At 45.4% G+C, this 71,586-nt stretch overlaps 2 protein-coding genes, 6 non-coding genes and 1 pseudogene across 8 annotated transcripts; 8 read left to right on the top strand and 1 right to left on the bottom strand.

Annotated features, from left to right (window-relative positions):
- Positions 1–37,770: 37,770 nt before the first annotated feature.
- LOC123128616 (heat shock cognate 70 kDa protein 2) lies at positions 37,771–41,619 on the top strand. Its single transcript, XM_044548665.1, has 2 exons — positions 37,771–38,105; positions 39,694–41,619. The coding sequence occupies exons 1-2, from the start codon at positions 37,892–37,894 to the stop codon at positions 41,421–41,423; spliced, it is 1,944 nt and encodes a 647-aa protein (XP_044404600.1). The 5' UTR covers positions 37,771–37,891; the 3' UTR covers positions 41,424–41,619.
- On the top strand, positions 39,222–39,305 carry LOC123132739 (small nucleolar RNA Z196/R39/R59 family). The gene has a single exon (XR_006465010.1). It is a non-coding gene; the product is annotated as a small nucleolar RNA Z196/R39/R59 family (small nucleolar RNA).
- LOC123132847 (small nucleolar RNA F1/F2/snoR5a) lies at positions 39,348–39,491 on the top strand. The gene has a single exon (XR_006465075.1). It is a non-coding gene; the product is annotated as a small nucleolar RNA F1/F2/snoR5a (small nucleolar RNA).
- A 762-nt stretch (positions 41,620–42,381) lies between the features above and the next one.
- LOC123132725 (small nucleolar RNA SNORD96 family) lies at positions 42,382–42,471 on the top strand. Its single transcript, XR_006464997.1, has one exon. It is a non-coding gene; the product is annotated as a small nucleolar RNA SNORD96 family (small nucleolar RNA).
- Positions 42,472–42,789: 318 nt separating this feature from the next.
- LOC123132776 (small nucleolar RNA R66) lies at positions 42,790–42,861 on the top strand. Its single transcript, XR_006465038.1, has one exon. It is a non-coding gene; the product is annotated as a small nucleolar RNA R66 (small nucleolar RNA).
- A 116-nt stretch (positions 42,862–42,977) lies between these two features.
- LOC123132867 (uncharacterized) lies at positions 42,978–43,049 on the top strand (annotated as a pseudogene).
- A 697-nt stretch (positions 43,050–43,746) lies between these two features.
- On the top strand, positions 43,747–43,834 carry LOC123132791 (small nucleolar RNA R16). Its single transcript, XR_006465054.1, has one exon. It is a non-coding gene; the product is annotated as a small nucleolar RNA R16 (small nucleolar RNA).
- Positions 43,835–43,884: 50 nt separating this feature from the next.
- On the top strand, positions 43,885–43,968 carry LOC123132790 (small nucleolar RNA R16). The gene has a single exon (XR_006465053.1). It is a non-coding gene; the product is annotated as a small nucleolar RNA R16 (small nucleolar RNA).
- Positions 43,969–46,931: 2,963 nt separating this feature from the next.
- Positions 46,932–51,685, bottom strand: LOC123128615 (pentatricopeptide repeat-containing protein At5g27270). The gene is made up of 9 exons (XM_044548664.1): positions 51,148–51,685; positions 49,366–50,743; positions 48,966–49,277; positions 48,766–48,870; positions 48,580–48,667; positions 48,336–48,457; positions 48,166–48,230; positions 47,476–48,076; positions 46,932–47,222 (listed from the first exon to the last, which is right to left on the bottom strand). The coding sequence occupies exons 1-8, from the start codon at positions 51,658–51,660 to the stop codon at positions 47,519–47,521; spliced, it is 3,141 nt and encodes a 1,046-aa protein (XP_044404599.1). The 5' UTR covers positions 51,661–51,685; the 3' UTR covers positions 46,932–47,222; positions 47,476–47,518.
- Between the last annotated feature and the right edge of the window lie 19,901 nt (positions 51,686–71,586).

Raw genomic sequence — 71,586 nt, 5'->3', positions numbered from 1 at the left:
GTTAGTGCTTACCGGATGTAGGTGCTGCACAAAGTGTCAGATAATCGCATGCAAGAAAGAAACTAATGCATGAAATGGACAAGTTGTGCGGAGCACATGGGGTTTTACTTATGCACGGGATCTGCTCCCGGCTTTGTACAAAGGATTACATGCAACAGCAGCAAGACTTGTACAAAAGGTGGTTGCCGAAACGGGTTCCGGCAACCGCGCCCTACGGGAAAAACTTACGAAGATGTTCTATGTTCCAGGAGTTGCTCACCGGAATGCCATCTTCGGTCTCAAGGCGGACAGCGCCGGGCCTTGTGACTCGTTTCACCCGATAAGGGCCTTCCCACTTCGGCGTCAACTTGCTGGAATTCTTGGCGGACTGAATGCGCCGAAGAACAAGGTCGCCTTCCTCGAAGCTTCTGGCTTTAACTTTGCGGCTATGATAGCGGCGCAAAGCTTGCTGGTATCGAGCAGCTCGTACAGCAGCCTGAAGACGATCTTCCTCAAGGAGCAGCGCGTCGTCTTGTCGCAGCTGTTCTTGCTCAAGCTCATCATAAGCGAGCACTCGAGGTGATCCGTATACGAGTTCCGTGGGGAGAACTGCCTCTGCTCCATAGACTAGAGCGAAAGGTGTCTGGCCAGTGGCTCGATTTGGCGTCGTTCTGATCGACCAAAGAACCACCGGCAGCTCCTCGATCCAGTTCCTTCCGCACTTGTGCAGCCTGTCGAAAGTTCTGGTCTTGAGCCCGCGCAGCACTTCAGCATTTGCCCTCTCTGCTTGACCGTTGCTTCTCGGATGAGCAACAGAAGCGAAGCAGACCTTGGCGCCAAGGTCTTGGACGTACTGCATGAAGGTGCGGCTCGTGAATTGCGTGCCGTTGTCGGTGATGATCCTGTTAGGGATCCCGAAACGGCAAACAATTGACCTGAAGAACTTGACTGCTGACTGTGCTGTCACCTTCCTCACTGGCTGCACTTCCGGCCACTTTGTGAACTTGTCGATTGCGACGTACAAGTACTCAAAGCCCCCGACAGCTCGGGGGAAGGGGCCGAGGATATCGAGCCCCCAGACCGAAAATGGCCAGGATAAAGGGATCGTCTGGAGAGCTTGAGCTGGCTGGTGTATCTGTTTGGAGTGGAACTGGCACGCTTCACACTTGGTTACTTGTGCAGTTGCATCCTGGAGGGCTGTCGGCCAAAAGAAACCTTGCCGGAAAGCTTTGCCGGCAAGTGCTCTTGCGCCAATGTGGTGGCCACATATGCCTCCATGTATCTCTGCCAACAGCTTTTGTCCATCTTCCCGGCGAATACACTTCAATTTCACACCGTTGAGTCTTCTTCTGTACAGTATGCTATCGACAAACTGGTACATACTTGACTGCCGGGCTACTCTTTCCGCTTCTTCTTGCTCTTCGGGAAGTTCTCCTGTCTGAAGGAAGTGGACAATCTGCTGTGCCCATGCTGGAGCTTGTGGCTCGACAACAAGGACTAAAGGCACATCTGCTGCTGCGGGAACATCCGCTTCCACGGCAAGGACTTGCGGTCCTGCCGGAGCTTGATGTTCCCCGGCAAGCTTGCCGGAGCAAAACTTGTCGGGAGCGTCTGCTTCAACGGAACAAACCATAAGGCTTGCCGGAGCAGACTGCCCCTCAGCCTCCTTGGTGTTGATCTTGGGGACTTTCTTGGCGGCGGCTTCGGGGAGCTCTGCCGGAAAGTAGTCACCAGAAACCAACTTCCTCTTCTTGCTTTGTCCAGTTGATGGTGTTACGGATGGTTGAGTCAACTTAAGCACAAAGATCCCTGGTTCCACAGGTAACTTTAGTGCGGCGCACTTTGACAGGCCATCAGCAATGTCATTCTGAGCTCTTGGGATATGCTCCATTTGTAGGCCGTCAAAGTGCTCTTCTAGCTTCCTCACTTCATCAACATATGCTTCCATCAACGGACTCTGGTAGTTCTTGTTCACTTGTCGGACGACAAGCTGTGAGTCACCCCTGACAATGAGCTTCTTGATCCCAAGGTCTGCTGCGATTCTGAGACCGGCAAGCAATCCTTCATACTCTGCAGTATTGTTGGTTGCTTGCTCCTTGGGAAAGTGCATCTGGACTACGTACTTGAGGTGCTCTCCGGTGGGTGCGACAAGCAGCACGCCTGCACCGGCGCCTTGCAGCGAGAAGGCACCATCAAAGTACATCAGCCACTCTTTGCTTGCCTCTTTGACGGGGATGCTCGTCTCTGGAATTTCTTCATCTGGGGTTGGCGTCCACTCTGCTATGAACTCTGCCAATGCTCTGCTTTGGATAGTTGAAGTGCTCTCAAACTTGAGGCCAAAGCTTGACAGTTCCAGCGCCCACTCGACAATCCTGCCTGTTGCTTCTGGATTTTGCAGTATCCTCTTCAGCGGAAAGCGAGTGACGACTGTGATCTCATGTGCTTGGAAGTAATGGCGCAGCTTTCTCGAGGCCATGAGGAGGCCGAAAAGCAACTTCTGCACACCAGAGTACCTTGATCTAGCCCCCTGCAGAAGAGAACTGACAAAGTAAACTGGGCGCTGCACCATTCTCTTCGGCATCTTATCATGCTCCTGCGCAAACCCATGTTTGTCGGGACCAGAGCTTGTCGGCGAAGCCCCCTGCTTGTCGCTGGATGGATCTGCCGTGGTTGCTGGCTCATCATCCGCCTCCCTCTCCGCCACTAACGCAGCACTAACCACTTGATTGGTTGCCGCTATATACAGCAGCAACTTCTCTTGCGGCTTAGGTGCGACAAGCGTTGGAGTGGAGGACAGGTATCTCTTCAAGTCCTGCAGCGCAGCCTCCGCTTCCGGAGTCCATTTTACTGGACCTGCCTTTTTCAAAATTTTGAAAAATGGCAGGGCGCGCTCAGCAGATCTAGAGATAAACCTGCTGAGAGCAGCCACGCAACCGGCAAGCCTTCGTACATCCTTGACGCGCTTTGGTGCTTCGATCTGCTCAATGGCCTTGATCTTGTCGGGATTGGCTTCAATTCCCCGCTGAGACACGAAGAACCCGAGAAGCTTGCCGGAAGGGACTCCAAACACGCACTTCTCGGGGTTAAGCTTGAGGTTGATCTTGCGCAGATTTGCAAATGTCTCGTCTAAATCTTGAATCAGGGTCGCCCTGTTCTTGCTCTTGACCACTATGTCATCCATGTAGGCTTCCACATTTCTGTGCATCTGCGGCTCAAAAGCGTGGTGGACTACCCTTGCGAATGTTGAACCGGCATTCTTCAAACCGAAAGGCATCCGTACGAAGCAGTACGTGCCACACGGGGTGATAAATGCGGTTTTCTCTTCATCTTCTTCTGCCATGAAGATCTGATGGTATCCTGAGTATGCATCAAGAAATGAAAGCAAATCACATCCGGCTGTGGAGTCAACAATCTGGTCAATACGCGGCAAGGGAAATGGGTCTTTGGGACAAGCTTTATTAACATCAGTGAAGTCAATACAAAGTCTCCATTTCCCGTTAGCCTTGCGCACAACAACAGGATTGGCCAACCACGTGGGATGGAGCACTCCTCTGACAAGGCCTGCTGCTTCCAACTTCTTGATTTCTTCTGCGATGAATTCTTGGCGCTCTACTGCCTGCTTCCTGACTCTCTGCTTGACGGGCCGCGCATGAGGACAGACGGCAAGGTGGTGCTCAATTACTTTCCTGGGAACACCGGGGATATCAGACGGTTGCCACGCAAACACGTCGACATTCGCCCGCAGGAAAGCAACGAGCGCGCTTTCCTATTTGGGGTCAAGAGTGGCGCTGATGGTGAAGGTACCACCAATGCTGTCCTCCTTGGCGGACACCTTCTTGGTCTCAGGTGGAGCTCCCATTGCCTTCTTACGCTTGCCGGTGGAGCTCGATGGTGCATCCTCGATGGTAGCGCAGCACTCCGAAGAGGTGCGCTTGCCGGAGTGGGCATCAGAGCTCTTGCCGGACTTGGTCTTCTTCTTCCCCCCGGGAGCTTCAGCGGCAAGTGTCCTGCGTTCTGCTGCGGCTGCTGCTTCCCGATAGATCTTGTTGGCACAGATAAGAGCATCCTTCTTGTCACCAGGGACAGAGATGACACTTATCAGGCCTGGCATTTTCAGTACGTTGTACGCATAGTGAGAGGCTGCCATGAACTTGGCGAGTGCCGGACGGCCAAGGATTCCATTGTAAGGTAATGGAAAGTCGGCAACGTCAAACGTGACCCTCTCAGTCCTGAAGTTCAGCTCGCTGCCAAATGTTACCGGCAACGTGATCTTTCCCTTCGGCTTGCTCCTTCCCAGGTTAATTCCTTGAAATGTACCGGTCTCTTCGAGCTCGCTATCAGGGATCTAGAGTTTCTGGAGCACCGCGGAGGAGATCAGGTTCAAGCCGGCCCCACCGTCAACTAGCATCTTAGTGACCTTGAGGTTGCGGATTGTTGGTGAAACCAGCATCGGCAAGCACCCAACCGCAGTTATGCGATCAGGGTGGTCCTCAATGTCAAAGATGATAGGCGTGTCGGACCATTTCAGAGGCTTGCGTGACTCGATGGGTGGTTCTGCTGCATTAACTTCCCGCACCCACTGCTTGAGCTGGCGGTGCGAGGCATGCAGAGAGGCACCACCGTCAACGCACAGGACCTCTGTGGCTTTCTGGAACTCCTGCTCATTAGTCTCCTCATCATCCATGTCTTCATCGTCGTCGTCATCTTCATCCTTGTCGCAGCCGCGAGGAGGTCTGTCTCCTTGCCGCTGCTTGGCCTTGCCGCGGCGTCCTCCTCGGCCGGGACGTTTCTTGCCGGATCCACCAGCTCCTTCCTGGGCCTTCTCCTTGTCGCGCCGCTCGTATTCAGCTTTCTGTTGCTCAACAAGCTGTTCGACTTTCTTACAGTTCTGGAGATCATGGCCCTTGGTGCGGTGGATCTTGCAATACTGCTTGTTGGTGCCGTCCTGCTTGTCGGCGACCGCCACCTCCGCGGCAACCTCCTTGCCGGAGTCACCAGCTTTGGCTTCCTTGGCGCCGCCACCGTTGCCGGACTGCTCAACAACTAGCACTTCTTTGCCTTTCCTCCTTCTGTTGTTCTGCCGCCGGTTTTTCCTTGTCGGGGCAGCATCTTCACTGTCAGATCCTCCCGCTCCTATATTTTCTCCGGGGAGTCTCCTCCCTTCCTCAGCACGTGCACACTTGTCGGCCAGTGCATATAACTCACTGACGTCCCTGATCTTGCACATCGCCATTTCCTCCCGCATCCTGCGGTTTCGCACGTTCTGATGGAATGCGCTGATCACCGTGGCAGGGTGGACGTCTGGGATGTTGTGCTGCACACTACTGAATCTCTGAATGTACTTGCGCAGGGGCTCTCCTTCCTTCTGGGCGAGCAGATGAAGATCACTCTCCTGGCCATGAGGCTTGTGTCCGCCTGTGAAGGCGCTGACAAACTGATGGCACAGATCAGCCCAAGAGGATATGGAGTTGTCCGGCAAGTGCATGAGCCAGGATCTGACGTTGGGCTTGAGCACCAGCGGGAAGTAGTTGGCAAGGATCTCGTCATCTCGTCCCCCAGCAGCCTGCACCGCAATGGTGTAGATGCTGAGGAACTCCGACGGATGCGTCTTGCCATCGTACTTCTCCGGTACGTCTGGCTTGAAGTTCTTTGTGCTGGGTCACTGGACTTGCCGTAGCTCACGAGTGAACGCAGGGCAACCTACCGCGTACGGCAGATCGCCTGGTTCCCCTGGCGCATGCATGTCAACAGAGGGCCCAGCGCGCTTGTCGAATTGACGTCGCGCTTCTCTTCGGCGCTCGATGCGGGTTCGAGCATCTTCTTGTTGTCGATCATGAAGAACTTGGCACTGATCGCGACGAGCTCGTGGATCCGACGATGCAGTGGAGTCGCTGTCGAGGTGGATCCGGCGAGTCGGTGATCTTGGCCTTCGGGGCGGTGATTGCATGGTAGTTGCACCTTCACCTGTTTCGTCGCCACCGGCTCGCGTCCGGCAACCCTGCCGCGGCGGCGACACGCTCGGCCGCCGTGGAGGGTCGCCGTTGGCGTAGCCGATGAGACTCTGAATGGTGGCCCTCCATTCGTCGATCTTGTCCGACGTCGGAGGGTAATCTAGGAGAAGTTGAGCTCGTGCCAAAGCTTCTGCTGGAGTGGTGGGTGGCAGTGGCGGGCGGCACGAGGAGCGGGACGTGCTCGAACTTCTAACTATGTTAGAAGGAGAAGTATCCCGTCCAGGCGACCGTGCCCCGCTCGTGCCAGCACGCTGGCGTGCATGCTGGTCTTGAGCACCCCGAGATCCACCAGCTTGGTCTTGGCCTATCATGCGTATGGCACTGCAAGTGCCATGACGCTGTTGGTCTTGCGCCTCTTGAGAGTGGCGCGGGACATGTACAGTCGTCGAGGTTTGTGCAGCCTTGTCCTTGGACCTGGCAGCATCATGAGCTTCCTCGTCGACGTCCATTCTTCCGCCGGCGTCCATTCCACCACCCATTTGCTCCAACGGTGGCGGAAGCGACATGGACGGAGCGGCTGCCGCCGAAGTCTTCTTCTTCGGTGGCATGTTGATGAAGGGAATGAAGATCTAGCTCGTGTGAACGCCGGATCAGGTTCACGCAATATCGACGCCCCCTACCTGGCGCGCCAAAGATGTCGGGGAAACTAATCCACGAACACCTAGGGGCCGGCGGACCTGGCCCCTTTCGGTTCGGCGGGGGGGCGGAGGTCGCACGAAGAGCGGATCGAGGCGAAGCACACGAGCAGTTTTACCCAGCTTCGGAGCTCTCCGGAGAGATAACACTCCTACTGCAGCTTGTCTGGTTGTATTATCTTGTGTTCTTGCTCTAGAGAGAGCGTAGTGTTTTCTGGGCTACGAATGAATCGAAGCGAACTGTCCGAACCCCCTCTACGTTGCGCATGGGCCTCCTTTTATACGCTAAAGGGGTCACCGACAGGTGGCAACGCAGAGGAGGGTATAAACGTAAAAAGTGAGGTGGTTGGTACAGTTGCTTGTACAGTGCACCCTACCTAACCCTGACGGCAGGGGACAAAGGCATTAAAGGCCCGTCTGAGTCGCCCAAACAGTGCAGAAAAGGACCGTTAGGGGCGCCACCGTTCGCCACGATGGCGATCTTGTCAGCTTCGCATGCCACTGCACACCGCTGGCTGCACAGCCTCCCGCCATGCGCGCCTGGAGAGGCCCCCAGAGCGACACGTTGGTGGATGCGCTGGAGCGCGGGCACAGAGTGGCCGCCTGCCGCGGCAAGCGCCTTGCCGCTGTTGTTATCTTGTCGGGTCCGGAAGATTGTCGCTCTCCGGGCCTCGAGGTACCTTGGTTAGTCTTCCCGGCAAGCTCCTCTTGTCGGGGCCTTGTTGCCTTGCCGGAGCGCGTGGCGCGTCGCGGCAAGTTCCTTGGAGTGCCTCGGTTGGCCTTCCCGGCAAGCTCCTCTTGCCGGGGCCTTGTCTCCTGAGCTTAAATACTTTGTTCTTGAATGGCTCCAAGGGAACCATGGAGGATCTTGGCGTTCGCCTGGCAAGCCTTGCCGCGGGGTGCTGCAACTGCCCGTGCACAAGTTCGGGGTACTAGGGTACCCCTATTCTAGTACACCGACAAGGCCCAGCCTAGAATTGCTATTTTTTTTTGCCTATTTTAGGGTTTCGCAGAAAAAGAATATCAAACGGAGTCCAAACGGAATGAAACCTTCGGGAACGTGATTTTCGGAACGAAGATGATCAAGAGGACTTGGACCCTACGTCAAGACATCAACCAGGAGGCCACGAGGTAGGGGGCGCGCCACCCCCCCCAGGCGCGCCCTCCACCCTCGTGGGCCCCCTGTTGCTCCACCAACGTACTCCTTCCTCCTATATATACCTACGTACCCCCAAACTACCAGATATGGAGCCAAAACCCTAATTCCACCGCCATAACTTTCTGTATCCACGAGATCCCATCTTGGGGCCTATTTCGGAGCTCCGCCAGAGGAGGCATCGATCACGGAGGGCTTCTACATCAACACCATAGCCCCTCCGATGAAGTGTGAGTAGTTTACCTCAGACCTACGGGCCCATAGTTATTAGCTAGATGGCTTCTTCTCTCTTTTTGGATCTCAATACAAAGTTCTCCCCCTCTCTTGTGGAGATCTATTCGATGTAATCTTCTTTTGCGGTGTGTTTGTTGAGACCGATGAATCGTGGGTTTATGATCAAGTTTATCTATGAGCAATATTTGAATCTTCTCTGATTTCTTTTATGTATGATTAGTTATCTTTGCAAGTCTCTTCTAATTATCAATTTGGTTTGGCCTACTAGATTGATATTTCTTGCAATGGGAGAAGTGCTTAGCTTTGGGTTCAGTCTTGCGGTGTCCTTTCCCAGTGACAGTAGGGGCAGCAAGGCACGTATTGTATTGTTGCCATCGAGGATAACAAGATGGGGTTTTCATCATATTGCATGAGTTTATCCCTCTACATCATGTCATCTTGCTTAAAGCGTTACTCTGTTCTTATGAACTTAATACTCCAGATGCATGCTGGATAGCGGTCGATCTGTGGAGTAATAGTAGTAGATGCATGCAGGAGTCGGTCTACTTGTCTCGGACGTGATGTCTATATACATGATCATACCTACATATTCTCATAACTATGCTCAATTCTGTCAATTGCTCAACAGTAATTTGTTTACCCACCGTGAGTACTTATGCTCTTGAGAGAAGCCACTAGTGAAACCTATGCCCCCCGGGTCTATCTTCCATCATATTAATCTTCCAATACTTAGTTATTTACTTTGCCTTTTATTTTACTTTGCATCTTTTATTTCTCTTTATCATAAAAATACCAAAATATTATCTTATCATATCTATCAGATCTCACTCTCGTAAGTGACCGTGTAGCGATTGACAACCCCTTATCGCGTTGGTTGCGAGGATTTATTTCTTTGTGTAGGTGCGAGGGACTCGTGTGTGGCCTCCTACTGGATTGATACCTTGGTTCTCAAAAACTGAGGGAAATACTTACGCTACTCTGCTGCATCACCCTTTCCTCTTCAAGGGAAAACCAATGCAAGTGCTCAAGAGGTAGCAAGAAGGATTTCTGGCGCCGTTGCCGGGGAGGTCTACGCAAAAGTCAACATACCAAGTACCCATCACAAACCCTTATCTCCCGCATTACATTATTTGCCATTTGCCTCTCATTTTCCTCTCCCCCACTTCACCCTTGCCGTTTTATTCGCCATCTCTCTCCATCCTCCCTCTCTTTCTCTATTCGCCTCTTTTTGCTCGTTTCTTGTTTGCTTGTGTGTTGGATTGCTTGCTTGTCACGATGGCTTTACCTAGATTTGGTGATCTTCACCTTAAAAGGTTAGAAGAGATCGAAAGCAACGTCAGGAGTTTTATGGTTTTACAATTTGAGCATAATAGCTTCTTTTGAAATGAACTTAAAGAACAAAAAAGTTTTATGGGTTATATGAATAAAGAGCTTGATGATATGTCTAAAGAATTTGATGGTTTGAAATCTCAGATTGCTTATCTTGAGAAGTTAATAGCTGAAGTCTCGGATAAGCAAGCCACCTTAGTTAATAAGACGGCCGCTAAGCCGGAAAATTTTCTGGAAGATAAAGATGAAGATCTAAAAGTTATTGATGTGTCCCCTATTAAATCTTTGTTTTGCAATATGAATCTTGATAATGATGGGACTGAATATGATCCACCTTTACCTAGATGGCGTTCCAAGAATTCAGAGTCTTTAGATCTTAATGCTAAAATTGTTAAAAGTGGGATTGAAGAAGTCAAAACTTTAAATATTAATGAACCCACTATTTTGGATTTCAAGGAATCTAATTTTTTTTGAATATGTACTGCAAGGCAACAGCCTCACAGCTCTTTATTGAAAACAACAAAGTAACACAGTCCTATTACAAGTCAAAAACAAGAAAAGAAGAAGACAGAAATACTTACATGAAAAACTTACAACCCAAGCAGGGTAAAACACACTAACTAAGGGAGGTTATAGATCCAGGTTAGAAGGCTATCCTTATATTTACATTTTATCCTATGAGAAAGAAGGGTTATGTCATGGATAAAGTTGTGCCTCCAGGCTCTGAAAGAAGGTCTCTCATTTTTGAAAACCTTGCCATCCCTCAAGATCCAAATGTTCCAAGCTGCTATAAAGACCACTTCAGTGAAGAAAAGATGCCTAAAATCATGCCTAGCCTTTACAGCCATGTTGTAGGTTGTCATCCCAGGCTGGGGATTCCAATGAATCTGCAAATAATTCCAGACTCTAACACTAAAATTACAAGAGAAGAACAAATGTGCACAGTCTTCATGTATGAGATATGAACATAGGACACAAGTATGATCCTCCACGTGCCAATGCCTCCTCTGTAACATGTCTCTGGTGTTTAAATGATCCCTCAGCAGAAGCCATCCAAACATTTTGATTTTGAAGGTGCATGAAGATTTCCAAATCCATTGGAAAATTGGATCTACAACAATATGTTGATGCTCATGCACATAAAAGGATTTAGGTCTGAAGCTGCCTTTATGAAAAGGCCATATCCATGTGTCATGATTTTGAGAGCAAGTATAAGCATTTGTCAATTGTTGAAGACATTCAAGTTCAGCAAAGGCTTGTGTATAGAGGGGCAGATGCAAATTTGACAGAAACTCCTGGGAAAGCACATCAGACACTGAAAGTTGTTCATCAATAACAAAAGAGAAGAGCCTGGGAAATTTTTCACTAAGGCAAGAACCCTTAAGCTCAACCACCCATCTGTCAGTCCAAAAGAGAATAGACCTGCCATCTCCCAACATTGGATTAGCCAGCTGACAATATTTATGGGCCAGTTTAAACACATCACGCCACCAGAAGGACCCACAGAGGCTGGTAATATGAGGGACGGAGCTGCCATAATAGGTATTCTAGATGAGACCAACCCAGGGGATGTCATGATGGTTATAAAACTTGTGCAAGAACTTCATGAGTAAGGCCTCATTCTGCACCCTGAGGTTTATCACACCAAGACCCCCTTTATTTTTTGGTAGGCATACCAACTCCCAAGCTGCCCGAGATTGTCTTGGGGTATCTGAGTTCCCTCTTCATAAGCATTGTCTCTGGATCCTTTCAATTTGTTTTAGAATTCCAGGTGGGATGACAAGTGTGCACAGGAAATATATGGGCATTGAAGTTAAAACAGACTGGAGCAACAGCAACCTACTACCTTGGTTCAAAAAGCATGAAGTGGCAGACAATCTTCTTTCAATCCTATGCACAAGAGGCATGAGATCTTGAATTGAGGGCCTGGTAGTCCCCATGGGCAGACCCAAATAAGTGAAAGGCATGACCCCCACACTGCATCCAAGAATTGAGGCCAACCTGTTAGCTTCATCAGTTGACATATTCATAGGCACCATAAGGGATTTTGCAAAATTCACAGATAATCCCGTTGTAGCAGCAAAAACATCAAGCATGTCTTTAAGAGCAAGCAACTGATGATCAATAGCAGGCAACACAATTAGTGTATCATCAGCATACTGAACTATGGGAAAATCCTGGCTGTGAGAAGGGATTGGAAGAGTCAAAATTCCTTTACTGCACATATCATTCATTACAGACTAAAGCAGGTCAGCAGCAAGGACAAAAAGTAGAGGTGACATTGGGTCTCCTTGCCTAACTCCCCTCTTACATTTAAAATGATTACCAGGTACACCATTAAGAAGCACAGAGGATGAGCCAGATGACAGAATAGATTGCATCCAAGAAATCCATTTGTCATTAAAACCCTTGTATCTTAAAATTCTAAGAATGGCATCATGCTCAATAGTGTCAAAGGCCTTAGTAAAATCCAATTTCAGCAAGACAATTGGTCTTTTTGAAGCTTTACACTGGTGGATGTACTCAAAACACCAAGCTAGACAATCCTGAATAGACCTGGATTGAATAAATCCATATTGGTTTTTATGAATACAGGAAAGAATAACTTTCTGCAGCCTGTTTGCCAGAAGTTTAGTGAGAAATTTCAACCAGGTATTTGTCAAAGAGATTGGCCTGTAGTCATTCAAACCCTCAGGTGAAAGCTTTTTTGGGATCAAGGTTATGAGAGAACTGTTGATACACTCCAGTTCAAGGTGTCCCTCAGAAAATTCCTTGACCAATTGATGAAAATCATCCTTAATTATGTGCCAACACTTCTTAAGAAAAAGACCGGTGAAACCATCTGGCCCAGGAGCTCTATCAGGAGGCATCTCTTTAATAACACAATCAATTTCCTGCTCAGAAAAAGGCTTGGTCAGATCATCAAGTCCCTGAACCTTCTTGATAATATTTGACATATCAAAACCCATTTGGGTATTATTAGAGCATTCCATCCTTTGTTTGAACTCCTGCAAAAATAGTCCAGCAATTGATGCATGATCAGAAGTCACTTGCCATTATCAGAAGTTATACTAGAAATAGAGTTATTCCTATATCTCTCAGTGGCCATGGCATGGAAAAATTTAGTATTTTCCTCTCCCACTTTAATGTTCCTAATACTACACCTCTGCTTCCAGTAAATGTATTGCAATCTTAGAGTTTCCTCCAAATGTAACTTAACAATTTTCCTGAAAGTCTCCTCTGGCCCAGACAAAGGCCCCAACTCCTCAAGGCCATCCAGACAAAGTATGACTTTGTTGCAGTTGGAGATTAGGGCCTTAACCTTAGAGAGACTAATGTGCCATTGTTTGAGTGCCTGCCTAAGAGCTTTAAATTTTGCAGAGATAACAGCAGCAGAAGATTTCTTATGGACTGCCTACTCCAAGAGTCACTGACACAATCAAGAAAACCAGGCAAATTAGTCCAGTAATTTTCAATTCTAAAAACTTTGGCCTTGGGAATAGAAGTTTTGATTTGCATCACACAGGGCACATGATCTGAAGCAGTTCTTGCTAGAGGTAAGACCATAGTGTTAGGATAAGAACATGTCCATGAGGGAGTTGTAAAGAACCAATCAATCTGTTCAAGCAAAGGAACAGTTTGCATATTTGTCCATGTATACTTTCTTTCCTTGAGAGGTAGCTCAATTAAGCCCAGGTGCCCAATCACCTCATTAAAAACAAACATGCCATTAATGTCACCACCTGGTTTGTTCCTATTGTCCATCGTACGCATGAAATTTAAATCTCCCAATAACAGCCAGTTAGCATCATCAGGGATAATTAGATCATGCAACCAATTAATAAAATTATCCCTAGCTGGGTTTTGACAGGGTCCATAAACTGTGACCAGTGTCCAGGTTTGCAAATTATGAACAGAAGTGAACTCCACCACAATACCAAAACTATTGGACTCAATCAATTTACCAGCAAACATAGCAGTATTCCATACTACCAACAACCCACCCGAAGCTCCAGACGACGGTACATGAATAAATTGATCAAAACGTCGTGGACAACACTTGCGAATGAATCGATGATCAATGATCTCACATTTTGTTTCTTGGAGGCAAGCAATGGAACAAGCACTTTCATATATTTTCTGATGAACTGCATGCTGTGTGTCATCAGAATTCAGCCCACGCACATTCCAGCATAGTACTTTCCAATCTCTAACATCATACTGATTCATTATAGACCATAATAAAGTAACAGCAAAAGACTGCCATATAATGACAGTACAAGTTGAGCCAAGTGATAGCATAAAAGTTCAGATAAAGCCTAAAATATAAGAGCAGATAGATGGTTTTCACAAGGGTTAACCATAAACCCCACCATTTGAAGAATTCAGCTATCATTAGAGCTAGAAGAAGCAGAAGGAGTCTTGCAAGAAGAAGCCTCAAGCTTCTCCTTAGTGAGCTTCTCAGGTCCAATGCCGAGGCGAAGGCCAACCTGCTGCAGCACATTGATTGGCGTGGGTGGTGGGACAGCATCTTGATTTGCATCTTGAGGAGGAGCTCGCGACGGCTGTCCATCAGCTATGACCTTGCGCTTCTTCTGAGACTTTGCTGTAGGTTTCTTCAAAGGGGCAGACTTGGCCGGAGAAGAATGCATGAAACCATCTCGTAGGGCAGAGAGCCTGGCACTGCGCCTAACCTCGGACTCAACTATCACAGGCTTTGGTTTACGAGCTTGAACTGGGCGCTCACTCGGAGCAGCAGAGAAGTTGAAAGCAGACATCTCGACAGCAGACAAGGCTGGATCATCCATGACACATTTCTCATCTGCAGTATCAAAACAAAGAGCACGAGCAATAGGAGGCTTCCTTGGAACAGTCACAGTCCGACGATCAGGGGAAGGATGAAAAACCAGCTTGTTCCTCATAGCGGAATAAGAGAAAGATATTTCCCAAGAGCGTTTTGACAATAAAGCTGGTTTAAAAGGACTGAAGAACTGCAACCCTCGAGGAATATGCATCATATCAAAGACAGGCATCATACGCTGAAAAGATCTAGTCCATTGCATCATCGGAGGAAGCTCAGGTCTGAAAATGGTTAACACTTGACCAATAACAACAGGAGGCTGGATCAGAGGAGGCACATAAGCTGCAACAATCCCTTGCTGATCGTTGACCGATCCCTCAGCAGAATCAACAGTACCTGAGTTCTCCAAGACCATAGATTCTTGAGAAGCGGGTTGTGCATCATCCTCAAGAATTTCCTCAACAATGACCTTGTCCTACTGGTTATCATGCTGCTGGTCATCATTGTGATCGTGAGGGGCCTCATTCCAACCCAGTTCAGGAAATTCAGGCATGACAAAATTCACATCATGAAAAGGCATGTTTCCAGGCAGCGGATGAGGGTTTCCATTGAACGGCATCGGATCTTCATCAGCTGGCATAATATCAGCAAATTCTGCAGAGAGAACATAGATAGGGGCAGTCCAAGAAATACGTGTGGCTCCAAAATCTGCATACTCACGATAGACTACATCTCTAGGCACTTGTTGAGGGCTTGGGAAAGAAACATAAACCAGAGTCCTGACCAGTCGCGGATCATCTTGATGCCAAATATGATAGCGGCCAAAAGTGCTAACTACCTCAGAAATATGTTGTGTGGTGCGGTAATCTAAAGGAACACCTAACATCATAATCCAACCCCTACGAAAACCCTGAATGGCTCTGTGATTGATGCCTTGATCATGAGGAACAAACCGAACAAAGTGACCATTGCCAAGATCATAGGGACGATGATTCATAATAGCATGTCTAGATGCAGGAGATCGAAACTCAAACAAACCCACTCCCTCAATCCATTGCTGATCACTAAGAACGTCACGGCGCAGCTGGGTCATCACAAAATCACTAACCAGTTGATAGAAGGGATGAATCTGTCCAGGTGGCGGCGGAGGCTCGACAAAGCCAATGGCGAACTGCTCATGTCGGCGCTCAGGTGCAATGGCCGGAGAGTAGAAGGTCCGAGGCAGACGGGTTGGACCTTCATCGATGATCTCGAACCCCGGCGGAAGAAACTCGAGAGGATCTAGGGGAAAGTTTGCCATGTCTTGCTCTGGTGGAGGTGGAGCAGGCTGGTGTTGCACGGGAAGAGCTGAAGACGTGATGGGACTCGTCTGCACCGATGCGTGGGTCGTCTCTATACCTGAGGAGTCCCTAGGCGAGGGAGTAGGATGCTGACTCGTGGTGGGCGTGGGAATCAACAGTGGAGATTTTTCTGGATTTTGTTTCGGTTGTTTAACTCTCCAAACATAACCATTATCTTTAGCCCAATTAAAGCAATCCCGTCGACGGTGACCAGAACGAGAGCAAGCCAGGAAGACAGGACAAGAGACCGACAGATGGCCCCGTTGATGACATTTAGAGCAGGTTAGAACTCGGTCCACCATGTCATTGACCATATCATCAAACATATCAGCAGCTTCCTAGGTATATGGGATATCCGTTGGCTAGGTGGTGGGCTGTGGCCCGTCATGCGGTACTGGCCCAACATGGGAAGCATGAGGAGCAGGGGCCGACGTAACCAAACTAGCCGACGAAGGTGGATCGCAAGGCATGTGAGGATCATCAAGATGAGAAACCTCAGCCGGAGAAATAGACGATGAATCCGCGGCGATCCAACAGAACCAAAAACAATCGGCGGGGAAGCTACAGTCCACTGGAGATTCGCCGGCGGTGAAGGTCGAATGACCAAACGCTCATTTGCAGAGATCACATATCCAGCATCAGAAACTGTATCAATACAATCTTTCGTGGTCGGATATCTATAACCCTTGCATGCATCATAATTGTGAAATTTTGCAAAGGAAAGTTTCTTTTGTACAGAACCAGAAGATCTAAACGACGACTTAGACGGTGGTTTATGCATAGCAAGCATCCCAAGCGCCGCCCTTCTCTTAGATGGACTGACTAAGATCCATTCCGCATCACATTCTAATTTCCAAAGATTAAACTCACATACCCAATTTGGTCCTCCACGACCCCAAAGATTAAAATAACATTTGAATTGTGGGCAAGCATAGGATCAAAGATCAACAATATAGAAATCAACTTGCTTGGAGGAAACATTGAAAGAATAAACCTTGTCACGTATGCATGAGGCACCCAATTCAATTGCAGATCCACCAATAGCAGCCTCCAGCGCCTCCGCCACAGAATGATCATTAAGCCTGAAGACATGGCGGCTAAAGGACACCACCAACGTGAAGTGGCATGTGTCCTCCGTAGGGTGAATCGAAAAACCAGTAGATCTGAAAAATTTATCCGCAAACTCCAAACCCTTGGAGAAGTCCAAGCCAAGGGTTGATCCCGAAGATAAAACCATGACCCCTAGGAGAGGGAGAGACGCCGGAGAGTTTGGTAGGGAAGGATTAGGGTTTTAGTGGTGGTGGGAGGAGATCGCCGGAGGTGGGTGTGGAGGTGGGAGGTGGGAGGTTCTGCCGTTGTTTCTAAGAAGATGAATAGGCCAAGGAGAAGGAGATGGATGTTGGAGGATTCAAGGAATTTAATTATGATAATTTCTCTTTGATAGATTGTATTTCCTTGTTGCAATCCGTGCTAAATTCTCCTCATGCTTATAGTCAAAATAAAGCTTTCACTAAACATATCGTTGATGCTTTGATGTAATCTTATGAAGAAAAACTTGAGTTCGAAGTTTCTATCCCTAGAAAACTTTATGATGAGTGGGAACCTACTATTAAAATTAAAATTAAAGATCATGAATGCTATGCTTTGTGTGATTTGGGTGCTAGTGTTTCCACGATTCCAAAGACTTTATGTGATTTGCTAGGTTCCCGTGATTTTGATGATTGCTCTTTAAACTTGCACCTTGCGGATTCCACCATTAAGAAACCTATGGGAAGAATTAATGATGCTCGTATTGTTGCAAATAGGAACTATGTGCCCGTAGATTTTATTTTTCTTGACATAGATTGCAATCCTTCATGTCCTATTATTCTTGGTAGACCTTCCCTTAGAATGATTAGTGCAATTATTGATATGAAGGAAGGAAATATTAGATTCCAATTTCCGTTAAGGAAAGGCATGGAACACTACCCTAGAAATAAAAATTAAATTACCTTATGAATCTATTATGAGATCCACTTATGGATTGCCTTCCAAAGATGGCAATGCCTAGATCTATCCTTGCTTATTATGCCTAGCTAGGGGCATTAAACGATAGCGCTTGTTGGGAGGCAACCCAATTTTATTTTTATTCCTTGCATTTTGATCCTTTTTCGTAATAAATAATTTATCTAGCCTCTATTTTGGTTGTGTTTTTTGTGTTTAATTAGTGTTTGTGCCAACTAGAACTGTTGGGAAGACTTGGGGGAAGTCTTTTTAATCTTGCTGTAAAAAACAGAAACTTTAGCGCTCACAAGAACTGCTTCCATTTTTATTTGGAAAGTGATATTTAGTTAATTATTTTTGCAGATGATTAATATATAAATTCCTCACGTCCAGCAATTTATTTTAGAATTTTTGGGGTTTCAGATCTTGCGTTAGCTACAGATTACTACAGACTGTTCTGTTTTTGACAGATTCTGTTTTTCGTGTGTTGTTTGCTTATTTTAATGAATCTATGGCTAGTAAAATAGTTTATAAACCATAGAGAAGTTGGAATACAGTAGGTTTAACACCAATAAGAAATAAATAATGAGTTCACTACAGTACCTTGAAGTGGTGTTTTGTTTTCTTTCGCTAACGGAGCTCACGAGATTTTTTACTTTAAGTTTTGTGTTGTGAAGTTTTCAAGTTTTGGGTGAAAGATTTGATGGATTATGGAACAAGGAGTGAAAAGAGACTAAGCTTGGGGATGCCCATGGCACCCCAAGATAATCTAAGGACACCTAAAAGCCAAAGCTTGTGGATGCCCCGGAAGGCATCCCCTCTTTCGTCTACTTCCATCGGTAACTTTACTTGGAGCTATATTTTTATTCGCCACATGATATGTGTTTTGCTTGGAGCGTCTTGTATGATTTGAGTCTTTTCTTTTTAGTTTACCACAATCATACTTTCTGTACACACCTTTTGAGAGAGACACACATGATTCGGAAATTATTAGAATACTCTATGTGCTTCACTTATATCTTTTGAGTTATATAGTTTTTGCTCTAGTACTTCACTTATATCTTTTGGAGCATGGTGGTGGTTTTGTTTTATAGAAACTATTATTCTCTCATGCTTCACTTATATTATTTTGAGAGTCTTAAATAGCATGGTAATTTACTTAAATAATTCTAATATGCTAGGTATTCAAGACTAGTAAAAACTTTCTTATGAGTGTGTTGCATACTAGGAGAAGATTGATGCTTGATGATTGTTTTGAGACATGGAGGTAGTGATATCAAAGTTGTGCTAGTTGAGTAGTTGTGAATTTGAAAAATACTTGTGTTGAAGTTTGCAAGTCCAGTAGCATGCACGTATGGTAAACGTTATGTAACAAATTTGAAACATGAGGTGTTCTTTGATTGTCTTCCTTATGAGTGGCGGTCGGGGACAAGCGATGGTCTTTTCCTACCAATCTACCCCCCTAGGAGCATGCGCGTAGTGCTTGGTTTTTGATGACTTGTAGATTTTTGCAATAAGTATGTGAGTTCTTTATGACTAATGTTGAGTCCATGGATTATACGCACTCTCACCCTTCCATCATTGCTACCCTCTTCGGTACCGTGCATTGCCCTTTCTCACATTGAGAGTTGGTGCAAACTTCGCCGGTGCATCCAAACCCCGTGATATGATACGCTCTTTCACACATAAACCTCCTTATATCTTCCTCAAAACAGCCACCATACCTACCTATTATGGCATTCCCATAGCCATTCCCAGATATATTGCCATGCAACTTTCCACCGTTCCATTTATCATGATGTAACACCCACGATGCGGCTATTGTTGGGGAATGTAGTAATTTCAAAAAAATTCCTATGCACACGCAAGATCATGGTGATGCATAGCAACGAGAGGGGAGAGTGAGATCTACGTACCCTTGTAGATCGACAACGGAAGAGTTTGGTTGATGTAGTCGTACGTCTCCACGGCCCGACCGATCAAGCACCGAAACTACGGCACCTCCGAGTTCTAGCACACGTTCAGCTCGATGACGATCCCCGGACTTCGATCCAGCAAAGTGTCAGGGAAGAGTTCCGTCAGCACGACGGCGTGGTGACGATCTTGATGTACTACCGTCGCAGGGCTTCGCCTAAGCACCGCTACAATATTATCGAGGATTATGGTGGAAGGGGGCACCGCACACGGTTAAGAATATGATCACGTGGATCAACTTGTGTCTCTAGGGGTACCCCTGCCTCCGTATATAAAGGTTCAAGAGGGGGAGGCCGGCCGGCCATCATAGGGCGCGCCAGGAGGAGTCCTACTCCCTCCGGGAGTAGGACTCCCCCCCCCCAATCCTAGTTGGAATAGGATTCGCGAGGTGGGAACAGAGAGAGAGAGAGAAGGAGGGGGGCACCGGCCCCCTCTCTCCTTGTCCTATTAGGACTAGGGGGAGGGGCGCGCGGCCCAGACCTGGCCGCCTCTCCTCTTCTTCTACTAAGGCCCATTAAGGCCCATGTACCTCCCGGGGGGTTCCGGTAACCTCCCGGTTTTCCGGTAAAATCCCGATTTCACCCGGAACACTTCCGATATCCAAATATAGGCTTCCAATATATCAATCTTTATGTCTCGACCATTTCAAGATTGCTCATCATGTACGTGATCACATCCGGGACTCCGAACAAACTTCGGTACATCAAAATGCATAAACTCATAATATAACTGTCATCGTAACGTTAAGCGTGCGGACCCTACGGTTCGAGAACAATGCACACATGACTAAGACACATCTCCGATCAATAACCAATAGAGGGACCTGGATGCCCATATTGGCTCCTACATATTCTACGAAGATCTTTATTGGTCAGACCGCATAACAACATACGTTGTTCCCTTTGTCATCGGTATGTTACTTGCCCGAGATTCGATCATCGGTATCCAATACCTAGTTCAATCTCGTTATCGGCAAGTCTCTTTACTCGTTCCGTAATACATCATCCCGCAACTAACTCATTAGTTGTAATGCTTGCAAGGCTTATGTGATGTGCATTACCGAGAGGGCCCAGAGATACCTCTCCGACAATCGGAGTGACAAATCCTAATCTCGAAATACGCCAACCCAACATCTACCATCGGAGACACCTGTAGAGCTCCTTTATAATCACCCAGTTACGTTGTGACGTTTGGTAGCACACAAAGTGTTCCTCCGGCAAACGGGAGTTGCATAATCTCATAGTCATAGGAACATGTATAAGTCATGAAGAAAGCAATAGCAACACACTAAACAATCGGGTGCGAAGCTAATGGAATGGGTCATGTCAATCAGATCATTCATCTAATGATGTGATCCCGTTAATCAAATAACAACTCTTTGTCCATGGTTAGGAAACATAACCATCTTTGATTAACGAGCTAGTCAAGTAGAGGCATACTAGTGACACTCTGTTTGTCTATGTATTCACACATGTATTGTGTTTCCGGTTAATACAATTCTAGCATGAATAATAAACATTTATCATGAAATAAGGAAATAAATAATAACTTTATTATTGCCTCTAGGGCATATTTCCTTCAGCTATATCCATGGCTCACGCTCATATATTGCGTGAAGGTTGAAAAAGTTTGAGATTACTAAAGTATGAAACAATTGCTTGGCTTGTCATCGGGGTTGTGCATGATGAGGGCATTCTTGTGCGACGAAAATGGAGCATGACTAAACTATTTGATTTTGTAGGGATGAACTTTCTTTGGCAATGTTATTTTGAGAGGACAAAATTGCTTAGTTAGTATGCTTGAAGTATTATTATTTTTATGTCAATATTGAACTTTTATCTTGAATCTTTTGGATCTGAATATTCATACCACAATTAAGAAGAATTACATTGAAAATATGCCAAGTAGCATTCCACATCAAAAATTCTGTTTTTATCATTTACCTACTCGAGTACGAGCAGGAATTAAGCTTGGGGATGCTTGATACGTCTCCAACGTATCTATAATTTTTGATTGTTCCATGATATATTATATTCTGTTTTGGACATTATTGGGCTTTATTATACACTTTTATATTATTTTTGGGACTAACCTATTAACCGGAGGCCCAACCCAGAATTGTTGTTTTTGCCTATTTTAGGGTTTCGCAAAAAAAGAATATCAAACAGAGTCCAAACGGAATGAAACCTTCGGGAACGTGATTTTCGGAACGAACATGATCCAGAGGACTTGGACCCTACGTCAAGACATCAACCAGGAGGCCACGAGGTAGGGGCGCGCCTCCCCCCCCAGGCGCGCCCTCCACCCTCGTGGGCCCCCTGTTGCTCCGCCGACGTACTCCTTCCTCCTATATATACTTGCGTACCCCCAAACTACCAGATACGGAGCCAAAACCCTAATTCCACCACCGTAACTTTCTGTATCCACGAGATCCCATCTTGGGGCCTATTTCGGAGCTCCACCGGAGGGCGCATCGATCACGGAGGGCTTCTACATCAACACCATAGCCCCTCCGATGAAGTGTGAGTAGTTTACCTCAGACATTCGGGTCCATAGTTATTAGCTAGGTGGCTTCTTCTCTCTTTTTGGATCTCAATACAAAATTCTCCCCCTCTCTTATGGAGATCTATTCGATGTAATCTTCTTTTGCGGTGTGTCTGTTGAGACCGATGAATTGTGGGTTTATGATCAAGTTTATCTATGAACAATATTTGAATCTTCTCTGGATTCTTTTATGTATGATTGGTTATCTTTGCAAGTCTCTTCGAATTATCAGTTTGGTTTGGCCTACTAGAGTGATCTTTCTTGCAATGGGAGAAGTGCTTAGCTTTGGGTCCAATCTTGCGGTGTCCTTTCCCAGTGACAGTAGGGGAAGAAAGGCACGTATTGTATTGTTGCCATCAAGGATAACAAGATGGGGTTTTCATCATATTGCATGAGTTTATCCCTCTACATCATGTCATCTTGCTTAAAGCATTACTCTGTTCTTATGAACTTAATACTCTAGATGCATGCTGGATAGCGGTTGATGTGTGGAGTAATAGTAGTAGATGCAGGCAGGAGTCAGTTGACTTGTCTCGGACGTGATGCCTATATACATGATCATACCTAGATATTCTCATAACTATGCTCAATTCTGTCAATTGCTCAACAGTAATTTGTTTACCCACCATGAATACTTATGCTCTTGAGAGAAGCCACTAGTGAAACCTATGGCCCCTAGGTCTATCTTCCATCATATTAATCTTCCAATACTTAGTTATTTCCTTTGCCTTTTATTTTACTTTGCATCTTTTATTTCTCTTTATCATAAAAATACCAAAAATATTATCTTATCATATCTATCAGATCTCACTCTCGTAAGTGATCGTGTAGGGATTGACAACCCCTTATCGTGTTGGTTGCGGGGATTTATTTGTTTGCATAGGTGCGAGGGACTCGTGCGTGGCCTCCTACTGGATTGATACCTTGGTTCTCAAAAACTGAGGGAAATACTTACGCTACTCTGCTGCATCACCCTTTCCTCTTCAAGGGAAAACCAACGCAAATGCTCAAGAGGTAGCACTGTACCATATCATTTCTACAATTTATATTGAGGAATATAAGTCATAGAAACTAGAAAACAAGCAAACTATGCAATGAAAACAGAATCTGTCAGAAATAGAACAGTTTGTAATGATTTGAACACTAACCATACTTCTGCTACTCAAAAAATTATGAAATTAATTGGTGGACGTGAGGAATTTTTCTATCAATCTTATGCAAAAAGAATCAGCACCAAAGCACTCTTCTGTAAAAAAAAATGGCAGCTAATCTCGTGAGCGCAAAGTTTCTGTTTTTTACAGCAAGATCACATTAACTTTCACCCAAGTCTTCCCAAAAGTCTTACTTAGCACTTTATTGAAACAAAAGCTATAATACATGATTAATATAGTAGCTTAATCATGAGAACACACAAAAACATTAAGGGTAAATATTGGGTTGTCTCCCAACAAGCGCTTTTTTAATGCCTTTTAGCTAGGCATGATGATTTCAATGATGCTCACATAAAAGATAAGAATTGAAACATGAAGAGAGCATCATGAAGAATACGACTAGCAAGTTTAAACCTAACCCACTTCCTATGCCTAGGGATTTTGTGAGTACACAACTTATGGGAACAAGAATCAACTAGCATATGAAGGCAAAACAAGTATAACTTCAAAACTTTAAGCACATAGAGAGGAAAACTTGATATTATTGCACTCCTACAAGCATGTATTCCTCCCTCATAATAATTTTCAGTAGCATAATGATGATTTCAACAATATTACCATCACATAAAGCATTCTTTTCATGATCTACGAGCATAGAAATTTTACTACTCTCCACATAAGCAAAATTCTCCTCATTCGGAATGGCGGGATCACTAGTTCCTAAAATCGACACTCTTCCAAACCCGCTTTAGATGATAGTATTATTCATACTTCAAAAGATATAAGTGAAGTTCTGTTGGAAATATGCCCTAGAGGCAATAATAAATTGGTTATTATTATATTTCCTTGTTCATGATAATCGTTTATTATCCATGCTAGAATTGTATTGATAGGAAACTCAGATACATGTGTGGATACATAGACAACACCATGTCCCTAGTAAGCCTCTAGTTGAGTAGCTCGTTGATCAATAGATGGTTACGGTTTCATGACCATGGACATTGGATGTCGTTGATAATGGGATCACATCATTAGGAGAATGATGTGATGGACAAGACCCAATCCTAAGCCTAGCACAAGATCATGTAGTTCGTATGCTAAAGCTTTTCTAATGTCAAGTATCATTTCCTTAGACCATGAGATTGTGCAACTCCCGGATACCGTAGGAGTGCTTTGGGTGTGCCAAACGTCACAACGTAACTGGTGGCTATAAAGGTACACTACAGGTATCTTCGAGAGTGTCTGTTGGGTTGGCACGAATCGAGACTGGGATTTGTCACTCCGTGTAAACGGAGAGGTATCTCTGGGCCCACTCGGTAGGACATCATCATAATGTGCACAATGTGATCAAGGAGTTGATCACGGGATGATGTGTTACGGAACGAGTAAAGAGACTTGCCGGTAACGAGATTGAACAAGGTATCGGGATACCGACGATCGAATCTCGGGCAAGTATCATACCGATGGACAAAGGGAATTGCATACAGGATTGATTAAGTCCTTGACATCGTGGTTCATCCGATGAGATCATCGTGGAACATGTGGGAGCCAACATGGGTATCCAGATCCCGCTGTTGGTTATTGACCGGAGAGTCGTCTCGGTCATGTCTGCATGTCTCCCGAACCCGTAGGGTCTACACACTTAAGGTTCGATGACGCTAGGGTTATAAAGGAAGTTTGTATGTGGTTACCGAATGTTGTTTGGAGTCCCGGATGAGATCCCGGACGTCACGAGGAGTTCCGGAATGGTCCGGAGGTAAAGATTTATATATGGGAAGTCCTGTTTTGGTCACCGGAAAAGTTTCGGGTTTTATCGGTAACGTACCGGGACCACCGGGAGGGTCCCGGAGGTCCACCAAGTGGGGCCACAAGCCCCGGAGGGCTGCATGGGCCAAGAGTGGGAAGGGACCAGCCCCTGAGTGGGCTGGTGCGCCTCCCACAAAGCCCAAGGCGCAGCTAGGAGGAGAAGGGGGGAAACCCTAGGCGCAGATGGGCCTAAGGCCCACCCTAGGGCGCGCCCCCTCTCCCCCTCTTGGCCGCCCCCTCCATCTAGGGCTTCCGCCCCTCTAGGGGTGGGAACCCTAGAGGGGGCGCACCCTCCTCCCCTCCTCCTATAAATAGTTGAGTTTTGGGGCTGCCCAACACAAGACGATTTGATCTCTCCCTGGCGCAGCCCTACCTCTCTCCTCCTCGTCTCTTGCGGTGCTTGGCGAAGCCCTGCCGGAGTACCACGCTCCTCCATCACCACCACGCCGTTGTGCTGCTGCTGGATGGAGTCTTCCTCAACCTCTCCCTCTCTCCTTGCTGGATCAAGGCATGGGAGACGTCACCGGGCTGTACGTGTGTTGAACGCAGAGGTGCCGTCCGTTCGGCACTAGGATCTCCGGTGATTTGGATCACAACGAGTACGACTCCTTCAACCCCGTTCTCTTGAACGCTTCCGCTTAGCGATCTACAAGGGTATGTAGATGCACTCTCCTTCCCCTCGTTGCTGGTTTCTCCATAGATAGATCTTGGTGACACGTAGGAAAATTTTGAATTTCTGCTACGTTCCCCAACAATTTCATGGAGCATTCTACAATTAATATAAACTAACCAATGTCCAAGCTCAAAATGTATGAGTGAAGCACACGAATCATTCTATAAAACCATACTCAAAAGATTTAAGTGAAGCACAAAGAGCAATTCTATAAGATCATAATTAAAAGATATAAGTGAAGCACATGAAGCATTCTATAAATCAATGAAGGGCTATCTCATACTAGCATGGTTCATAAAGGAAGAACAAAAAACACAAAGGACACAAATCATGTGAACGAAACAAAAACCAAGGTATACAGATAATTGTTGAAGAAGAAAGATGGGATGCCAACCGGGGCATCCCCAAGCTTAGATGCTTGAGTATCCTTAGAATATTTACTTGGGGTGTCTTGGGCATCCCCAAGCTTGATATCTTGCCTCTCTTTATTCTTCTCACATCGGTAACTCCTCGTTCTTCGAACACTTCATCCACAAAAAACTTTAACAAAAACTTTGTGAGATCCGTTAGTATAATAAAGCAAATCACTACCTTTAGGTACTGTTGCAAACTCATTCCAATTTCATATTATAACTATATCTACTGTGTTCCAACTTCACCATGGTTCATACCCCCCGATACTACCCATAGATTCATCAAAATAAGTGATCAACACATAGAAAACAGAATCTGTCTAAAACAGGACAGTCTGTAGTAATCTGGAGGTTTAGTAAACTTCTGTAACTCCAAAAATTATGAAATAAATTTGACAATTTGAAAATTTTGTACAGAAGTAATGTGCAAAAAGTTTCAGACCCATTTGACTTTGCAGTAAAAAATTTAAAATCACGCGCTACAGCCAAAGTTTCTGTTTTTGTTCTGCACATAGTAAACAAGCAATCTAATCATCCTAAAACCAAGGCTTGGCACATTATTTTTATAATAAAATGGATATATATAAGGGGATAATTATTTACAGGGAAACTTCCATGAAAAATTCTACATTATTTACGTGAGCATGAACACGAGTGCTCAAGGTCGACCCTTACTTCTTCAATGCATAACTTTCCAATCACTTCTCTTTTTGAAAAACTTTTTAGGCATGAGAGGCAAGTAATTTTCTTTGTATTTTATTTCTTTTAATTTTTTTTATCTTTCACCCACAACTAAACAGAAACAAAATAGGAAAAACAAAATCTACTTAGTGAAGAAAGCAAACAAGCACACACGAGAATATCAACCCCACGCTATTGCTCCCCGGCAACGGCGCCACAAAAGAGCTTGATAATCCTCAAGTGCAGGGAATCGTCGTAGCAATTTCCAAAGGTGGAAGTGATAAGTATTGAGTGTTGAACCCACAAGGAGCTAAAGGTAAGATCAGTATTCTCTCAAGCCCTATCTGCCACTGATACGACTCTACGTACACCGAACGTTTGCTTCCAACTAGAAACGAGAAATAAAACTACGTTGTGGGTATGAAGTGGATAACTTTGTATGATATCAGAGAGCTAAAATATGAAAGTAGGTGTTGTTATCATAAAGTTAGAATATATTTTACTAAATATTATAAATAGAGAGTGTGGAATAATGGTGGATCGGTGTGCGGAATTGTCCTAGGCAATTGTTAAAAAGACCGGTAATCACTATTGCAGTTTCATATGAGGGAGAGGCATAAGCTAACATACTTTCTCTAATTGGATCATATGCACTTATGATTGAAACTCTAGCAAACATCCGCAACTACTAAAGATCATTAAGGTAAAACCCAACCATAGCATTAAAGCATCAAGTCCTCTTTATCCCATATGCAACAACCCCCTTACTCGGGTTTGTGTTTCAGTCACTCACGCAACCCACTATAAGCGACTCATAAACGTATTGCAACACCCTACAGCGGGAATCCCTCACGCTTGCGCGACACGGAGGGCACCACAGGACAGCACCAAAGTAAAACATACAACTCATACCAATCTAGATCATCAATCAACCCAAAGACAAAATCTACTCAAAACATCATAGGATGGCAACACATCATTGGATCATAATATGTGGCATAAAGCACCATGTTCAAGTAGGGATTACAGCGGGGTGCGGGAGAGTGGACCGCGTAAAAGAGATGAGGATGGTGATGTTGATAAAGACGATCACCGCGGCGATGATTCCCCTCCCGGTGGCACTCCGATGCCACCGAGAGAGAGGAGGAGAGGTTCTCCCCCTTGTGCTTCCTCCTCCATGGCCTCCCCCCTGGATGGGGAGAGGTTCTCCCTCTGGTCCTTGGACTTCATGACGATGATGGCCCCTCCGGGATCCTCCTCCATGCCCTCCAGTGATGATGTCCCTCTCCGGCAGGGTGCCAGAGAGGGCCTAGATTGGTTTTCGGTGGCTACAGAGGCTTCTAGCGGCGGAACTCCCGATTTAGGTTAATTTTCCGAGGTTTCTATATTTATAGGAATTTTTGGCGTTGGTCTCATGTCAAGGAGGTGCCCGAGGCATCCACGAGGCAGGCCCACGCCCCTGGGGGGGTGGGCGCGCCCCCCACCCTCGTGGACGCCCCGGGATTGTCCTGGCCCAACTCTTTTACTCTTGGGTCTTCTTTTGGTCCATAAAAAATCGTCAAAATTTGGCACATCAATTGGACTCAGTTTGATATTCCTTTTCTGTAAAACTCAAAAACAAGGAAAAAAACAGAAACTGGCACTGAGCTCTAGGTTAATAGGTTAGTCCCAAATAGCATATAAATGCATATAAAACATCCTAAGTTGATAATATAATAGCATGAATACTTCATAAATTATAGATTCATTGGAGACATGTCAATGTACTAGTCTCTGACACAGGTGTAGCCAATAGCCTTATTTGGTCCAGGCAACATTGCCACGCAAGGAGAAAGTTACGCTTGGTCCAGGCTGGTCATCCTGCCTGGGCTAGATATTATATTTTATCGGTATTTTTTAATTAGGCCAGGCTGCTAGGGGAGTTCAAGCCAGACACTCAGTTCTCCTCGCAGGCATCAACCAAACAGACATCAGGAAGATTCCAGGCACACGCCAGGCCAGGCTCCTCGAGCTGTGGAAGTGATCAAAACTGACCCGAGCTACATAGGCATGCTACAATTGCGTAACAGATATACTGTCAATAAAAAGCCTAATGTAAAAACATAACTTCTGACTAACATGCATTAATTGATGATGTGGTAGCGCTACATGTGAAACAATAATAATTTATATTACTCAGCCACTTATAAGGCTCCACTTATCCCCACTGATTTGTATTACTCAACCACTTATCCTCCAAAATTTTGATTTGGGTTTCATCCTTTGTCATTAAACTATCAAAGGAGAGAAATTCCCCCTTCACTTTACATATCAACAAATAACCCAAATCAAGTTACTCGACGAATAGGTCACGCATCGCACATTAGATAATTTATACAAAATGTTTATACTTATGGATAACTTGTTTTTATCATGTAATTTTTAATGAGTATAATGACTTAGTTGGCATAGTTAACCACTATCATGTTATATTCTTAATAAGTACAACGACTTAGTTGGCGTAGTTAACCACATAATATTCTTGATACACATTATTTGCAATATATTATACATAATGGTGCAGTTAACTACATAATGACTCTGTTATATTATTTTGCAATGAACTTAGTATATCATTGCATTCACTTGTGCTAAATTTGAATTGTGTATATATCATGCTAATGATCTCTAGAGCGTATGATCAAGCAAATATCTTGGTAGATATTTTAGAGTATGATTAGGTAAAGATATTTTTTTAGAGAAAAGGCATATGCCCGATTTTATAAATAAAGCCACCAGGCATAATCAACGCAACCAAACACAACAGCCCCGTAGGGAATAAACTAGCCAAAAAAAGTTTTAAAAGGGCAACACATACCATCGACTTACGCCCAAAAGGCCTATACAAGTAAAACTAGCTAGCATAAGACATAATCTTTAGGCGGGAGCAGCTAGTTCTTGGTGGGAGAGGGAAGACACCATCGAATGCACATGCGAGATCAATTTCTCCATCGCCATGCAATCAACCACCTTAATCAATAATTTCCACTTCTTTAGGAAATATAATAGTTTAAACAGGTAGTCAGTGATAAATAGTAAACTTATTTCTGGTGGTCCGTAAGACCTAGCACATAGCAAAAATACCAAAACAGAACAAATGTCTCTTCTGTCCCGACAGCTGAGAAGATAGCAAGTGAAGATCACCGAAGGAAGAGGGGGACCAGTCGACATCCATCCATGACCGGACGCAACACCAGAAAAAGTTAGCCAAGTCACAATTGAAGAAAATATGGTTGGTATCTTCACGCGCAGCACATAAAGCACATAGATCAGGGTCATTACATTTACGAATTTGATCAGCAACACACAGTCTACCATGAATAGCTTTACATAAAGATTTTAAATTTCAAGGGAACCTTGAAACGCCACATATCTTTAAACTTAGAAGTGGAAGAACCCACGATCAACCTAAAATAAAGAGACTTGATGGAAAATCAACCGAAAAAAGAATGACGCCAACCTCACCGTGCTGGCTGACTCCAAGAGCAAAGGAAAGATAGCAACAAGACGATGCCAAACCACCAACTCTTCGGGAGAGAGCACACCCTGGAGACCCGGGTCCCAGTTATTATGAGAATATTTCGAGATGGATATCCTAGGTTTAGAACAATACGAGAACAAAAACGGAAAAGAAGAGCAAAGAGGCGAATAACCATACCATCAATCAAGCCAAAAATGAACGGATTCCCCATTGCCAATTACAAATTTAACACCCGCAAGAAAAACTACAAATTTAACATGGCCGCAAAAGTCATCTCTAACTTTAACCAAATCCCGCCATAATTGAGACCCACTAGTGGAAGGAGCAAACATAGGGCTGCAGGTCAGAAAAAATTTGGCTTTGAGAATATCAAGCCACAAAGTCCCAGGTTCAGTAATGAGTATTTAGTGGTGGAGCTTGACAAGAATCTATGGGGGGCAATGACAAAAAAAATTAACCAAGCACAACAAACGAGAACTTGTAGCCTCCAGGAAAATTTAAAATTACATGACCCATATTGCTAGCTAAATACATGTATGATTAGCAACATATACTCCATAAGAGAACTAACTACACCAAAATATATGACTTGTCTACTTATTTCGTTCAGCCTTCAAACTTCAAACACATTGTGTGAGCCAACTTAGAACCACATTTACAATGTCGTGTGACCTCTTGTAAAGCCTGACCAAGTCCTCCAATTATCCCTAACATCTCCTTCATCATACATAAGATAAAGAAAAACTCGTATGAGGACAAAGAGCTGAAAGAAGTGTCAGCATCAGCACGTATTGATCCCACTACTGATCTACCAGAAGCCATATCTTGGATAACAAAATTTGCTGCATTAAACAACTTCATAAGGCTATGAATAGAACGAAAGTGAGAACCCCCACCTAGTGTCCCTAGGTCTTTTAAGTGATCGAATCTGATTTGCTCCTTGTTCTAGTCTATACCTTCCTTTTTCTTTCATATGTGCTAGTTCTACTAGCCGGGCATCATGGAGCTCATCATGGAGTTTTTTTATGAGGAGTCAAGAGTGTTTATAATGAAGATCAATTTCTAGAAAAACTAGGCAATAGGAACCACCTCTTTCGATGCATCTACTACTGCAAGTTGCAATCTATAAGCATATGGGCATACCTTCAGAAAAAAAAAGAGATTGCAATCCATTCAGTTCTCCTCTCATGTTGCTAGCCCCATCGTATCCTTGTCCACAAAGATTCTGAATATCAAAACTATTTAGTGATAATGCAGAGCACAATTTATCTTTCAATGTCATGGCCTTAGTGTTGGCCACATGTATCAAATCAAATAACCGCTCTTGTGAAAAGCCAGCTTCATTAACAAATCTAAACCAATGTCATTTGTTCTCTTTTCACCACATCACATGTCTCATCCACTAGAATAGAGAGTTTAGAATCCCCGATTTCTTCACGAATATGTCTCCTAACTTTATATGCATATATGGACAAGATTTCCTTTTGAATATCCGGAGCTGTGTACTTTGAGTTGTATGGAGGATTCCCCAAAATGACTTTGGCAAGATCAGGATTGAACTTGCGCGAGAAGCTCTAACAATTCAAGAAAATTCCCTTTGTTCCTTGACTCAACTTTCTCATTATGTCCTCTAAAAGCGCAAGATCGAAATGTGAGTCACCTAACAACCACAACATATGCTTTTAGCCTTAAACGGCTTCTCTCTGCCTTTTCATCATCCTTTGTTGCTACAACATTTTCTAAATGGCCTGCCTGGTTCAATAGTGCATGACGTTCTACGGCTGCATTGTTATGAGTATTCTCCACCACCACTTGATGATCAAACATCTTTCACGACCGAAGTATTCATAATGCCCAAACCCTCAAGGTTTTTAGGCTTGCACATTAACTCTCATTTAACTAATATGTACTTTCTTTTATTATATTTATTTTTAGCGTGTAGTGATTGATCCTACATTCCTACTGATATGATGATAGAAACCAGACGCTCCGTCGTTGAACAGTAAACGGAAAACCAGACGCTCCGTCGTTGAACAGTTCCTCCATGCCGATGGGTGATCGCGCTGCATGCGCGGTGCACTAGACGCGAGTTTAGTCGGGCCCCGAACCAGACTGGTCGAGCGATTAGCATGGGCACGCATGACAGCTCGTGTTGCTGAACTCATTTTTGCCGCCCGCATCCACATGGATTTTGCTGGCTCAACGTCTTGTGGTGCCACATGCCTACGCCCAGCTTTCCAAGGTGTGGGCGATGCTGCGACATCAACTTCAAAGCAACGAATGATACGGCATCAGCCTGCTGGTTAACTACGGCCGTTCGAATCATTCGGCACGTACTCCCTCCGTTCCAAATTATTCATAGTAAAAATGAATGTATTTAGAATTAAAATACATCTAGATACATCCATACTTGACACCGAAGAAGTACGCGACATGATGGTATGCCGCTTCGCCGCCGTGAAGTGCCGTGTTCGTTGAACCTGGCCTGGAATCCCGAATAGTGGGAAAGTGAGCCGAGCGTCTTCGCAAGATGACGACGATACTGTCTTTCTCCTCAAGGTGCTCTGCAACTGCAAGTCATGTGTTTCTTGATACTGCTGCTTAGCATTTCTGTCACTGTCCACACTCTTTTCTGGATGAAAGAGATCAATGTTCCATATCAGAGTAACCTTGACACCGATCCAGTCCCTCTTTTGGGGTTAGAATAGAATACCATATACTCCAACAAAAGGAATAACTATGACATACTGACATTGATCTGGAACCAACGGCTACTTTGTTGGAGTACGAAGCAGAGCCAACGTTGGCCCTGAGGTCAAGAGAAGAAATATCCTATCCTTGTCAGAATATTAATTTCAAACAAAAATGGGCTCGGAGAATACAGTGTACAGTACGTGTTAGTCTTTTTTTTAACTTGAATTCCCTATTTGGCGCATTTTACATCAAATTGGCGACGCCACACTCCCTAGAGTAACTTTTATCTTTTGAGTGATGGCCCTTCCAACGGCATCGTCGAACCACTAAGGTCGACTTTTGTCTCTGCTCGACAGGTGAGTCTTACACCGCTAGCGCACATGAGAGTACCCAACTAGCTAAATGGGCCAGGTCAATTTAGTGTATCGCACTTTGAAGAAATCTGGTTTTGGGAACTCCTAGAAGGTTCCAGAACTGTTTTTCTAAAGGTTTTTCTGGCTTTTTTTACTTTTTCGATTTTATTTCCTTTTTGTTTTTAAAAAATGTTCACAAATTTCAAATATTGTTCGGGATATCAAAAGGTATCCATGTTTTCTAAAAAAATGTTCACAAATCCAAAAAAAATTGCATTTCCAAATTTTTATTGGAGTTTCAATAAATGTTCCCGTTTTTAAAACAATTTTATTACTTTCAAAAATTGTCTGCATTTAAAAAAAATGAAAATTTAAGAAAATGTTTTCATTTATCAAAAGATCTTCATGAAACCAAAAAATTATTGAGTTTCTAAACAAGTATTCATAGTATTTTTTGAAAAACATGGTTTCAAAAAAATGACCATGTTTTCAAGTTTGAAGTTTCAAAACATTGATAGAGATATTCTTAAAGTTTGAGTTCTAAAAATATGTTCACAAATTTGAAAAATGATTGTGTTTATAAAAAAATCTCTTTTCCCAAAAATTTGTATTTAAAATTTAAAAGAATGTTTGGATCTGCCGTTGTTGATAGTTCTTAAAGTTTAGCGTTGCCTAGTAGTTAGCAAAGCTCGCCAGTTCTACCGGCTGAAATTTAACCGCTTTGCACTACAGTACCAGTCATTGCAGGGCCAACCCAGTCGGGCGAGCCCCCTTTGTGATGTGCGTCTATTTGATGCAGAACACGACGTATAGGAGCCAAATTCCCTATTTGACGCCTTGTGCGTAAAATTGGTGCCACCATGCATTTTGCGCACACGAGAGGAACCGAACTAGGTAAATGTGCGTCCTAGTTTGCTGAAATCGACTTTTGTGAACCTCTTGGAAGGTTCCTGATCGGTTTTGGGAACCTTCTAGAAGGTTCATAAACCGAGTTCTCGGGTTACCTAAAAAAACCTTTTGGGCACTTCAGTTTTTATTTATTTATACAATTTTCAAGTCTTTTTACAAAAAAACATTCACAAATTTCCAATATCATTCCGAATTTAGAAAAAATATATTTTTCAGAAACTTTGTTTAGAAACTCAAAAAACTTCCATGTTTCATTTCCTGTCATTTTCAAAAAATGTTTGCATTTTCATTTTTTTCTAAAAATGTCTCCTTTTTGAAAAAATGTTCATGTAGTGTTCACATATTCAAAATTTTGTCGTGTTTCTAAAAACATTGTCCGCATTTCAAGAAATATTCACTTTAAAAAATATGTTTGAAATTTAAAAAAATGTTCACATCTGTTAATCCTTGCATGTACATGTTTTTTATTGAGAATTTTGACCGTTTTGGCACTACAGTACAACCTATTGCTGGCCCAGCCCAGTCAGGTGAGGCCTTGTGCGACGCGTGTATTTGTTGCCGAACGCTGCATATAGGAGCCACATTTCCTATACAGTACATATAGCGCCTGTTAATGTGTAATCATAGCGACAAACTCCGATTGCACGTTAATGGGCGTTATAGGTGCTGTATAAAGCCTGTTGGTTGATTGTCCTAAGAATGCATTGATATTAATAAAGCGCCATGGATTGCCCGCAAAAAGAAACGTGTAACCGGAGCGCTCACACACTCCACAACGTATTTCCCCGCATAGGCTCTTAGAGCCTTTAGTTCATAGGAATGGATTCCTATTTCTACATAGGATTGGTTCCTATCCTCCACATTTCATAGAAAAATAAAAAAGAGTCTAGACTCAATGAAAAAATTCCTTTGATGTCAATCAAATGACATCTTGTTTTCTATTCTACTCATAGGATTTAAGATACATGTCATCTCATTTCCTACAAGATTCCTATTCCTATGATAATCCTATCCTATGAACCAAAAGAGGCCTTAGGTTTTTTTGTCACCGGTTTTTCCGCCGGCTTTTCTGGTTGGTTTCCCTGTCGCCTTTTCCCAGCATGAGTGTTTCCGGGTTTTCGTGTCTTTTTGCTTTTTATTTTTTATGTTTCTTTTTTTGTCTCTTTTAAATTTAAACCTTTTCAAAGTTATTACATTTTTTAAAATTCGCAAACTTTCCTGTTAATGAACCTTTTCAAGTCATTTAACTTTTTAAATATTCCTGATTTTTTAGAATTCATGAACTTTATTCAAATTCCCTAACTTTTCTCAACTTCATGATTTTTTTTGAAAATCCACAGATTTTTCAATATTCTATGACTTTTTTGAAATTCATGATCTTCTTGGAATTCTTATTTTTCCAAATTTAGGGTTTAAAAAAATTGAACTCACGATATTTTTTCAAAATTTATGAACTTATTTTTGTATTCATACTTTTATCAAAAGTTAACGGTCAACCCATCAACTAGTGAATGGCCAACCAGTCAAACCGATTAACCACACAAAAGAGCGGACAAAAACTCTGCCATCCCACGTGCGCAACCACACAAACTAGTGGACGAAAAAGGTTCATTCTGCCCCCACTTAGTCTCATTGCGTAATTAACGCTAACATCCCCGCATGGTGAGAGGTTGTCTGCTCGAGGACCTAGCCCCCTTGTGCGCTCATGTCAGAGAACTTCATGGAGCATTGGCCGTTGGCTGCTCCAGTCGCCGCCCTTACTCCTCAGGGCGCCACATGTCGAGAGATCGAGGCAATAGCCCATGCTTATCATCCTCATCTAGTTGGCCTCCATGGATGCGGGACACCATGAGGTCGCCAAATCCACCGCTGGCCGGTCAAAGGATCCTTGGAGGACGACTGTTGTTCGGAGCCTTGCTATCTATCTCCAATAGTCGTCCGACCCCCCATTGCTACCCACATGCCACGACCCTTCCCAACCAATGTCGCGTCCCTTTCCAACCAACGTCGCCGACAGCGTCACAGATGACGACATGACATCGTCGGGCCTCCTCACCTTCCTCCCTGCTCCCACCGCAGTGGTGCCGCTCTTCGAGTCGGCGGCCTGCAGGGCCGGGGTACGAGCGGGATCTGCGGCGACAACACCTCGGCCATTAGAGGGGACGATGCATCGGACGATTAGTTGACCCGTCCCGTCAACTCCGACGTGAAGGACGACCTCACATGTGCGATTGGAGGTCGGGGGGAGGGCTGCCGTACAACCAGTTCCTTGGTGCGTGCTTCCATTGCCAGACCAGCAACCGCGACATCTTCTTCATGTACAGGTCTGCTCCCAGAGTCGGTCTCTCTAGCTAGCCTTCATTCTTCTTTTTGTGTTGATTTAGCTTCCGTTCCGTGATGTTGCTTGGATTTTCGACCGTCGTTTAGGTTTTCTGGATAGTGACAAATCCAATGTCTTTGGAATTGTGTTTTTTTTTGGAAAAAAGAATAGCAATTTTGACCGTCAGGGAAATGCTTTAGTCGATGTCTGACCTATTTCTCCAGACAAAAAAAAGAAGGTATAATATGATTCGTTTCTTCCCCCAAATAAAACAAGGTTGGGCTGGCCACGACCAAGGTGAGTTAGCTGTGGGCGGTCGTATTGCAGCCCAAGCTAACAATGTAGATTCATTTTGTCGTAATTAAGGCATGTTTCAACACTATTGCAAACAAAACTTTGCTGAGATATATAGTCCGTTCTTGATGGACTGAGGCTATGCTGATTTAGCGTGTGGTAGAAACCTGTTTGTCGCCGCAACAAAGTCACCATGGTCGTAGCGGGCAACGACGCCACATGCGTATGATAGGGTATCTTTCACGGAAAGTTGCATCGACATTTATCTTGGCCAAACCATGACTAGGTTTTGCCCGCGCATGATTACGCTTCCGAAGCGGTAACCGAGAAGTCACTGACTTTATGAAATTTATAGCCAAAACTCAAATAGATACTGTCGTTTTCTCCATTGTTTGGACCGAAACTCCTCTAACCATTTGTCAACATTGCCACCATATATGTACCACGCCGCTACAAGGGCCACTTCCGCCGCTTGGAGATCATTGGAAACAACATCAGTTTTGGAGAGGATTTCAAGTGTTATCGATCCCGATCGGTCTCTCTAATATGGACCTGTTAGCACACCGTAGTGCATCCCATATTTCCTTGACACGATCGCATTGAAACAAACAACGGTGAACATCTTCCGCCCCCAATCACGCAAGCAGGACACTGCGGCGAACATGGAATATGCCAAGATGCTAGTACACCCTAGCAGCGAAAACCTCATGACACTTTCCACGTGCGCCAGGGACTCGCCACGGTGGGTTTCCATGCATCACCAGAAAATCAAGTGGGTTTCCTCGAAAATAAACATCCCAAAACGGAAAGGGCAGCCGGGAGAAGGACGCCCCGTGCGCCATCAGCCGCAGGATCAGATCTCAACGGCTCTACGATCCCGCCCGGCAGCCCAGGAACCTTCTAGAGCTTCACGAGCCCTCCCCTGCCAAATTATAAAATCCCCGGTTCCGCCTCCAGCAATCCTCCACTTCAAACCCTAGCCCCCCTCCGCCCCCTCCTCCTTGACCCGCCGCCGCTTCTGCCACCCCGAAAGAAAAACACACACACACACACACACGGTAGAGAGCTTCAGCATCCCCTGAGCGCGAGAGATGGCGGCGAAGGGCGACGGGCCGGCGATCGGCATCGACCTCGGCACGACCTACTCGTGCGTCGGCGTGTGGCAGCACGACCGGGTCGAGATCATCGCCAATGACCAGGGCAACCGCACCACGCCGTCGTACGTCGCCTTCACCGACTCGGAGCGCCTCATCGGCGACGCCGCCAAGAACCAGGTGGCCATGAACCCCATCAACACCGTCTTCGGTGAGCGCCCCGTCTCTTTGCCTTTGCACTCGTCACAGCTCTCAGATCTGCTTACTGTTTTCATAAATTGATTATTACTAGGCTACCCTCGATTTACTCCGGTTAGCGTGTTTTGGTAATGTTTCCATGGATCTAAGTGTTGTTGGTCCTGGCCGCTCAGATCCGTGGTCGTAGCTATAAAGATTTCTGTGCTGGCAATGGTTCGTAGAGGTGGCTGTTGTAGCTGGTTGGTATTGAGGTGTCAGATCTGTTAGTATTAGTATATATGACTTGCACAGTTGGATCTTGTTGTTTGGTCTCACTTAGATCTATTTGTTTATAGTTGATCTGGACTGTGAGTTGTTTAACACTCTGTTGACATGTGTCTCGGTTGATACATATTAGATCTTGTATTATTATTAATGTTATATTAGAGCTTGATTGCTTTGTCTTGCCAAGTGCGATTTGTTTAACATGTTTTATAAATCTACACTGTCTGCCTTGTGTCCTCTTGTTCATGTCAGTTAAAGCAAGTATGTCTTAACACAATGTAGTATTGGAACTGTTCTGTATGAAATTCCACATAGTTGTATGGTAGGCTTGCTGTTCGCTGCACACTTTGTGTTGCTTTATCATTTGAATTAGTTACTGCTGGCGTTTCTCTTTAATTTTTGGAGCTAGCAGATGGATGATGGTAAGAAATCCAAGCGCTTTTCTGCTGAATTTATGATGGATGGCTTTGGGCCATTAAGTTTGCTACCACGTTTTGTGAAGCGGAATTGGGGCGAATACCTTTGATTTGCTCCTTTTTTTGCCTGTTTAATTTTAGATGTGGCAAGACTGGGCAGCGAGCTAAATGTGCCCATAGCTTTCATGGTTTTCAATCTGAACAATCTGTGGCTCAATCTCCCATTGTTTTTTACTTATTTTTTTACTTATGGGATTTTGATGTGATGGTTAATGGCAAATTATCCTTTTTGTCTGTTGTTCGTTTGGCATGCATGACTTGATGGGAGAAATGATGATCATTTTACACATGCACTACCATCTGATCTCCCATTGCTGTTTGTATATAGTTATAAGATATCTTCATGTGATCAAAACTTTTTGGGATTCGATGCTGAACCTGTTTTGCTGTGCTATCTGTGATGCAAACAATACCATTTGCTGAATCACTGTGATTATTATAAACAAGATCACCATCTTTCGGCTGAGATTGCATGGCAAGTTATTTTTGCTTTGTTTAATGCAATGTTCATCACCAAATGCCATTTGGTATGTGACACCTGGTCATTTTTTTGTGATTCTGTGTCTTGAAATGTGGCAGAAAATGAGGGGGGGGGGTGGAACTTTGCGACGCTGGCTGCTCCTAATGAGCCTCTAGTTACTATATATCCGTTTACATAACATTGCTTAGGAGGGTTTATTATTGGATAGGGACCTCTAGATACATGCCCCAGTCCATTTATATACACGAACCATGTTTTCTGCCTTAGTCATTTGTTGTCTGCTTTGCCTCAGTTTAATTAAGTAGCATGAGATTGAACTTCTCATATAATGGTTGGTGTTACTTTTCTGTTCAATTTCTGACATGAACTGTTTTGTGCAGATGCCAAGCGTCTCATTGGCCGTAGGTTCACTGATTCTACTGTCCAGAGTGATATTAAGCTGTGGCCCTTCAAGGTTGTTGCTGGACCTGGTGACAAGCCCATGATCAATGTCCAGTACAAGGGTGAGGAGAAGCAGTTTGCAGCTGAGGAGATATCTTCTATGGTCCTCATCAAGATGCGTGAGATTGCAGAAGCTTTCCTTGGCACCACTGTGAAGAATGCTGTTGTCACTGTACCTGCATACTTCAATGACTCGCAGAGGCAGGCTACCAAGGATGCTGGTGTCATTGCTGGCATCAATGTCCTCCGTATCATCAACGAGCCAACAGCTGCTGCCATTGCTTATGGTCTTGACAAGAAGGCTTCCAGTGTTGGTGAGAAGAACGTCCTCATCTTTGACCTTGGAGGTGGTACCTTTGATGTCTCTCTTCTCACCATTGAGGAGGGTATCTTCGAGGTTAAAGCCACAGCTGGTGACACTCATCTTGGTGGTGAGGACTTTGACAACAGGATGGTCAACCACTTCGTCCAGGAGTTCAAGAGGAAGAACAAGAAGGACATCAGTGGCAACCCAAGAGCTCTGCGGAGGCTGAGGACATCCTGTGAGAGGGCAAAGAGAACTCTCTCCTCCACTGCCCAGACCACCATTGAGATTGACTCGCTGTTTGAGGGCATTGACTTCTACTCCACCATCACCCGTGCCAGGTTTGAGGAGATGAACATGGATCTGTTCAGGAAGTGTATGGAGCCTGTGGAGAAGTGTTTGAGGGACGCAAAGATGGACAAGAGCACCGTGCACGATGTTGTCCTTGTTGGTGGTTCCACTAGGATTCCCAGAGTGCAGCAGCTTCTCCAGGACTTCTTCAACGGCAAAGAGCTCTGCAAGAGCATCAACCCTGATGAGGCTGTTGCCTATGGAGCTGCTGTCCAGGCTGCCATCTTGAGTGGAGAGGGCAACGAGAAGGTCCAGGACCTGCTGCTGTTGGATGTCACTCCTCTTTCTCTTGGTCTGGAGACGGCCGGGGGTGTGATGACGGTCTTGATCCCAAGGAACACCACCATCCCCACCAAGAAGGAGCAGGTCTTCTCCACCTACTCGGACAACCAGCCTGGTGTGCTCATCCAGGTGTACGAGGGTGAGAGGACCAGGACCCGTGACAACAACCTCCTTGGCAAGTTCGAGCTGTCCGGCATCCCTCCTGCACCCAGGGGAGTTCCCCAGATCACTGTCTGCTTTGACATTGATGCCAATGGTATCCTGAACGTGTCTGCCGAGGACAAGACGACTGGGCAGAAGAACAAGATCACCATCACCAACGACAAGGGCAGGCTGAGCAAGGAGGAGATTGAGAAGATGGTCCAGGAGGCTGAGAAGTACAAGTCTGAGGATGAGGAGCACAAGAAGAAGGTGGAGTCAAAGAACGCCCTGGAGAACTACTCCTACAACATGCGCAACACCATCAAGGATGAGAAGATTGCCTCCAAGCTGCCAGCGGACGACAAGAAGAAGATTGAGGACGCCATCGACGCTGCCATCCAGTGGCTGGACACGAACCAGCTCGCTGAGGCGGACGAGTTCGAGGACAAGATGAAGGAGCTGGAGGCCCTGTGCAACCCCATCATCGCCAAGATGTACCAGGGCGCTGGTGCCGACATGGAGGGCGGCATGGACGACGACACCCCGGCTGCTTCCGGCGGTGCTGGCCCCAAGATCGAGGAGGTCGACTAAATGAGTCGATGATCTGTTGCAGAGGCGGTGAAGCCTGCTTCTTAGTTATTATGTGTGTCCTATGTTATCTGAGACTGGGTTGCGGTGTGTTTTGGTACGAGTGGTCAGGGTTATTCTGTGCGAGTTGACATTCGTGGAACATCAGTGGATTATGGGTCACGTCACGTCTAAGTAATACAAGTATTATTCTAAATCATCTGGTGATTTTGGGCAGTATACTAGTATCATTTTCTCTTTTGAGATTGATTTTCTGTATGACCGAGCCATCTGCCTTTTTAGTTCAGTTACTTCTCTACGTCCTTCTGTCTTGCTGTCTTCTGTGTTTGGAAGCCTGGAGGACAGTGCTGACTTAATTTTATAACTTTACTTTGTTTTGTTTTGTTTTCTTTGTTTTATGTTTGTTTTGCTTTTGTTTTTCCTGGAGAAGATTGTTGTGATGAGGACAAACAAGCTCCCTCTTCTGAAAGCCTGGAGGACCTCCTTCTGTCTTGTTCTTTTGCCATTTCTTTTCTTGTTTATTTGATTTATGGATTTTTCCACAGGTATTGAAAACAATCTTAACTCGGTGCTGTTATCCAGTGATGAATTTTAGGTCTGTCTTTGCTTGGAAACCAGTTATAGGATCTGGGACTTGATTCCTGTTATATCATTGTGATTAAATTGCCTCTTTAATATAGCTGTAGCTACTGGAAAATTTATGGAAATGATGATGAAGTTAAGGCTTGTTTTTCAAAACGTTTGCAGTTGCCGCATAAGAGCTGATGCTGCTACTTCCTTGGATGTCTGAGCAGTGTTATTTCTGGTGGTCAATGTTGTGCTTCTCAATGGGTTTCTGCACGCGAGAAACGCGAACAATCGGGACTGATTGTGCCATGCTGCCAAATCTGCAATTTCTGTAGTAATCTAAGTTCTGTACTGTAGACCTGGATGTTTGTGTATCTGTATTTCTGTTTATGTTTGCCTGGTGATGAAAAACCTATTAATCATACCATCTTTCGGGACTGATTGGTTGATGTGCTCCCATGCTCATTCTGCAATTCTGAGGCCAAATTGAACAGCTTTTGATCGTCGTTTTTGCTTCTTAAGTGTGTAATTTTTCCGAATACTTTCAAAATTCTTTAGATATTATGTGTATTGTCGAGAATCTGGCCGGAGAGTGATGAAAATCATGAACAAAACACACATCTTTCGGGACTGATTGGTGCGCTCTGTGTGCCATGTTGTGAAAGTCTTCAATTCAGATGCCCACCTACCAGATTTCCTCCAAAATAGAACTTTTGTGTTTCTGATTTGATCTATGTTAAAATTTTATAGAGTGTTTGATGGTTTTTAAGTCGTCGTTTTCTCTGCAGCTCAGTTCGGTGAGTCCAGTGATGGCACATATTTGAGACCTGAGTTTTCTTCCTTGATGAAAATCATAAGCATAATCCCTACGGCCTACTGATTTGATCTTCTATTGTTCCTGGTCTACCAATTTGAATATTATGTTGTTCCATGATCCTCTTCCTTAACTTTTGCTCGAGTATTGTTTGATCGTGTGTACCTTCTAGTGTCATGGATGGAGATATGCACTGAGCTCTGAGCATCACTGTGGTCTGAATTTGCCTAGAAAGCATTGTCTGACAGCTCAACCATTAATTCTCAGTGTCAAAGAACTGTGGGCCTGAACTGAGGGTACTTCATAAGGTTTCCGTTTGATTTTTCTTTCCTATGATTGGAGATTGTCGTTCATGTATCCCGTTGCTGAGTGTTAAAAAGTAGTGGCCTGACTCATACATTGATGATATCTACTCCCTCCGTTCCATATTAGTTGTCGCTCAAATGGATCTATCTAGTATTGAAATATGTCTAGATATATCCATTTCAGAGACAACTAATATGAAACGGAGGGAGTATATTATTACCCAGATGGATCTGAATCAACAACATATCTGATTTTGTTATTCGTTTGTGTTTTTTTAGCTATCTGGTCTCTGTTTTGGCCTCCTGGACAAATATGTCTGCATCATCCGAGCTAGCCTTGTGGTTGGCATCCGAGAAGAAACATTATCTATCTTCTCCAATCGTCTCAAACATTACATTTTCAATTACTTTTTTTCTTCTGCCTTTTCTCATGTTTGCGTTAGTTCCTATTCTCCCTCTTAGTTGGGAGTCAAGTTTTTTACTGGACCCGGATCTGAGGGGGACGCAGCGAGCGTGGATAGTGAGACGGTTTACTTACCAACCCTTTGCGGCCTTTGCTATTGCTCTGGAGTCAAATGGTCTAACCAAGAACCCCTTCTCAGATATTGTTCTAAAATATTTAGAATTATTTTACTTTCCTGCTGGCAAGTGTTGATCAGATATCCTACACTCTCAATGGAAAATTCCATGTGTGGACTAATAATCTCCGCTTATTATCTGATGCCTGGCATAAAGCACTTTATTTGTCGTTCTTTTTTCCCCATACAAATTTATCAAACCCTGCAAATGATGTGAAATATTATATGGTAAACACTGAACCTTTGATATGTTTACAAAACTCCGCTTATTATCTGATGCCACCCATCAGCTTCAAACGACTTTTATCAAGTTATCTTGCCTGCACAATTTTGGTGTACTGCGGTATTTATGTCCATCTCTTCTGTGAATTTCTTTTGATTAATGGCAGTATGTTAAAGGACTTGGCATCCAGAGCACTTCAACAAGTCATTTCCATACCCTTCTTTTAATGTTAAAGATCTCAACACACGGCATCTCATCTGTTCAGTACCATTTTGCCCTTGCTGTGCGATGAGCTACCTTTTCCTTCCATTTAATTTCCATAGAATTACCAGTCATATTATATATGTATCAGGTAGACAAGGGTGTTATTGAGCACTTGCTTCCTTCACTGCGCGAAAATGATTGGGATGTTCTTATTGCACATTTCCTTGGTGTTGTAAGTTGTTTGTGTTCACTTTGGCGCTGGCTTACACATTTGATCCTTTCCCTTGTGGAACCTGAAGCGTATGAGACCAACTTTCTTTAATTTTAGGATCATACAGGTTATTCTTGCATTGGGAGCCGTATGCACGGCAGCGAAGCTGCAACCAAAGGACATACAAATTCGGTATGCACACACAGATGTGGTTAGCGGTAACTACGCCGCTGTCACATGTTTACTGAATTATCTATACCTACTATTAAAGGGAGGTGATATTCTTGGTTTCGTCCCGCTTAGTTGGTCCTACGTTACGTTTGTTTTGCTTTGGTTTTCGTCGGTGATGCGTCATCTATATGTGGCGCCTAGTTTCTACGGGGTGGGATTATTTGATACTGTAGCGGCCGCTGCACCCTGTCTACTCCAAGGTTTGAGAAAAAGTTCAGTCCAACCAAAAGCCCATTATAAAAAAAAGGTTCGCCCGACCTCTCGCACGAGGTCAATCCAAATGGGTCGGCCCAGTCACGCGATTCCTATGCGAACGGACATCTTTTTGAGGCAGACCCAAATTAGTACCATCTCGCGTATATCTATATCTATACCTACTATTAAAGGGAGGTGATATTCTTGATTTCGTCCCGCTTAGTTGGTCCTATGTTACGTTTGTTCTGCTTTGGTTTTCGTCGGTGATGCGTCATCTGTACGTGGCCTCCTGCCTAGTTTATACTAATCAATTACATCGAGGGGCGCCCTCATATACATTATTTTTGGGGGTTCATATCAAGTTTTGATCGCTTTCCACGATATGCCACATGGTCCATATACTTCATTTGACTTGACAAAGTTATCATCTACAGCTAATGGTTGATTCGTTTAATCAATGAGCTGGTCCTAAACCGATCAGTGTAATTTAAACACAGCTGCAAACCCGAGATCAACACAGGAGTTCTTCATAAACATCAGGTTCTTGGAGTCTTCAAGATAAAGCTGTTGCCTGATCCTGTATTCAGCTAGACCCTCACTTCTCTGGCAGTTGAGCACAGGCTGCTTGAGGTATGACGCCTTCCTTTCTTGTTATGTAGTACCTATCTGTAATCGTGTGTGCATATATCTAGTTTGAAGATTAGAGACAGCAATCTTGCAATATTACTCCAAATTTGTTTGTGAAGGCTTAGCTGGAGTTCAGATCTCCACCCCTTTCCCCCCTATGTACTCTAAATTTGTTCAACTTTGGTTTTTCTAGATTGGAAGTCTTCCCAAGTAGAGATTAGACAATCACTTGCTTCAGGCCCTCTTTGTTTGTGCTACTGGAAAAGGATCTTTGACAGTCCATCTTCTCTTCCAATTTGTATGTAAGCTTAAAAATCTATCTGCTTTGCAGCTCCTCTAGACGCAAGATGTCTGCGGAAGATAAGCTCCCAAAACAGAGCTTATAAGGATTTTCAAATTTCCTTGCTTCTTGTTGAACTGGAATATGCAAACTGGATTATCTTATATGCCAATATACTGCTACTGCCATGAGGCTGAAAGTTGGGTTGCACTTGAGGTGGGCAAGCCGCTGCAGGGAGATGGCTCTAAACTCAATCCAAACATCTTCATTTTCATGGGCCGTGACAACAGGGTGCAACCTATGTGGGTTGTCCCTAGCATGCTCTCTTGTCGTCGGTGCTGGTGATCACCGTGATGCACAGCTGCAATATCTTGTTTGGAGTGGATTCATTTGTAGGATTTGTAAGAATCTATCCACCTTCTTCGTTGTTGATAGTCGAATTTCGTAACTTGGGTAGGAACTAATTATGTTGGTCTCAACAGATTTTAAATTTCAGCATGATGACTCTATACTCGAATTTGCAATTGAGACAGCTTGTTTGCCTCAACCCCAAGTAATTGAACTGTTATTTCAATGAGAGTAGTAAATTGGCTGAAAATTTGGTTTCCGACTGAGCGATGAACCCACAAAGAAATCTTGCGCTGAGGAGCTACTTCTACCTCCATTATGCTTTTATTTTTTCTGTGCAGATGCTCTAAACCCAAATAAACAGATTAAACATGATTCCAGGTTGGAGATGTTTATTACAGTGGCTGGAGCTTGTTGGTAGTGGCAGAGCTTTGGCAGAGTTAGTTTCTAGCTGTTCTGGTTAGCATTGCACTGGATGAATCATATGTGACAAGTCAGAAACTTTGTCAACTTTGTTTTCTTAAACTGCAGAGATGTTCAATGTATGAGAATTCTTATAAATCACTAACATTCAGAAATTGAGAGATTGACAACAACGGCCCAACCCAGTCCAGCACTTTAATTTCCTGGCACGTTGACTGGTAAACTATCTCAGACAATTCAAATAGATAGAAAGGTGCAATTGCTGCGATTTTTATGAAATAAGTACATCTTTTAAGCCCCACATTGAAATATGACAGCTATATTTTCGTCCCATCTCTGAGTAACATTAATAATCACACGGAACATATTGTTTTGCGTGCTTATAACACAAAATAAAAGTAGAATAGATGTCACCTTCTTTTGGAAGTTTGAACTTCTGAGAATATCTTTTTTTACCGGAAAGTTTCAGAGAATCTTCCTAACTGTATGTATCTGACTAGGAAAGTTGAGACAAATCGGCCACTTGCAGAGGTAAATGGCACAATAGCAGGCAATTCTTTAATGGGTAATACCAAAAAAGTTATATCTCCATACTTGCAGATTGAACTTGGAAGAACCCTGGTCAACTGTTTATTATTTTTCAATTTTACAATCTCATTACTAGACTAACCATTCACCCTGTATATGGGATTTTTAAGTGGAAGCAGAGTAACAGACCTCCTTTGCTGTTGAAAATACACCTTCAAGCTTCAGACGGCGAACTGTTAAGTCTTCATTCTTTGTAACATGTTAAATGCTGTGAGTTGATCAAACAGATCAGTACAACATTAAGTTATACATTTTGGAGAAGTTATATATCACTGTTTCTGAAATATTTTTCTGAAATGTACATTTTACAACATCTTGGTATAAAACTTGTCCTAATGTACATATGAACTAGTACAATATCATCTAGAACAACATACACAACAATGGGCTCATCTGGATCTAGTAACACAAATCAGTAGGAAATAAATTTGTGGAAGAACATACATGCAAGAGGAAGATACCTGTGATGGTTGCTGGCTTGATGGGCACATGATATGGTCGTTATTAAGTTGGTTCCAACTTTGATCCAACCTTTAAACTTCTCAAAAAAGAGGCACCATGTAGACCGATGGCTTCCAGCACATCCCCAGCTTCAGGCTCGCTGCCTGAATGCTCATAGAGATGAAATGCAGCACTCAGGATGAAGCTGTCAGGTTTCAGTGACCCGCGTGTTGTCTCGAAGAGCGATATGCCCTCGTCGACGCGACCGTGCTCAAGGTACGCCCTCATCATTGCCCGGCAACATGCTAAATCAACAGCCACACCAATCTCCTGCATCTGGCCGCAGATCCTCTGGGCTTCATCAATCTGGTCTGCCTTCAGAAAGGCAATAATGAGGTGGCTAAAATGAGGGCATGAAGGGGTTATGCCGCTGCTCAACATCATCTGGATGGCTTTCTCAGCTTTGGAGTAGCATCTACTTTCTGAGTATGATCTGATCAATGCAAGGTACGTCGTCGAGTCGGGAACTTGACCGTGTGATTGCATCTCCTGGAAAACAATCTCTGCTTCATCATGCAGCCTGGAAGTGGCATAGGCATTGATCATGGAGTTGAAACTGATCTGCACATTGATTGCAAGTTTCAGTCACAGTAGTCAATCTCAATGCAGATAACTGTAGTTTCAGAAGTCAGACACCAACGGAAGCATACCTTTCCAGGCATGATACCAAGTTCCTTCATTCTATCGAATAGTGAAGACGCCTCCTGATGTCTCCCTGAAGAAATTGCACTGAATAGTACGAACGAGAGTGCGAAAAACTCGTCGAACATGAAAAGGGAAATCTTCTTTGATTCCTATACGCAAGGTAGAAGGGACTAACCAGCCTTTCCATAGAAGTTAAGCATGTTAGTGTATATCTTCTCGTCGATCAGCAAGCCTAGCTCTTGTGCAGCAGCAAACATTTCAGCAGCCTTGTCCAGCTTTCCTCCTAGGCCATAAACACTGAACAAGAAAACTGAAGCTAATGACAAAGTGGTCTCAAGTCTCAACACAAACATAAAAGAGAAAAAACAGTTGCATACTCCCAACTCCCATTTTCCTGTGGTTTTATCAAGATTATCTACCTTATCATTATATTGAAAGTCTGCAAGGACCGACGAACCCCAGTGGATATCATGCGATCATATATGTTGACAGCTGAGTATAGTTTGCCTGTTTGGAAACTAAAGCTGTAGCAGTTAGCCATGGCACCCATGCCCTGAAAATTTTGCTTGCCCACCTTATGAAGAGGAAAAGATGTTTATCCAGACCTGACTCGAGCATCGACTTGATAAATGTATTATACACAACAGTATCAAGCTCAACTTCACCATGGAAGCAGCCATGTATGATGTTCTCCACCTCCTGAAACTTTCCTGGGAGTAATGTCGCAGTGTGAGTATACACAGAAGCGAAGCGCCTCACCAAACTTACTGCATAAGGATTGGTAGCAGTTAGAAAAAATATTTACCATGTTTGGTCAGGTGAGTGACAAGTATGCTAATTGTCACAACATCTCTGCTATGGCCTTGATCAGCCATTTTCATAAAGAGACGATACGCCTCCTCGATATTGCCGCACTTGCATAATGCATCGACCATGGCATTGTAGACAGGCGCTCCTATTGGAAACGATGTCGATTCTGACTCAAACAGTTCCTCTGCTTGATGTAACTTCTGTTCCTGGCCATATTGGACAATGAGAGTGGCTGTTGCTGAATCTTCAGGCTTGACTCCCAACTGAGTCAGCTGTTCATGAAGGAATTTTGCCTCACATGTCCTCCCTGCAGAAAAATAAATAAATAAACAGCAGTGGATGACAGTATGGTTAGGCATGAACACCATGATCTGTGTGGTACCTGGCTTCCTCACCTTCCCTAGCCAATTTTCTGATCAATTGGCATGCGATGGACGAACCCCCAGGTGTGTCCAACAATGACTTCAACGCCGCGTTCAGTGCCGAACTGTCGGTCTGACAGGCTAGTGCCTTCGACGAACTATCTTGTTCCTGCATCACACTGGTTCTGTTTCTAGCATACATCTCTATCATAGAAACCATTGTTGAACTCTTCATGGTCACTCCACCATTGTTCATCTCTTTCAGTATCTTATCCGCATCGGCGATCATCCCGCTTTTGCAGCAAACTTCCATTACAGTCATGCAGAGGGCCTCATCAAGCTGGATATCTTCTTTTCTCATCTTCAGAATGAATGCACTTGCCTTCTCTAGCTGGCCCAGCTTGACATATAATCTCAGTAGGTCATTGCAGCAGAACACATCAGGGAGACCATATTTGCACAGAGCTCTGAAGACATCTTCAGCTGCAGCTATGTCTTCCCTCGCGACATGGCATCGAAGAAGAGCGCCGTAAGAGAACGATGAAGGCTTCACATTCCTCGATCTCATCAAACCGAAAACCTGCAATGCCTTATCATAGTTGCGAGCATTCATGTGAACTTGAGCCATTGCCACATAAGTCTGTTCATCACTCAGAAGACCCGCACTGTCAATTTCCTCAAAAGTGCGCTGCGCATCGTCGTAGAGCCCGATCTTACCATAGATCCTAATGAGGATCCCATAGATGACCTCATCAATGACAACCCTGCTTCGCTCCATCTCCGAGAAGAGCGAGAGCGCCTTCGAGTAGTCCTCACTCTTGTCATAGAGTGCCAGGAGGGATGCACATGTGTAGTTGCTGGGGACAATGCCATGAGCCCTCATCTCCTCATAGAGCATCACAACCTGCTCCCCTCTGCCATGCCTGGAACTCAAGCTGATCAGGCAACTGTACGTCGCCTCCTCCGGGATGAGTCGGGAGGCCCTCATCTTCCCCATGACATCCATGGCCTCCTCCAGGAGACCCTCCTTGACAAATGAACCGATCACAACTGTGTATGTGAAGTGATTTGGCACCACATTGTTGGCTTCTTCCATTTCCATCATGTGTTTCCAGAGTTGGATCACCTTGCCGTGGAGCCTGTGCTTCTGCAGGGAGGAGAGCATGAAGTTGAAGGCGGAGACGGGCGGCGCCACACCGCGCCTGCGCGTCGCGGCGTAGAAGAGCATCATGTCGCCGTGCCTCCCCCGGCGCGCGTACGCGCACAGCAGGGTGCCGCACGCCACCGCGTCCGGCTCCACGCCGGCCTCGAGCATCTCCAGGAACGCCTCCTCGGCGAGCTCGATCTTGCCGGCGTTGCCATACGCCCTGAGGAGGATGGTGTAGGCGACCACGCTGGGCTCGTAGCACAGCTGCAAGAAAAATAGGTGCGGACCAAGGTTTTGGATTTCGTTTTGTGAAATATATACACGCCCCTTAACGAAATTGACGAGCTTTTCGAAAAGCACCATCCAAAATTTGAATTCTTGAATGAAAAACGAGTGATGAATTTTGAACGAAAAATGACCGAGATTTTTCCAAAAAATCAAAGTCTGAGAATAAAAAAGAACCAAGATGAACAGCAATGATCCATTGGTTGATTATACACGCATGAATCAGAATTGTTCAACTAGCGCTCAGAATTTTCAGCTCAAAACGGAGCAAAATTGCTGAGGATTCAGCTCAACATCGCATCGGGGCGGATTAAATCACGGAAAATTTGAAGAAAAAAAATGGTTCGGATGCTGCGATTGTGTGGGGGAATCTTGTTCTGTACCTGGAGCTTCATCCACGAGAAGAAATCGTGGGCCTGGCGCCACCCGCGCTGCTCGCGGAGGACGACGCACATCTCGCGGAAGGTGAGCTTGGCGACGAAGGAGGCCATGGCCTCTCGCATGGCGGACCCGCCGGCGGGCGGGCGGGACGCGGTGGCGCGTGCGGCGCGTGCCGCGGCGACGACGTGGCGGCCGTGGACGTGGCCGGCGCGGTCGTCCTCGACGTACCGGGCCATCTGGCCCTCGGTGCGGCGCACCCACCGGGGCGTTCCGGCGCCGGCGCCCTGGCCGCGGCGCTCCTGGCGGAGGCGCCGCGCCTCGTCGTGGAGGAGCCGCCGGTAAGGCGGCGGGCGGCGCCCCCGCGACGACGACGGCGAGGAGGAGGAGGGCGCGCCGGAGGAGAGCGACCACGAGGCGGCGCCGTCATCGTCCTCCCGGTAGGAGCAGGTGACGGAGACGGCGGCGGTCGGGGCGGCGAGTGGAGTGTGAGGAGGAGGAGGAGGAGCAGAAGGCATCGGCGCGGTGGACGGACGCGGGAAAGCGGAGCGATTACGAGATAAGGTTGGGGTTTCTCCTCTCTTTTTTATCTCTGGTTAAATCGGGTGGGACCCACCTGTCAGTGTGAAGGTTACTATCTGGGTCAGCTCAAAGAGACGAGGATGGGGTACAAATTGACCCCAATCAGCAAGTTGGAAAAACAAATGATATCACAACCGGAAATCCGTTGGATATTTTTTGAAATGCCAAAAAAATTTCAACAAAAATCCCATGTGTACTGTCACATCCAATGCTACATCCAAATTTGTAGGCAAAAAGATTAAACATTTAAGCCTGTGAAAAAGATAAACAGCAAATGTTACTCCAAAATATCATCCTAAATTTGTTTTTTCACCAGTGAAACACCGCTGCTGTTTCCCATGAAATCTTTTTAAGGATGCTTGTGGCACTAACACGAACATCTAAAAAAGATTTTTTTAAAAACATTTATTATATTTTTTGTTTACTATTCACATGGGAGCGCGCGCTTCCGAGAGCCAAAACGCCGTTCTCCATGATGTGTAAGTGGCGCAGCACGCGAGGACGCCTGCCTTCCACTGATTTTGATAGTATTCATATCCGATTTTTTTAATTGTCTAAGTGTAGTTTGAATTAGGAGCTGAAACTTTTTAAGTTTGTACATCAAAGATTGGATGAGTGTCTTCAATTTTCTTCATAATTTTTGAACTTGTCTTGTATCTTAAAAAAAGATCTTATTGATCTCATCTAATGCAGATCCTATACAACTCTTCTCCGAAAGAGCATCTACAGTCGGACTCAGCAAATATGACCCCATAAACGTCCGAAGACACGCAGGGTCAGTGACCAGGCGTGTTCATTTTGAACCCTTATTTGTCCGTTCATACATCCACACTCCTCATTTTCTTTCTTATATGTCCGATCACTTGCACATGATTAATGGAGATGAACAGAGAGAAAGAAAAGAATGAATAAAGAAAAGAGAAAAAGTGGTTCAGGGTGGGCCGCGTCTTACGTGGCAGACTGACCGGGCGCGTCCGTGAGTCCTCGTATTCACCCTACATTTGTCTTTAATACGAGGGTTCGAGGACAGCCCAGACATACAGGGATGATATAAGAGGTCCGGTTAGGTTATTTTTTCCTTCTCTCTCCTATCCGATCACTGACCGGGAACGTCCATGTTTGAGGAGGATTTGACGATGCCGGTTGTAGATGCTCTTTGTAGATGCTTAGCTGCAGAGGACAAATATGACCCCTTAAACGCCCGCGGACACGCCCGGACGCGTCTGTGGGCAGTGACCGGGAACTTCTCTAATAGCCTCGTCCACATCCGTGTATCTCATATCCGATCCTCTATATTCATACTAAACCATGTAATGTCGATCAAAATACGTAGATCAACAAATGGACACATGCAAGCACAATACTTTCACCAGAAGATCATATGCTCAAACGACCACCAAAGTTCAAACGACGGACAACTTGAGACTACATCTAAAACTCAAAACTAAATTGAAGCAAAGCGGATCTTCACCACTTCCGGGCCGGCCCCTTCCCCTTCCTGTCGTCAGGGCAGTTGTAGCCGTCGGAAGAGGAGGAGACGATGATGAGGCCCTTGAGGCGTCGGACGGCCCGGTCCTGCTGTCGCTTCAGCTTGGCCAGCCGAGCCGCCTCCATCACGTTCTCCTTGGCCTCACGTTCAGAGTGCTCGATAGCTAGCCCGAGAGCCTTCGCATTCTTCCGGCGGAGCCGCTGAGCGTCTGTCTCCGCCGTCATAAGCGACTAGCGGCAGACCCACGCGAGAAGCCGCTCGTCCTCGTCGGGCTCCGCGGGTAACCCGTGGCGGCGGCGGACAGAGCTCTCTGCCGCGTCCTTCTCCCTTGCCCACTGCCTCTCGCGGCGGGCGGCTCGCGCCTCTGACTCTGTCATGCATGTTCGGGCCGCCGCCATGGTGGTGGGCACAAGCACCCACTGCTGCCCGCGTGGGGGAACAACAGGCGGTGGGGCAAGGGGACGACGTGGGGAGGCGCGGACTGCGCAACCCGTGTGGAGCCAAGCGTGGGCCAGGAGGAGCCAGCGTCGACGGGGGAAAGGCGAGGCCGATCCAAAACTACCACCCGTTTCCACCTTGGACCTCTCGAGGGCAATGCGGAGGGCTAGATCCTCGTCAAAGTCGGAGGACGAGCGGCTGCCGACGCTCGACATGGTGGCCGCAGTCACCGGAGTGGTTGGAGTGGATCGAATCGTAGAAATCGGAGGGAAGAAGAGGAGACAAATCAAGAGTGGAGTGAGTTAGGGTTTCCGGATTGGGGATATTTGTGGGGACAGAGTGGGGTAGGGGTGGGCCGGGGTGACGTGGCGGGCGTGCCCGGGCGCCCCCATATCCGCCCCATATTTGGGCTGGATATGAGGGGTGCCGGACAGCCTAGGCATTTGAGGCGCCCGACTGGGTCAGGAAAACGAGACCGGCCAGTGACCGAGCGGGCCGTCCGGACGTTTGAGACCGGTACGAGGCGCCCAGCTGTAGATGCTCTAAGGCCTTTTATCTAGCATCGGTTCTGGCAATGTGCCTAATGTCGTCGGAGGTCGTGTGAAGGTGTGTCTTCGGTGGATCTCTTCTGATTCGGTTGGTGTTTGTCTTTGATGGATCTACTTGAATCCGGTCGTTGTTTGTGTGTCTTTGTGTGTCTATTGGTTGGATTCTTCCAATCTACACATCTCTTCATTGATGATAGTTACTAGCGGTTTAAAATCTGTGAAGTCCAGCTGTAAATGCCCTAACTGCGTTTTTTAGACAATTTTTTTTCATAATGTATAACTGATGGCCTAGCTGCTGATAATCCCCTATCGACATTAACTTTCTTTTTGAGGATTCCCTATTAACATTAACTTTACAGAAAATTTAGATCGTGGGCCTGGCCCAGCTGAAGCCTGGTCCAGGAGTCCATCGCGGCGACGGACCACCGACACCGAGTCGATCGGACGAAATCACTATTCTGACCCTTTGAACGAACTTTGTCACAAAATGAACTCGATGTGAAAGTATTTCACGATCTGACCCTTTTAGCAACGCCACAGCCCGCGTCGTTTCTGTCCAACATAGAAACGCCGAGATAGCTAGCGTTTCTGAACAAAGAAAAAACGTCGAGGTAGCTAGCATTGCGGACCAGATAAGAAACACCGAAGGCGCTGGCGTTGCAGCCCATCATAGAAACGCCAATGACCATGGCGTTGCTGCCCTTTTTCATGTGCATGTGGAACGTGGATTAGTGCAGAACCGGGCAATAGCACCGGTTCGTAAGGCCCTTTAGTGTCGGTTCCATAACCAGCACTAAAGTGTGGTCACTAAAGGCCCCCCCTTTAGTACCGGTTCAGCATGAACCGGTGCTAAAGGGCAACCACGTGGCACGAGCCAACTTCGGGGGCCGGGAGCCCTTTAGTATCGGTTGGTAACACCAACCGGTACTAAAATGTTTGGGGTTTTTTTGGTTTTATGATTTCTTTTTCATTTAATTTTGTGTTTTCCATTTTAATTCTTTTTCGTTTGCTGGTATTTTACGGTACTACACATTGTACACGTTATGCATATATATATATATATAAATAGAATTTCTAGTAGAACCAATCATATATATATTATCAATGTCTCACAAACCACCATATTAATTCACACATACACACATGTATAGCTATATACAATTTCTCCTACATATGCATGTTGCCTTCGGAGCCAGTGGCATTAGCCTAATTGGTGCCTTCGGAGCACGATGACAATTGGAAGTGGTTCATGACCTGATCGATGGAGGCGGTAGCGGGTAATAGTATTCTCCTTTTGGATTTATGACATGGTCGAGCAAAAATCCCGCTATTTCCTTTTGAAGTGCTTCTACGCGCTCCGTTTCTAGGAGATTGTCCTGCACCTCTTTGAACTGTTAAGAAGGAGATCAATATGCATGTGTATTAGTTGTGTGACTAGATATCGATAATGGTGTAAAAATTGTGAATAGTGTTCTGACAAGCGTACCCATTCCTGTCTTTGAGATCTGCTCCTTTCGGACGCCATCATGCGAATGTTCTCGCAAACGCAGAATGCACACAAATCAGTCCCCTGCGCCTGCTTCAGGGCCTTTATTACGAGAATGGAATTTAATTTGATCAGATAATAATTAATCAAGCATGATAATTAAAGAAATGGCAGCTAGCTAGCTAACTAGTACTACTTAATTACTTACCTTGGGTCGAAACCATTTCAGCTGTCGTTTCCATTCGCCTTCCGTGACGCTGATGAACCTTGCCCAAGCCCTGCCCGCCGACAAAGAAAATGAATAAAGGGGTTATTAAATAGTTCATATCATGAAATGACGAACTAAATAGGCCGAGATATATAGTTAATAATGATTGAAATTACCTGTTGACTATCCCAAACAAGATGTTATAGTCACTATTTGCTTTGAGTAGCGAGTTCAGTATTTCAACTGTTCCGGCGTCAACTTTAATGATACACAAGATCGAGTGAAATCTGCATGCACACACGTTTGCATGTCTTAATTAAGCGGGCATATGTAAGCAAAAACATGTAGCTAGCTAGTAGGCAAAAACAGAGAATTTGTAGTACAAGAAAGTGTGACTCACTAGAAGTTGTAAGGAAGTAGTATATCTTCATTGTATTTGAGGCGCTTCAAGAACTCTAGCATGCTGTCCTCTACCTGCTTTTCATAATGCTTGTTTATTTTCCATGTGTATTCATTAACGGTGTTTGGGTCAATGAACCCAATGCCATAGCGTCCACCTTTTCTCATTTCATACATCTTCATCCTGCATAATACCACAGAAAAGAATATAGTGAGGATAATTACAGATAATGATTGATCAAAAGGATCACTACAGCTAGCTTGAGACTTAAATTACAAAAAGAAATCACTTACAGACAATAGCAACTGATGATAGATTTGTCGAGTGCGTCTTGATTGTATAACTGAAACAGTTCAGAATACTCAACGGTCACAGGTTTCTCATGGTAGTAATGATCCTTCTTGACTTGCACCATGAGGGACTCTCGATCGGATCTCTTGGTAATGTTCATGTACCATTCATGTAATTCATACATTCTCGTTGGGAGCTTCTTGACCTCTTCTGGCTTGACCAAAGGTTGGCCCCGGGCATATTTCCGTTTTATTTCCTCCTCTTTAAGCACAGGCATGTCCTCGATCTCGAGGAGTTGTCCAACAGTGATTTTGAGAGTTTCAGCCTGCATTATATGCTCCTAGGTTATTACCACACCGCCCACCTCGGAAACGTAAACTGTTTGGCCACAATAATATTGGGCGCGCGTACTGTCACGTGTTGTTGGCGGCACAACAAGCGGGGGGATCGATTTGCCACCTGTTCTCCCAGCTGGGCAACGGTTTTCCCGCATTTTTTGACAGCTGCTTGTTATTTGCTCGAGCTCGAGCTCGCCTCCTTCTGTAGATGTTGTCGATGTAACTTCCTGATGTGGCGCTCATAGTCTGTGTCAACAGGCTTAGGAGCTGGTGGTTGAGCCATACGAATGAAGTGGTCAACTACTTCCACAGGCACTTTCTCCCTTGGCGGCGGTGGCGGTTTCGGTCCAAAATGGGCGTCGAGTTCTGCCCGCACTATGGCATTGGTTTGCTCCTCGGTCATGTCGTAAGCCCTCACAGGAAGAGGAGTAGTGAGGTTTGGACCATATTTATATCGCTTGCCTCCGCCTGTACTTCCTGTACTATGACCTCGACTCGTACCGCTACGCACCATAGCTGCGGGGTGTCTCTTCTGCGATTGCTGAGGCGGCAGAGACGGCTGACGGGGCTGAGTTGGACGAGGAGGAGTGGCCTGAAGCTGTGCCGGACTTGCAGTGGCCTGAGGTTGTGCCGGACTTGGAGGAGGAGTGGACGTCTGACGCTGTGTCGAACTTGGAGGAGGAGTGGCCTGACACTTTGCCGGACTTGGAGGAGGAGGAGTGGCCTCACGCGTTGGTGGACTTGGAGGAGCGGGAGTCTGCTGACTCGGTGGCGGACTTCGACGAGGAGTCGGGTGACGCGATGTTGGTGGCCTTCGAAAGATGATGCAATCCTTTCTCCATAGGATGATACGATGTTTGGCATCTCCGAGTGTGTGCTCCTCGTCACCTCCAGGAATGTCAAGCTCTAGCCCCGAATATTGGTCCACCACCTCATCAACCACGACACAAGCATAGCCTGCTGGAATCGGGTTGCAATGGAAGGTTGCATCGGGGGAATTTGTATAAGCAACACCGTCCGCCACCTTCAAGGATATGTTCTTAATTTTGAAGTGTATCTCGCAGTTAGTGTTCTCCATGATATCATCCATGGGGTATCTATCCAGCATTGCGTCAAACGGGGCGGAACCCACGCTGCTTCTCGGCATGGATGGGGCGGTGGTATCCAATGTTGGATCATCCGCTAGCTGCTGCAGCTGCTGAGATCCCCTTTGCTGGCTAAGTGAGTCGATCTGCTCCTGCTGCCACTGGAATTTGATTGCCAAGTCCGCGTGCGCTGATTCTAGGCCTTGAAGGCGTTCATAGTCGAGCTTCCTCTGCTCCTCCTCCATCTTCCTCTTATCCTTCGCAATCTTCTTTCTCGCACGGGTTCTGTAGTCGGCGTTCCAGTCCGAAAACCCCTCATACCACGGGATAGCGCCCATGCCTCGTGTTCTTCCCGGGTGTTCAGGATTTCCCAGGGCACGCGTAAGCTCGTCGTTCTCTCTGTTGGGCTCGAACAACCCGGACCGAGCCTCTTCTATTGCAACAATTAGCTTATCTTCGGCTCTGTCCAGACATGCCTTCTTGGAAACTTTGCCTGTCTTCGATTCCAACTCCCCCCATGCGCATAGAACCAAGTCCTGCACCTGGGGGACCAGCTCAATGTTTCTAGAGTGACACTTGCATCCAGCATCTCTTTCTCAGACTTATCCCACTTAGGCATTCCCACCGCATAGCCACCTGGCCCCAGTTTATGGAACTTATCCTTTTTTGCGGCATTGGCCTTGTTTATTCTTGACCGTTCCTTAGATAATTCTGAATCCTTGAATTTCACGAAATCGTCCCAATGAGCACTTTGATTCTCTAGTGTTCCCTTGAATACTGGAGTCTTCCTTCCTCCCTTGACGTACTTGTCCCATTCACGATTCTTGTGGTTCTTGAATGCAACCGCCATCTTCCTAAGAGCAGCGTCCTTGACTTTCTGCACATCTGCTTCTGTGAAATGATCTGGTAGGGTGAAATGTTCCATGAGAGTATCCCAAAGCAGACATTTTTGTCTGTCGTCGACAAAAGTAAGATCTGGACGTGGCTTTGCTGGCTTTCTCCATTCTTGAAGGGAGATCGGGAGTTGGTCCTTCACAAGAACTGCGCACTGACGAACGAACTTGTCCGCAATCTTCTTAGGCGCTAATGGTTCGCCATTACGTTTGATTGCCTCGATATTATACTTTACGCCCTCCTTCAACTTTTTGTTCGGGCCTTGTTTCGTCCTTTTGCCTGAAGATTTGCTCGATCCGGATGGCTGAAAGAAGAAAGATCGATTCGTTAATATATCTTCAACTCATTTAAAACATGTGATGATCACCAGATGCCTGCTTATATAAATATATATACCTCTCCGGTGTTGTCATAATCGTAGTTCATGACTTCATCAACTCGGTCGTCGCGATCGAATATCATATCACCCTCTCCGGTGTTGTTTAGAAATTCGGAGCCGTCATAATCTTCTTCATTCTGATCATCATCTGGCCCGCGTATTATATCGAACATGGTCTGTTCTCCCTCTCTGTTGGTATTGTCCGCCATAGCTTTTATTTAACTATGTCAAAAGAAATATAAAACAATTTAGTATTCAAATTACATCGTCTCGAATAATAGATATAATCTCGAATACATCGTCTCGAATAATAGATATAATCTCGAATACATCGTCTTGAATAATATATATAATCTCGAATACATCGTCTCGAATAATAGATATAATCTCGAATACATCGTCTCGAATAATAGATATAGTCTCGAATACATCGTCTCGAATAATAGATATAATCTCGAATACATCGTCTCGAATAATAGATATAATCTCGAATACATCGTCTCGAATAATATATAATCTCGAATACATCATCTTGAATATTATATATCGAGTACATCACTGGCTAGGTAGCTAATAAAGATCGAATACTACAGAAGAATCTAGGACACTCGCGGTTCCTGCGGCGCGGGCGGTGGACACCCAAAGAGAAGGAACCCTCACAGGGTAGCTGAAGTGAGATCCCTGAAGAAACTGCCAGGTATTGGAGAACCTGCCGCCCTCTAATGCAACCATGTAGCGATGGACGTGCTCGTCCTCCTCCCTGACACGGCGACGTACCACCTCCGGCGGGGCCGGCTCCCTCCACACCGAAACTAGCCCACGCGAACACCACCAAATGAGATCAGGGTCGACGACGGGACCCGGGGCCGGGTTCCTCATCAAGCGGCGCGCCCCTCCAGGCAGCACCTCCAAGTGCCAACCCGGCGGAGCCCAGTCCTGGACATGGGTCAGTCGGACGTCGTCGCGGACGGGTCAACGGCGAGGATGCGGGCCGGGCATCGTCGAGAACAAATACTAGCTATATGCCCGCAAAAAGTAACATTTCTATAACATTTCTAATATTTCTAGAACTAAAAAAAGAAAAATTTCTAACTTTTTTATAACTATTTCTATAACTTAAAAAAAGAAAAATTTCTAACAATTCTAACTTTTTTATAACTATTTCTATAACTAAAAACAGAAAAATTTCTAACAATTCTAACATTTCTAACTATTCTAACAATTCTAACATTTCTAACTATTTCTAAAAACAGAAAAATTTCTAACAATTTCTAAAAAACAGAAAAATTTCTAACAATTCTAACTTTTTTATAACTATTTCTATAACTAAAAAACAGAAAAATTTCTAACATTTTTGACTATTCTAACAATTCTAACATTTCTAGCTATTCTAACAATTCTAACATTTCTAACCATTTCTAAAAAACAGAAAAATTTCTAACAATTTCTAAAAAACAGAAAAATTTCTAACAAGTGTGTGTGTGTGTGCGCGCTCACCGGCGAGGCGTGAGGCGACGGGGGGCGGCGGCGGGGACGGCGATGGGCGCGGCGACGACGGGGATGACGACGACGGGGACAGGGACGGGGCGGCGTTGACGGGGACGGGGACGTACGGGTCGGGGCGGCGACGACGACGGGGATGTACGGGGCGGCGACGACGGGGACGGGGACGACGCGGGACGGGCCGGGACGGGGCGGCGGTGACGACGGGGACGACGGGGCGGCGACGACGGGGACGGGGCGGCGACGAGGGCGGCGACGAGGGATGGAGACGTACAGGGGGCGCGGCGGGCGACGGTGCAAAGGAGAAGAAGTAGATGAGAAACTGAAATTTTCGTAAGTGTTGTTTATATAGGAGGGGCCTTTAGTACCGGTTGGAGCCACCAACCGGTACTAAAGGCCTGTTTTGGCCAGGCCAAGCGGCGGGAAGCGACCCCCTTTAGTACCGGGTGGTGGCTCCAACCGGTACTAAAGCCCCCCCCCCCTTTAGTACCGGTTGGTGGCACGACCCGGTACTAAAGGGGGTGCACTGGTGCAGGTGCGGTGCGGCAAGTTTAGTCCCACCTCGCTAGCCGAGGGGCGACCGCACTAGTTTATAAACCCCCGTGCGGTAGCTCTCTCGAGCTCCTCTCCAAAGCAGGCCTACTGGGCCTACATGTTCTGTGCTGCCCTGTAGGCCTACTGGGCCTTTGCGGGCCTGCATTCTGGCCCAACAACAGGTTGAGTTTCTAGTCGTATGCCGGCCGCTTTGGCCTAGCAGGCGGGCTTTTTTATTTTTCTTTGCTTTATTTATTTTTGAGTTGTTTTTTGTGTATTTAGAGTTTCTTTGTGAATATTTTTGCTTTAGGTACAAAAAATTACAAACTTTCTGTTAGTGCCCGTAGTTTTCAAATTTGAATAGTTTAAATTTTGAATTATTTGAAATTAGTGTGAATCACTAGTTTGTAAATAACTTAACTTTAAAAATCAGTAAAGGCATGAAATAATTTGTTTGCACATAAATTTTTTTCGCGTTTCAAATGCCAAAACACATAATTAACTACCCTAACTATTACAGAGATTCCCTTCTGGGTGTGAAACACAGAAGAAAGTGATGATAGTGAAGCCGATCACATCCCAGATCTTTGGGTGTGAAACTTTTTCTTCGCGTGTGTCCCTTTGCGTCGTAACCATGGAAAATCTTCATCATTTAACGGGATGCTCGGGTCAATATTCACTGTGAATGGAGCAATTTCATCAAACTTTTCATAATCTTCTGACTTGTCTGTCTTGTCATCCACTCCCACGATGTTTCTCTTCCTAGAAAAAACTATGTGCCGCTTGGGCTCATCGTACGATGCATTCGCTTCCTTATCTTTTCTTTTTTTTTGGCTTGGTAGACATGTCCTTCACATAGAAAACCTGTGCCACATCATTGGCTAGGACGAATGGTTCGTCTGCATACGCAAGATTGTTGAGATCCACTGTTGTCATTCCATACTGCGGGTGTTCCGTTACCCCGCCTCGTGTCATATTGACCCATTTGCACCGAAACAAAGGGACCTTCAAACCACGTCGATAGTCAAGTTCCCATATGTCCTGTATATAACCATAATATGTTTCCTTTCCCGTCTTGGTTTCTGCATCAAAGCGGACACCACTGTTTTGGTTGGTGCTCTTCTTATCTTGGGCAATCGTGTAAAATGTATTACCATTTATCTCGTACCCTTTGAAAGTCATTATATTCGAAGATGGTAACTGGGATAGCAAGTACAGGTCATCTTCAATAGAGGTGTCATGCATGGTACGTGTCTGCAACCAGCTGGCGAAACTCCTGGTTTGTTCATGTGTAATCCAGTCATCAGACCGCTCCGGGTGTTTGGAGCGTAGCAAATTCTTGTGTTCATCCATATAAGGAGCCACCAAGGCGAAATTCTGTAGAACTGTGTAGTGTGCTTCAGTGAGAGAATGTCTGTCCATACATATTATTTGTTCCCCTCCTAGCGTGCCTTTTCCATCCAGTCTGCCCTTATGCGTCGATTCAGGAACACCAATCGGCTTAAGGTCAGGAATAAAGTCAATACAAAACTCAATGACATCCTCATTTTGACGGCCCTTGGAGATGCTTCCTTCTGGCCTAGCACGGTTATGAACATATTTCTTTAAGACTCCCATGAACCTCTCAAAGGGGAACATATTATGTAGAAATACAGGACCCAAAACGTTAATCTCTTCGCATAGGTGAACTAGGACGTGCGTCATGATGTTGAAGAAGGATGATGGGAACACCAACTCGAAACTGACAAGACATTGCACCAAATCATTCTCTAACCTTGGTATGATTTCTGGATCGATTACCTTCTGAGAGATTGCATTGAGAAATGCACATAGCTTCACAATGGCTAATCGAACGTTTTCCGGTAGAAGCCCCCTCAATGCAACCAGAAGCAGTTGCATCATAATCACGTGGCAGTCATGAGACTTTAGGTTCTGAAATTTTTTCTCTGCCATATTTATTATTCCCTTTATATTCGACGAGAAGCCAGATGGTACCTTAATACTGAGCAGGCATTCAAAGAAGATTTCCTTCTCTTCTTTGGTAAGAGCGTAGCTTGCATGACCCCGATGTATGCCGTCTTTTCCGTGCATACGTTGCTGGTCCTCTCGTGCCTCAGGTGTATCTTTTGTCTTCCCATACACGCCCAAGAAGCCAAGCAGGGTCACACAAAGATTCTTCGTCACGTGCATCACGTCGACTGCGGAGCGGACCTCTAGGTCTTTACAATAGGGCAGGTCCCAAAATATAGATTTCTTCTTCCACATGGGTGCGCGTCCGTCAGCGTCATTCGGAACAGGTTGTCCACCAGGACCCTTTCCAAAGACCACCTTCAAATCCTTGACCATATCATGTACATCAGCACTAGTACGGTGGCGAGGCTTCGTCCGTTGATCCGCCTCAACTTTGAAATGCTTGCCTTTCTTTCTTACGGGATGCTTGCTCGGAAGAAATCGACGATGTCCCAGGTACACATTCTTCTTACAATTAGCCAAATATATACTGTCGGTATCGTCCAAACAGTGCGTGCATGCGCGGTATCCCTTGTTTGTCTGTCCTGAAAGGTTACTGAGAGCAGGCCAATCATTGATGGTCACGAACAGCAACGCCTTTAGGTCAAATTCTTCCCCATGTGCTCATCCCACGCACGTACACCTGTTCCATTCCACAGTTGTAAGAGTTCTTCAACTAATGGCCTTAGGTACACATCAATGTCGTTGCCGGGTTGCTTAGGACCTTGGATGAGCACTGGCATCATAATGAACTTCCGCTTCATGCACAATCAAGGAGGAAGGTTATACAAACATAGAGTCACAGGCCAGGTGCTATGATTGCTGCTCTGCTCCCCAAAAGGATTAATGCCATCCGCGCTTAGACCAAACCATACGCTCCTTGCGTCATCTGCAAACATCTTCCCGTACTTTCTTTCGATTTTTCTCCATTGCGACCCGTCAGCGGGTACTCTCAACTTTCCGTCTTTCTTACGGTCTTCTCTGTGCCATCGCATCGCCTTGGCATGCTCTTTGTTTTGGAACAAACGTTTCAACCGTGGTATTATAGAAGCATACCACATCACCTTGGCAGGAATCTTCTTCCTGGGGCGCTCACCCTCGACATCACCAGGGTCATCGCGGCTGATTTTATAGCGCAATGCACCACATACCGGGCAAGCGTTCAAATCCTCGTACTCACCGCGGTAGAGGATGCAATCATTAGGGCATGCATGTATGTTCTGCACCTCTAACCCTAGAGGGCAGACAGCCTTCTTTACTTCGTACGTACTCTCGGGCAATTCATTGTCCTTTGGAAGCATATCCTTTATCATTACCAGCAGCTTTCCAAATCCCTTGTCAGATACACCATTCTCTGCCTTCCATTGCAGCAATTCCAGTGTGGTGCCCAGCTTTTTCTTGTCACCTACGCAATTCGGGTACAACAATTTTTTGTGATCCTCTAACATGCGCTGCAACTTCTTCTTCTTCAAATCACTTGCGCAGTTTCTCTTTGCATCGGCAATGGCCCGACCTAGATCATCAACGGGCTCATCTGATGCCTTTTCTTCAGCTTCTTCCCGCATTGCCGGCTCAGCTTCTTCCCGCATTACCGGCTCAGCTTCTTCCCCCATTGTTGTATCATCATATTCAGGGAACCCATGGCCAGGATAGCTGTCGTCGTCCTCTTCTTCTTCATTGTCTTCCATCATAACCCCTATTTCTCCGTGCTTGGTCCAAACATTATAGTGGGGCATGAAACCGGACTTAAACAGGTGGACGTGAATGGTTCTTGACGTAGAGTAATTGTGACCATTCTTACAGCGAGCACATGGACAAGGCATAAAACCATCCGCCCGCTTGTTTGCCTCAGCCGCAAGCAGAAAAGTATGCACGCCCTCAACGAACTGGGGAGAACATCGGTCATCATACATCCATTGCCGGCTTATCTTCATTACACAACACCAAATAAACCAAATTAATACAAGTTCATACATAAAATTCATACAACACTTAAATGCAACAAACAAATAACTCTCTAGCTAAAGCATTTAAATGTAACAACAAATACGATCAAGATCGCAACTAAGGTAACAATGGATCCAACAGCATAATGATACCAAGCCTCACTATCGATGGCATATTTTCTAATCTTTCTAATCTTCAAGCGCATTTTCTCCATCTTGATCTTGTGATCATCGACGACATCGGCAACATGCAACTCCAATTCCATCTTCTCCCCCTCAATTCTTTTCAATTTTTCCTTCAAATCCTCGTTTTCTCTTTCAACTAAATTTAACCTCTCGACAATAGGGTTGGGTGGAATTTCCGGTTCAACTACCTCCTACATACAAATATCTATGTCAACTTGATGGGCATAATTTTTCATAAACACGAAATGCAACTAGTTTTAAAAGAGAATATATATACCACATCCGAATCATAACAAGGACGAGGGCCGACGGGGACGGATATCAAAACCATGGCACTATATGTATAACAAACAACGTACGGGTAAGATAATTATACGAGCAACTATATATCCAAATCACACAAACATCAATTTTTATATAAAATTTCGTGAACAAGAGGCTCACCACAAGGTGGTGCCGGCGACGGGACGGTGCGGGCGATCGACGATGGTTACGACGGAGATTTAGAAGGCACTAAGTAAACCACACCTACATATGCAAACTAAGTGTTATTTTTGACCTCAAATTGCATATAAATTAAATACTAGCGCGCGCGCGCACACACACACACACACACACACACATATATATATATATATCCTCCCAAATTACTAAACTCAAAAATCAATCACTATATAAAGCATTGCACAAGCTAATCTAGCAATGAGAGATGAAAGGACAAAATTGCTAACCTTTGTGATGATTTGAATGGATGGGGGCCTTCAACTCTTGACAAATTTTGGGCAAAATGTGTGATGAGCTTGAGAGGAAGAGGGGAAGAACAGAGAGGAGAGGGAAAAGGGGAAGAACAGAGCGAGCTCGGGTGGACGAAGGGTCTATGTAGGATGACCTTTAGTACCGGTTCGTGCCAAGAACCGGTACTAAAGGGACTGGAGGGGCCCCAGTCTGACAACATCCTGCCACCACTCTCATTAGTACCGGTTCGTGGCACGAACCGGTGCTAAAGGTTCGCCACGAACCGGTACTAATGAAAGCGGCCCGGCTAGCCGTTGGAACCGGCACTAATGTATACATTAGTGCTGGCTCAAATACAAACCGACACTAATGTGCTTCACGTTTGACCCTTTTTCTACTAATGATGAACAACCTAATTAATAAGGCTAATTAATTATGACCAAAGAGGGCAGCAACGCCATGGTTCCTTGGCGTTTCTATGATGGCCAGAAACGCCAGCGCCTTCGGCGTTTCTTATCTGGTCCGCAATGCTAGCTACCTCAGTGTTTCTTCTTTGATCAGAAACACTAGCTACCTCGGTGTTTCTTCTTTGAGCAGAAACGCCGCGGGCTATGGCGTTGCTAAAAGGGTTAGATCGTGAAATACTTTCACGTCGAGTTCATTTTGTGACAAAGTTCGTTCAAAGGGTCAGAATAGTGATTTCGTCCGTCGATCTCTCTCAACAAAAATGGTCCAAGTTTCTGCCTTTATATAGAAATCGAGACGACGCCGCCGCCGCCGCACCAAGTCCCCAATCCCCCAAAATCCGTCCCACTTTCCGCGGCGAGGCAGTAGCCAGTAGATCCACCCGCCGATGCCCGGCATCAAAAGGAAGGCGCCCGGCTCCGGCGATGTTCGCAATGCCGGGGCGGGCGAGGCGCCCCCTTCGCCGGCCGCCCTCGCTATGCAGCGGGAGAGGATCAAGTCGAACCTGCTAACCTTCCCCGAGGCGGCGGCGCTGGACGAGCTTCAGCTCTACCACGCGGTCGACAGGGTCATCAGGGAGTCCACGCCCTCCACCGCGCCCCCGACCGTCCATGGCATGGTTCGCCTGGACGACAAGAGCATCATCGCCACCTTCGAGTGCGCCAACTGGCGGTTGACTTTCAGCGCCGATGACTACCCGCCCGCCGGGGTGGATCCGCTCGTGTGGCTGGGTGAGCGGAGGCGGATGCTGGACGGGGAGATGAAGCCGGAGAAGAAGAGGGACGACCCCGACAACTCGCGGTTCCTCGTCGCCAAGATGCGCGTCGACCTGCTCACCAAGGGCTACGTCGAGCTCCCCAGGCCGTACGTCGAGTACACGCCCCCGCCCCCGACGATCCGTGCACGCGGCCCGCCCAAGAACGCCACAGCAATGGTGGTTGGATGAAGGCACGAAGCAGATCTAACTATCTGTACTTGGAGAACCCATCTATGCAAGTTATTACTCTAACGTGTAGTTATGCATCTGTGTAAATGTCTATCGAACCATCTATCCAAGTTGCTGGCACTGTAATATGGTGATTAACATGCTTTGGTTGTTATTATAGGCCTAAATCAATTAATTAATTACACAATTGGGGGTTGATCTTTTGATTGTTTTTGAGCCGAAATCTTTTGATTTATTTTGATGGACGAAAAATACCTTTTTTGTTTTGCAGTTTTCGGAGTGTACTGAAGCACTTCTAATAAAAGGTGACAGCATTAGTAGCTTGTTCATCATGCCTCATGAAAGCAAATACTTGTTGACCGCCTTCACTGTCACAGAAAAAAGTAACCGGTTTTCTGCATATTAACCAGGAAATTCTTCTCTCCTTTTTAATATATAAATCGAGATCCTCCAGGGCCGACTTAAAAAAAAGGTTGACCGCCTTCGAGTTTGCAACTAGTAAGAATATAACACGCTGCACATGCCGAGATGCCATTGCAGAACCATCAAATAGAAAGGCTCAAGATCCAACCAAGTCTATGCTAAATCACCCCATACTCCATAAGGCATTAACCAACTAATTTCAGATTTACACATCTAACTGTGCATCCACAAGAACCGCCGCCTATGCCTATTCCTTCTTTCCGATGCATATCACGCAGCATGATGATCTTGTACTACATTACAATTTTAGAAGGGCAGTGATACCCCAAGTCCAACAGAGTTCAAACCTCGGGTTTGACGCTTTGGTGTCTCAAAGAAAAAGGGAATATACTTTCGGTGGAAGGTGATGTTTTCGTGGATAGTGAGGCGCCTATAATGACCAAGTCAATAGTCTGCTTAGTCTCTTGGACGTACTCATAGGGGTATTGTGTGTGTGCACGCGCGCGTGTTTATAGATATGAATGCATATATGTGTTTGTGAGCTTCTGCGTTTGTATTGTGCTTCTCACAAAAAAAACTGTAGTGTTCACCTTCCATTCATAAAACATCATGTATTTTGCTCCCGTCATCAAGTGTGAGAAACTATACAAAAGCATATATCCCTTAAGAACGCCTAGAACTCATCTAGTTGAGACATGACTATGTCTCATTTATCCAGGTCACTGGGCTATTGTTTAGTTGTAGTTGTCCAGTTTCTAGTTAGGCGCTTCCAATTACGCACGGGGGCATAGTGGTCAACCCATGCACATGCGACTAGTAAGAAAAAAAAGGTTGACACCAGTTGCATACGTGTTGCCACAATTGCAATGGTGCATGGGTGGTCACGTGCAATTCGCGCATGTGGACACTAGTTGCAATTGTGCATGAGTGGGTCACGTGCAACTCGCGCATGTGCGACTAGCAGGAAAAAAAATAGCTGGACACTAGTTGCACACGTGTTGTGATGGTTGTAATTGTGCATGGATGCGTTGTGTTCAACAGGGCACACGCGTGTGACTAGTAGGGAAAAAGTTCAAGTTAACCCTAATTGCACTCGTTTTGTGCCCGCGAAGTTGTAGTCGGGTTACAACACTTGCACCTGCATGTCTGGTGGCATGCAACTGGCTGTTGGGGAATGTAGTAATTTCAAAATTTTCCTACGCACACGCAAGATCATGGTGATGTATCGCAACGAGAGGGGAGAGTGTGATCTACGTACCCTTGTAGACCGACAGCGGAAGCGTTAGCACAACGCGGTTGATGTAGTCGTACGTCTTCATGGCCCGACCGATCAAGCACCGAAACTACGGCACCTCCGAGTTCTAGCACACGTTCAGCTCGATGACGATCCCCGGACTCCGATCCAGCAAAGTGTCGGGGAAGAGTTCCATCAGCACGACGGTGTGGTGACGATCTTGATGCTCTACCGTCGCAGGGCTTCGCCTAAGCACCGCTACAATATTATCGAGGATTATGGTGGAAGGGGGCACCGCACACGGCTAAGAATATGATCACGTGGATCAACTTGTGTGTCTAGGGGTGCCCCCTGCCCCCGTATATAAAGGATCAAAGGGGGGTGCGGCCGGCCAGGAGGAGGGCGCGCCAGGAGGAGTCCTACTCCCACCGGGAGTAGGATTCCCCCCCCCCCTTTCCTAGTTGGAATAGGATTCGGGAGGGGGAAAGAGGAGAGAAAGAAGGAAGGGGGGCGCTGCCCCCCTCTCCTTGTCCTATTCGGACTAGGGGGGAGGGGCGCGCGGCCCAGCCCTGGCCACCTCTCCTCTCTTCCACTAAAGCCCACTAAGGCCCATATACCTCCCGGGGGGTTCCGATAACCTCCCGGTACTCTGGTAAAATCCCGATTTCACCCGGAACACTTCCGATATCCAAATTTAGGCTTCCAATATATCAATCTTTATGTCTCGACCACTTCGAGACTCCTCGTCATGTTCGTGATCACATCCGGGACTCCGAACAAACTTTGGTACATCAAAATGCATAAACTCATAATATAACTGTCATCGAAACCTTAAGCGTGCGGACCCTACGGGTTCGAGAACAATGTAGACATGACCGAGACACGTCTCCAGTCAATAACCAATAGCGGAACCTGGATGCTCATATTGGCTCCCACATATTCTACGAAGATCTTTATCGGTCAGACCGCATAACAACATACGTTGTTCCCTTCGTCATCGGTATGTTACTTGCCCGAGATTCGATCGTCGGTATCTCAATACCTAGTTCAATCTCGTTACCGGCAAGTCTCTTTACTCGTTTCGTAATACATCATCTCGCAACCAACTCATTAGTTGCAATGCTTGCAAGGCTTATGTGATGTGCATTACCGAGAGGGCCCAGAGATACCTCTCCGACAATCAGAGTGACAAATCCTAATCTCGAAATACGCCAACCGAACATTTACCTTTGGAGACACCTGTAGAGATCCTTTATAATCACCCAGTTACGTTGTGACGTTTGGTAGCACACAAAGTGTTCCTCCGGCAAACGGGAGTTGCATAATCTCATAGTCATAGGAACATGTATAAGTCATGAAGAAAGCAATAGCAACATACTAAACGATCGGGTGCTAAGCTAATGGAATGGGTCATGTCAATCACATCATTATCCTAATAATGTGATCTCGTTAATCAAATGACAACACATGTCTATGGTTAGGAAACATAACCATCTTTGATTAACGAGCTAGTCAAGTAGAGGCATACTAGTGACGTTTGGTTTGTCTATGTATTCACACAAGTATTATGTTTCCGGATAATACAATTCTAGCATGAATAATAAACATTTATCATGAAATAAGGAAATAAATAATAACTTTATTATTGCCTCTAGGGAATATTTCCTTCAGTCTCCCACTTGCACTAGAGTCAATAATCTAGATTACACAGTAATGATTCTAACACCCATGGAGCTTTGGTGCTGATCATGTTTTGCTCGTGGAAGAGGCTTAGTCAACGGGTCTGCTATATTCAGATCCGTACGTATCTTCCAAATCTCTATGTCTCCCACCTGGACTAGATTCCGGATGGAATTGAAGCGTCTCTTGATGTGCTTGGTTTTCTTGTGAAATCTGGATTCCTTTGCCAAGGCAATTGCACTAGTATTGTCACAAAAGATTTTCATTGGACCCGATGCACTAGGTATGACACCTAGATCGGATATGAACTCCTTCATCCAAACTCCTTCCTTTGCTGCTTCCGAAGCAGCTATGTACTCCGCTTCACATGTAGATCCCGCCACAACGCTTTGTTTAGAACTGCACCAACTGACAGCTCCACCGTTTAATGTAAACACGTATCCAGTTTGTGATTTAGAATCGTCCGGATCAGTGTCAAAGCTTGCATCAACGTAACCATTTACGATGAGCTCTTTGTCACCTCCATATATGAGAAACATATCCTTAGTCCTTTTCAGGTATTTCAGGATGTTCTTGACCGCTGTCCAATGATCCACTCCTGGATTACTTTGGTACCTCCCTGCTAGACTTATAGCAAGACACAC

Source organism: Triticum aestivum, chromosome 6A (genome assembly GCF_018294505.1).
Source record: "Triticum aestivum cultivar Chinese Spring chromosome 6A, IWGSC CS RefSeq v2.1, whole genome shotgun sequence".
Lineage (NCBI taxonomy): Eukaryota > Viridiplantae > Streptophyta > Magnoliopsida > Poales > Poaceae > Triticum > Triticum aestivum.
The sequence above is the reverse complement of the archived record's forward strand: the minus strand, read 5'-3'. Positions and strand labels throughout refer to the sequence as shown.

Coding starts and splice junctions, on each gene's coding strand:
- LOC123128616 (XM_044548665.1), top strand. CDS start 37,892: ATGGCGGCGAAGGGCGACGGGCCGGCGATCGGCATCGACCTCGGCACG. Junction 38,106..39,693: donor CCCCATCAACACCGTCTTCG/GTGAGCGCCCCG, acceptor TGTTTTGTGCAG/ATGCCAAGCGTCTCATTGGC.
- LOC123128615 (XM_044548664.1), bottom strand. CDS start 51,660: ATGCCTTCTGCTCCTCCTCCTCCTCCTCACACTCCACTCGCCGCCCCG. Junction 49,278..49,365: donor CAGAAAATTGGCTAGGGAAG/GTGAGGAAGCCA, acceptor ATTTTTCTGCAG/GGAGGACATGTGAGGCAAAA. Junction 48,077..48,165: donor TTGGTATCATGCCTGGAAAG/GTATGCTTCCGT, acceptor ATCAATGTGCAG/ATCAGTTTCAACTCCATGAT.